The sequence below is a fragment of the Glycine max genome, chromosome 4, assembly GCF_000004515.6.
Source record: "Glycine max cultivar Williams 82 chromosome 4, Glycine_max_v4.0, whole genome shotgun sequence".
NCBI lineage: Eukaryota > Viridiplantae > Streptophyta > Magnoliopsida > Fabales > Fabaceae > Glycine > Glycine max.
This window is the reverse complement of record NC_016091.4, coordinates 39,548,396-39,620,484: the sequence shown is the minus strand read 5'-3', so window position 1 is coordinate 39,620,484 and position 72,089 is coordinate 39,548,396. Positions and strand designations below refer to the sequence as shown.

Genomic DNA, 72,089 nt, shown 5'->3' with positions numbered 1-72,089 from the left:
TTTGGTAGTGATGTGTCATTTAAAAGAGTTCTAGCAATTTCTTCTAAAGCTCTATTTTTCCTTTCTACTACTCCATTTTGTTGGGGTGTCCTAGGTGCAGAAAAGTTGTGTTCTATGCCATGTTCATCACAAAACATTTCAAAATTATTGTTTTCAAATTCACCCCCATGATCACTTCTAATGGAGATAATTTTGAGATTTTTCTTGTTTTGGATGACTTTGGCAAGTCTTCTAAATGCATGAAATGCATCATTTTTATGAGTAAGAAATAAAGTCCAAGTATATCTAGAATAGTCATCAACAATTACTAATGCATAGTAACTTCCACCAAAACTCATGACCCTAGATGGTCCAAACAAATCCATGTGCAATAATTGTAATGGTTGATAGGTAGAAACAATATTTTTTGATTTAAATGATACTTTTGTTTGTTTACCTTTTTGGCATGCATCACATAACTTATCTTTTTCAAATTTTAATTTTGGTAAACCAATAACTAGATCTTTTGAAATTAATCTATTTAGATGATCCATGTTAATATGAGCAATTCTCTTATTCCATAACCATGGATCACAGTCTTTACTTAGAAAACATCTATCATTTTCAGATTTTTGTTTTAAATCAATCATGTAAACGTTATTTTCTCTAAAACCTATATGCTCAATATTTTTGTCATGCTTATGCTTGATAACACATTTTTCAGAATCAAAAGATACTTTATAACCTTTATCACATAATTGACTAACACTCAGTAAACTATGTTTTAAACCTTCTACGAGTAACACATTTTCAATGGGAGTAGAGGAACTCGTACCTATTTAACCGAGTCCAATAATTTTGCCTTTGTTATTGTCGCCATATGTAATGTGTCCACTTTTCTTAGGAGAAATGGTTGTAAATTTGGATACATCTCCTGTCATATGCTTGGAACATCCACTATCAATGTACCACTTCTTCCTTACAGATTCTTCTTTGTTGTTTTCATGAGATTTTGTCATGAGACACAAGTTGGCTTGGTCTTCATCTTGAAATGATTTTAGATTTGACTTGTTCCTAAAAATACTTTTGAAAAACAAAGAATTTAAAGAGGCCATGAATCTTGAAGTTGTTAAACTTTCTACAAGATACCTGCTATGATACCACTTGTTGGATCAAGTGGCCTCGGAATAATTAAGAAAGGGGGGTTGAATTAATTATTACTAGACCTTTACTAATTAAAAATTACCCTTCTTAGGCTTTTACTATAATGTTAAGAAAATAAAGAACAAAGATAGAAACTTAACCAAAAGTAAAAGTGATAATTAAAGTGCACAACAGAAATTAAAAGAGTAGGGAAGAAGAAGACAAACACACAAGAGTTTTATACTGGTTCGGCAACAACCTCTGCCTACGTCCAGTCCATAAGCGACCTGCGGTCCTTGAGATTTCTTTTCAACCTTGTAAAATCCTTTACAAGAAAAGATGCACAAGGGATGTACCCTCCCTTGTTCTCTTTGAACAACCTAGTGGATGTACCCTCCACTAGAACTGATCCACAAGAGATGTAACCTCTCTTGTTCTCAGTCACAACAACCCAAGTAGATGTACCATCTACTTGTACCACAAAGGATGTACCCTCCAATGTGTTAAGACAAAGTTCTCAGGCGGTTAGTCTTTTGTAATCTTTTGTTTATGGGAAAGGGAAGAATCAAAAGAATTCTCAGACTGTGTCGTTTTGAATTCTTTGACAAGAGAGAAGGGAGACACAATAGAATTCAAGCGGTTAGTCCTTCGTTCTTTTGGAAAAGGGAGAAGAGAGACACAAAAAGAATTCAGGAGATTAGTCCTTGGAGAATTCTTTTTTGCAAAGGGAGAAGGGAATGAAAAAGATGAATAGCACAAGTTTTTGAACAAAGAAATTTTCTTGAAAGAGAAAGTCTTGAACAAAAACTTTTAGAAAGATGAAGAGAAGATGAAACCAGAAAGTTCTGAAAGAAGAGGTTGAAAGATAGATTGAAAGATAGAATGATTGAAAGAGATGATGGATCAGAATTGAAAGATGATTGAGATGAAAGATTGTTTCATGCCAAGGTCACATATTTATAGTTTCTTCATGACTCAAGTCAAAACTTGTAACTCTTGGCAATTCCTTTAAAACTAATCACTTTAAAAGATATGACTTTTGAAAGAATCTTCAGAAACAAGTCACTTGAAGAAATATGACTTTTGGAAATGAATTTTTCTAAAACAGTCACTAGTAATCAATTACCATAAAGGTGTAACCGATTACGCATCAACAGATGTGACTCTTCATTTTCAATTTTGAAAATCTTAACATTTTAAAACCACTGGTAATCGATTACTATAATCTGGTAATCGATTACCAGAGAGTAAAACTCTTTGGTAATGATTTTGTGAAAACTTCTTGTGCTACTCAATGTTTTGAAAAACTTTTTAATACTTATCTTGATTAAGTCTTCTCTTGATTCTTGAATCTTTGAGTCTTGAATCTTGATCTTGATTAATCTTGAATCTTGAATCTTCTTGATGAAACTTTCTCTTGAATATTTCTCTTGATTCTTGAATTGTTATTGACTCAATCTTGAAGTCATTCTCTTGGGATTTTTTTGTCATCATCTTTGTTATCATAAAAAAACCTTGAATCAATCTTGATTCATCATCATGAAGCAATGAAGCTTGCTTCTACATATAAAAGAAGTTTCAAGTGGAAGGGGAATTTGGTCTAAGGGTGTTAGAGGATTGAACCCATAGACAATCTTAAAAGGCGATTGCTTGGTGGTTCTATGAACCCCTCTGTTGTAGGAAAATTCTACATGAGGAAGATACTCATCCCAAGACTCATGGTTGCCTTTTAAAAGAGCTCTTAAAAGAGTAGATAGAGACCTATTCACTACCTCTGTTTTCCCATCAGTTTGTGGATGGCAAGTGATAGAGAAAAGAAGCTTAGTTCCTAACTTAACCCATAAGGTTTTCCAGAAGTGGCTAAGGAACTTAGCATCTCTATATGACATAATGGTCCTAGGCAAACCATGGAGTCTCACAACTTTCCCGAAGAAGAGTTTTGAGATGTGAGAAGCATCATCTACCTTGTGGCATGGTATAAAGTGTTCCATCTTGCTAAACCTATCCACCACCACAAACATAAAGTCTACACCTCTTTGGGTTCTAGGAAGCTCAAGGACAAAGTCCATACTAATGTCTACCCAGGGTGCAGATAGGATGGGTAAGGGTGTGTATAGCCCATGACGCATCACCCTAGACTTGGCTTGTAAACAAGCCATACACCTAGTGCAATGCTTATAGACATATTTCTTTATATGGGGCCAGCAGAAATTTTCTTTGAGTAAGACAAGGGTCTTGTCTATCCCTAAGTGGCCCATAAGCCCACGCTTATGGGTCTTTTTCACAAGTAATTTCCTGATGGATCCTTGGGGTATGCAAAGCTTTCTCTCTTTGAACAAATACCCCTCAGCCAAATAGAATCCATCTTGGGCCTTTTGCCCACAACTCTCATAAATGGGAGATAAATGTTCATCTGAAGCATACGATTCCCTAATGTTATCAAATCCTAAAATTTGAGCTCCTAGGGAGCAAAACAATGTGTGCCTCCTAGAGAGGGCATCAACTACCACATTTGTTTTTTCCTTTTTGTATTTGATAACATATGGAAATTGCTATAGGTACTTTACCCATTTTGCATGCCTTTTATTTAACTTGCTTTGCCCTCTAATGTATTTAAGTGATTCGTGATCACTATGAATGACAAATTCCTTGGGAACAAGATAATGTTCCCAAGTTTGGAGGGCTCTTATTAAGGCATAAAGTTCTTTATCATAGGTGGGGTAGTTGAGGGTGGCACCATAATTTTTTTCACTAAAATAAGCAATAGGGTGCCCACCTGCAACAATACAGCTCCCACACCCACTCCAGAGGCATCACATTCTAGCTCAAAAGTTTTAGAAAAGTCAGGAAGAGCTAGAACAGGTGCCTTGATGAGCTTTTCTTTGAGGAAAGCAAAGACTTGCTTTTTTCTTTCACCCCAAGTGAATGCCACATTCTTCTTCACCAGCTCATTGAGAGGTGAGGCAAGTGTAGAAAAATTAGGAACAAACTTTTCGTAGAAGCTTGCTAACCCATGGAAGCTCCTGTTATCTCCTACACTTTTTGGGGTGAGCCATTCTTGGATGGCCTTGATTTTCTCAGGGTCCACTTGGACCCCATTTCTACCAACTACAAATCTTAAGAAAACTATATTATCTACACAAAAGGTACACTTCTTTATATTGGGATAGAGAGTGTTTTTCCTAAGAACTGAAAGAACTTGTCTTAGATGTCCTAAATGATCATCTAGGATCCTACTATACACTAAAATATCATCAAAATAAACAACTACAAATATACCTATGAAATCCCTTAAGATAAGATGCATAAGCCTCATAAAGGTGCTTGGTGTATTAGTGAGCCCGAAAGGCATCACTAGCCAATCATACAAACCAAACTTGGTCTTGAAAGCACTATTTTCCACTCAACACCCTCTTTCATCCTGATTTGGTGATAACCACTTTTAAGATCAATTTTTGAAAACATGTTGGCACCATGAAACTTATCAAGCAAATCATCAAGTCTAGGAATGGGGTGCCTATACTTTACAGTAATGTTGTTGATGGCCCTGCAATCTGTACACATTCTCCACTTACCATTCTTTTTGGGCACCAACAACTCTAACACAGATCAAGGGCTTAGGCTCTCTTGGACCCATCCCTTCTCCAACAATTCCTTAACCTGAGACTCTATCTCCTTAGTCTCGTGAGGGTTAGTCCTATAGTCTGGCCTATTAGGAAGGCTTATTCCTGGGACTAAGTATATTTGGTGTTCTATTCCACTGAGAGGAGGTAGCCCAGGGGTATCTCTTTGGGAAATATATCACCAAATTCATGTAAGATTTATTGGACCTTTGGAGGTAAGGTCTCAAATGTAGGAATTATGGCAGTGCTAAGGTAGGTTTCCCTTGATAGGAGAAGGCAGAAGGATTATTTAAGGAGTGCTCTTTTGATATCAACTTTTGTTGCAAAATGATTTTCCTTCTTAACAATCTTCTTGGAGGAATTCTTTTCCTCTTTTTCCTTCCCCTTGGCCTTTGAAGACAAGGCCTTACTATCCTTCTTTTTCTTTTGTTTTTCTAGTTTTTCTTCCTCATCCCTCTTATCTTTCATAGTTAGTTGATCTTTGGCCACCTGTGAAGGTGTTTGAGGATGCAACACAAACTTTGTTCCAAGGCGGGTGAGGTTTATCTTATTAGTTAGGCCATTATAGTGATCTTCCTATCATATTTCCATGGCCTACCTAAGAGAAGGTGTCCTACCTCCATAGGAACTATATCACAAGTCGCTTCATCCTTATATGTTCCAATGGAGAAGGGCACTTTCACTTGTTGAATGATTATCATCTCTCCTTGCTCATTGAGCCATTGAAGTTTGTAAGGCTTTGGATAGGGAGTGATAACAAGGCTCAACTTAGAGACTAATCTTGTGTTGCAACAATTGCAACATGAACCACTATCTACAATGAGAGAGAATGTATTATAAATTTTTTTACACCTTGTGTGAAAAGTATTCTCTCTTTGAGATTGGGTAGAGTCACAAGATTGGCCTCCTAGAAGCCTTCTGACCATTAAAAGGTCTCCTTCTTCTTGGGAGTAGATTTCTTCACTTGATTCTTCCCCTTCTGCGTCTTCACTTTCACTAGAGGAAGGTGAAGTAGTAGCCTCATCTTGCCTACTATAAACGCCTTGGCCCCTCATAATCATGGTTTTCTTGGTAGGGCATTGAGAAGCAATTTGTCCTCTTCCAAGACATTTAAAGCACTTTATAGAGCTAGTCTTCTCTTGCATACTAGCCTTAGGGGGTTGCTTTTATATTGCCTTCCCCTTATCATCTTTGGGCTTAGAAGGTGCAGCCCCTAAGATGCCTTGACCTTTTAAATTATTGCTCTACCCTTATGTAAATTTGGACTAGGTCATTTAGGTCCCTATATGGAAGGAGCTCAACCTTGTCCCTCACTTCCATATTAAGTCCACTAAGGAACCTAGTGATCGAGGCCGAACCCGAATCAAATAAACATTAAAATGCAGTAACTAGGAAGTGATCCTAGGTCATTTCCCAACGAGCAATGATAAACCAAATGTTCATAACAGATAGTAGGAAAATAGTAACGAATTAGGGGGGGTTGTTTGCTTTTGTAAATTAAATAGCGAATAGATGTGAATTAGAAAATATCAGAATTTAAAACACGTTGCTTCCCCTTGATTCACAAGCAAGTCTCTTATCCTAGGTTACGAGAGTTTATCCTTTATCAGTTCAACCACTTAATCCAACCCTAAATTAAATTACTAAGCGAAATTTAACATAAGGCATTCATTATGTGATTAAGCAACACATACACCAATTAATCATAAACGATCATTAAGCATGAACGTAAATTAAGCGCAAAGACAATTAATCAAGCACTAAGCATGCATGAATTAATAGCAACAAATACAGAGTAATTAGTGAAGACAAAAAACTGATCAGAATTTAATAGTAATAATAGAACCTCAAAGAGAATTGTGCTTGATCCTCAAGAGAAAACAACGCTGGAAACTTAGCCTTCCATTAATCAATAGAGAACGAAATTTTATTGCTAAAACGAAAAGTAACAATTGGAATTGCAAAATGAAAAAGTGTCTAAAAGAAGAGAAGCCTAAAACTAAAAACGAAAACAAGAGAGAGAGAAGAGAGAGAGAGCCTAAACTAGAACCTTGGTGCTGTTATATAGTTTTCCAGCCCCAAAGCTTACAAATCTGTTTTAAATCCAAGCCCATAAATAAAATAAAATCAAATCTAGATAAGATAAGATCTAGATGAAGTAATATCTAGATGAGATCAAATCTAAATACTATCTAGATAAGATAAAGTCTAGATAAGATAAAATTTTGTAGAATAAAATAGTCTGCCCTCTTCAAGTCCAAGCCCAATTCTGGATTCAAGCCCAATGCTTCATTAATTCTTGAAATTAGATTAAAAACATCAAATTAGCTGAATGAGCCCAAATAATAAAACTGCTTAATTAATTTGACAATTAAGACTAATCAGTAATTAAAATGGTGCAAAAAGGGTTAAGAAATAGGAGAAAATAATGGCACATCACCTAGCAATACTTGTTTTTTCCTCCTTCTTAAGTCCAGCTCTCAAAAGGAGTAGTTCCATTTGTTGCCTATACTCTTCAACACTCATACTCCCTTGTCTAAGCCTTTGGAGCTTGTCCATAATCTCCCTTTTGTAGTAGGAGGGAATGTGCCTCTTCCTAAGGGCACTTTTCAAGTCATTCCAATACTCTACTGGAGGATCCCCATGAATTCTTCTTTCCCTAACTAGGGAAGTCCACCAATAGAGGACATAGCCTTGGAAGCTAAGGATAGCCAAAGGAACCTTCCTTTCCTCACTTGTATGATGGCAAGCAAAGAGTTGCTTAACCTTCATTTCCCAATCTAAATAAGCCTCTACATTGTCCTTCCCATGGAAGTATGAGAGGTTAATGCTAGTCTCTTGAGGCTTTATTTCCTTTTCTCTCCTATGGGAGTGAGCTCTAGGATGTGACCTATTTCTTCCTCCATAATAGTCACTAAGTTCTTCACTTAGGCTCTTGCATGAGTCATGACTACTATAGGAGGCATGTTTTTCTTTTCTTAACTCTTTTAGTATTTTCCTTCTTTCTTCTTTCCTTATTTGTTCCCTCTCATCTTGATTTATTTCTACCTTCTCTTTTCCTTTTTCTTTTCTTTCTAGTTTTCCTTTCCATAACTTGAGGGAACTCAACTCATCTAAGATTCTAGATAGAGGATCCTTATGACTAGTACACTCACCATTAACACTAGATGAATGATGACTCATGTTAGTTCCTAAGTTGTGGTTCTTTCTTGTTTGGGGTTTGCAAAAGGTAAAAGCTAGGGTTCCAAAAGAACTCAAGATAAGCGTGATAAGCAAGAAGAAATTATTATGCAATAACAAGATAAACTAGGTGTGACTAGTAAAAAAAAATAAGCTATGAAAGTAAGCAAGAAATTAAAGTGCAAGAAATGTAAACTAGGCGGATCCTACTAGTGTTTGGATGACCACATTTAAGGTTCCCAACAAAACACTCACCATCCTAAGGGAAAATTGCCTAAAATTATTACACACAAATGGAATTTTGGTAACCTATCGGAGGCTCCCAACGCACTTCCAATGAAAGCCTTTTTGTTAAAAAATTTGATAGCAATGAAGGTAAGTAAATTGCCAATTACAAAGTTACAAAAAAGTCCTCAATTTTGGTGGCTATTATATTTTTGGTGTTTCAATCAATTTGGTGTGCTTCTTAGTTCAATAGCTCTTAAGGTGTTTGGCCCCTTGCTTTTTGACTCAAATTCTTCAAGGGATGACACCAATCCTCCTTTCCAATTTCCTATATGGCAACTCACAAACAAGGAAACAAAGAGATAAGCAATAGCCAAAGACCAAAAAATGAAATGAAAGCTAAACCAATAGAGTTTTAACAAGACAAATTTCCAAGGATTATTCAACAATTAAAGCAATGAAAAGTACATAAAAGGAAGCTAGGACTCAAAGAGAAACCTAGAATGACTCTAGAGTTTAGTAAAAAACTAAAAAAAAGACTCAAGAAACCTCTAGTTTTGACACTTTTTTTCACACTACTTTTCAATTGAAATTTCAAAACTAAGATTGTTCTAAAATAAGCACTAGCTATAGAACAAATTTTGAGCCAAAATAACAAGCACATTTCCTTTTCACTTTTTTTTTTTTATCTTTCCTGGACACTGATTTTTCTGCCAAATTGTATGATTTTTCTTATTTTTTACTTTTATCCAAATCACTTGGTTATTTTTTCACATTTTTTTTCAAGATGTCCAAAAAATTCAGTAAAATTGTCAGCTCAAAATTCGTAGTGACCAATTCCCAGTAATGTTTACAAGTTCGTATGTTCAAGCTGCCAACACCGGCAATTTCAGACTTTGAATTTTTTAAGCATGGCATATTGATTGGCTTAGGCTTAATTTCAACCTTCCTATGTATGTTGAACTGACTAGGCTTGTTTACCACAGTTTTAGGAGTTCAACATTCACTTAGGATCAAAATTTCAGCCAGCAATTCAATCACCAAAACTCAAATTCACAATAGACACAATCATAAGAAAATCTAAAAGTTCAAGAAAAGGTTCACAATCAAAGACTCTCTAAGAATTTTGCATGAACATGTTAAGGACTAATTAACATGCAAGATTTGAATCAAATCAAATATAGGCTAAAATAATTTCATACACTCATGAACAAATGAGTTAGACAAAGAAACAAGAAAAATAAAATTTAGCACAACATAAGGAATCTTATGTGACAAGTTTCATGACTTGACATGACTTCTATGACAAAACTACAATAGGTGAACAAGTCACTCTAGATTTTAAGGTTGTCTTCTACTTTAATGTTTTTGTATGAATTTTATGGTTTAGGTTTCAGCCACAAAAAATAGCAAAACAAAACTCAAAGGAACCTAAACTTAACACAATTCATGGTTCAAGAACAAGAACAATAAATTTGAACCATAGAAAATCAAATCTACCTTCTATAGCAAGTTTAATCGGTGGAAATTCTAGAGAATCATGTTAACAACATTTGGCACAAGACATGTGAGGAGATACATGGAGAAAAATGAAGAAATAAAAATGGAGGAGAAATTAAAGCTGAAAATTAATGGAGGTTTAAGAAGCACCTACTTGAAGCTCTTGTGCTCTAATTACCACTTCATGGAAGCTTTCTTGTGAAGCTTCTATGGAGGTTGGATCTTTGAGCTTCACTAAGGTCCTTCAATGATGATTTTCAGCCATGGATTTGCGGTGAAAGATAAAGGAGAAGAGGTGAGAGGAAGCACCATCTACTAGAGAATAAGCCATGGAAGGAGAAGCTTCACTACCAAGAGAGTGCCTTGGATAAGAAGCTTAGAGAGGAAGCTTCAATGGAGGAAAAGAATGTGAGAGAGAGGGGGGGGGGGCATGAAACTGAAGGAGAAAAAGAGGGAGAAAAGTTAAACTTTGAAGTGTGTCTCATAAGTTTCTCATTCATCAAAGTTATGACAAGTGTTAAACATTCTTCTATTTATAGCCTAGGTCACTAACTAAATGAAAGCTACCTTGAGAAGCTTCCTGGAGAAGCTAAAGCTTAGCTATATACATTCCTCTAATAACTAAGCTCACCTCCTTGAGAATCTTCCATAGAGCTTAACTACACACACCCCTCTAATAGCTAAGATCACCTCCTTGAGATGAGAAGCTAGAGCTTAGCTACGCCTTGAAATACAAGGCTAAAACCCTATACTACTAGAATGGCCAAAATACAAGGCCCAAAGCCCAAAAGAAGGAAAACTTATTCTAATATTTACAAAGACAAGTGGACCCAACCTTGGCCTATGGGCTCATAAATCTACCCTGAGGTTCATGAGAACCCTAGAGCCTTCTTTAGTAGCTCTAGCCCAATCCTCTTAGAGCCTTCTGCTCATGGCTCTGGTGACTGGTTCCTTCCTAGGGAGGATTGCATCACTTTCCATAAGCAAACCCGAGCTACTGCGCATTAGCTTTGAACTCAATTTTGATTGACAACACTTGTTGGCAAGTAAATGCATGAGTACTTGTCACAAATTAAGGTGATCGTTGACTCTCTTGCTTTTATTGGAAGCTCGATCATGCTTTAGGAGCATATTGATTCCATCCTTGAAGGTCTCTCATTGGATTATCATTTGATCATTACTATAATCGAAACAACTTATGGAATCACCTATAGTGAACTATACTCACACTCAAATAGTGCCAAACAAACAGGAGCTTGAATTTTTTTTCCAATTTCCATGGTGGATCTAACCGTGGCGGTGGTTTTGGTGGAGGTTTCAACTACATTGGTGGCCGGTGAGGTGGTGCCAGTGGTGGTGCTGGTAGTGGTGGCTGAGGCTGTGGCAGTGGGTGCTTCACAATAAGTACAAAGCAAGGCTTGCGGCAAAAGGATTTAATCAAGTATTCAACTTTGATTTTTTTGAAACTTTCTCCCCTGTAGTGAAACTTGTTACCATCAGACTTATTTTAACATTAGCTATCACTAATCAGTGGTCCCTTGCTAAACTAGATGTGAATAATGCTTTTCTGAATGATTTTCTATATGAGACTGTCTATATGTCTTAGCCACCAAGTTTTCAGAACTTCAACACTACATTGGTCTGCAAACTAAACAGAGCTCTCTATGGCCTTTAATAGGCTCTTAGACAATGGTTTTAAAAGACTTCAGACCATACTACTTCAGTTTGGGTTTGCTGCAAGTAAATATGAACCTTCACCCTTCATCTAGAAGAGTGATTCTCACAGTTTATTTACTTGTCTCTGTGGATGATATCATCATCACTGGAAGTTCTATTTCTCTGATTCAACATCTCACTTCTCAGTTGAATTCCAAGTTCTCCCTCAAACAACTTTGTTCTCTAGATTATTTTCTTGGAATTGAAGTCATTACACTCTCTAACAAGTCACTATTGCTTACTCAGAGTAAATATATTAGAGATTTGCTACAGATGACTAGCATGACAGAGGATCAATCTATCTCATCTCCTATGGCTTCTAGATGTAAACTCACAAAAATTGGCTCAGATATGTTTTCTGACCCCACTTTGTTCATGTTTGTGGTAGGTGCTCTTTAATACTTAACTATCACTAGACTTGAGTTAAGCTAACCAACTGCCATCTTCACCGGAATGAGCTATGAGATTGATGCCCTTCCATGCTGATTCACTACTGCCCATTCTTTCTCCATCCAGAATCCACCATCCACCATATTTTGAAATCAGTATCCTAGACCACAAGTCCCCTTGGTTATGGAGAAGGTTCCATCTCTACTTTCCGAGAAGTGCATAATTAAACTTCCTTAGATCCTTGATTCCCATTCCCTCTTTCTCATTTGGTAGACACACTGGCTCCCACTTTACCCAAGCTATATTCTTCTGCTCCATACCTCCATCTCCATAGAATCAACTTCTGTATCCACACTAGCTTGCCAAAACTTTATTAGGAACCTTGAAAAAAGAAAAGAAATAGATAAAAATTGAATTTAGAACTGACTTTATGAGAGTGACTCTTCCCCCAAATGAAAGTAACTTTTGTTTCCATTTTGCGTACTTTCTTTGACATTTCTTGACAATAGGATCCCAGGCATCACTATGCCTTGGGTTTGCCCCAATCGAGATACCCAGGTAAAGGAAAGGTATGGCCAATAGACTGCAATTTAAATACCTAGTAGCATCCACCTTCCATCTCTTCGACATCCCGATTGCCACTAAATTACTCTTTGAGAAATTAATTTTGAGGCCTGAGACAAGTTCAAAGCTTCTCAAGATCACCTTGATCGCTTTGAAATTTTCCATGGATGTTTTCCCAAAGAAAATTGTATCATCTGCATACTGTAAGATGCTAACTTCCATCTCATTTCTTCCCACTAGTAAACCTTGAAACAAGTTTTTCTCCATTGCTTCTCTCAGCAATCCATTGAGTCCCTCCATAGCAACGTTAAATAAAAGGGGAACTAGTGGGTCCCCTTGTCTTAGACCTCTTTGGGGAATGAACTCAGACGAAGAGCTACCATTTACCAATATGGATATAGAAGCGGATTTTAGGCAGCCCTCAATCCAAGATAGCCATCTATCGCAAAATCCCATCCTCCTTAACATGTACAACAAGAAATCCCAGGAGACTGAATCATAAGCCTTTTCATAATCTACTTTAAACATCAAACATGGTTTGTTACTTCTTTTTGCTTCATGAATTACTTCATTTTCAATAAGGGTGCTGTGTGACAAATGTCTACCCTCTATGAATGCAGTTTGTCTCTCATATATTATTAATGGAAACACCTCCTTCATCCTCCTCGCTAGCACCTTGGCCACAATTTTATATATGCTACCTATTAAAGAAATAGGCCTATATTCGTTTAGGTTCTATGGGTCATTCACCTTAGGAATGAGAGCAAGGAATGAGGCATTGTACCCCTTCAGGAATGTTCCATGAACAAAGAATTTATCCATGAACTAAAGCACATCACCTTGATAACTCCCCAAAACTTCTTAATAAATTTAAAGTTAAGGTCGTCTGGTTTGGGGCTCTTATCGCTCCCACATTCCCACACAACAACCTTTATTTCTTTTGCATTAAATGGCTTCGACAATCTGACATTGTGCTGCTGTCCAATGGCTTTAAATCTGACCCCATCTAGTTTGGGCCTCACCCAATCTTCCTCTTGAAATCTGTTCTTGAAGAACAAGCATATTTCCTCTTTCGCCCTTCCTGGTTCATCAATCCAAACACCATTCACAAACACTCCTCTCAAAGTATTGAATCTGCGATTTGAGTTTACAATCCTATGGAATAACTTGGAATTGCAATCCCCTTCTTTGATCAATCTTGACCTTGCCTTCTACCTTAGTAGGGACTCATGAGATTGAGCAGCTGCCCACAACTCCTCTTGCAACTTTTTTTAGGTCAACAACTCTTGGTCAGATAATTGTCTTTTATCTCCTTAAATTTCTAGCTTGTTTAATTCCTTCTCGATGCTTGCTAGCTTCTGTTGCGAATCTCCAAATTGATCCTTATTCCATACTTTCAGCCTTGCCTTGATTCCCTTTATTTTTTATTTAAGCACAAATCCCCTCAAGCCCTTACATGATTATTCATCTAGGATTCTTGAACAACCCTTTGGAATGATTTATCATGGAACCAACAATTCAAAATCCGGAAAGGTCGCGGTCCCTAATTAATACTTTCAGATTTAAGCAAGATTGGGTAATGATCTGAGAAGTTTCTTTCCAGTATAAATTGTGTAGTTCCTTGCCATTTGAGAAACCATTCAGCAGAGAGAAGGACTCTGTCCAATTTGCTCTTTGTTGTTCCATTTGGCTTGTACGAAGTGAATTTTCTTTCCATACAAGGCACATCTTCAACCTCAAGGTAATCGATCCATTCATTGAATTCCTCCACATTACTATCATTTACCCCCCCTGACTCAGCCCTACTCTCTCAGCTGAGCTTCTAATACTATTAAAATTTCCTAGTATGCACCACAATACTCCTGGGCTTAAATCTCTCAAATGTCTGATGTGCTCCCACAAGTTTCTCCTCTGAACCATGTCACATGGCAGGTATATGTTGACTATAGACATTTTTTGCCCATCAGGAACCCATATGCCTTCTAAATAAGTAAAACCTTGCCCACTTATCTTCCTCTCCAATCTGAAAGATTTTTCATTTCACAGACAAAGTAAACCCTGTGCTCTATTACACATTGGTTGTTTCTCCCACCTTACCTCTATATCTCCCCATATAGCCTGACAAACAAATTTATCTATTTGTTCCTTCTTAGTCTCTTGTAGACACAACATATCTACCCTTTCCTTTATTACCATTCTTCTAATTGCTGCCCACTTTACCCCCCTCCTCAACCCCCTTATATTATAAGTGATGATCTTCATTATCCAGCCCCCTTATTTCCCAACCTGTCAGCCTCCTTCTTGTCCCTTTCCTCCATACTAATCAACTTGGTGACCACTATTGCATCCCCTCTCCCACATGTAACTCCCAGATTTTGCGCCATGGTCCATTATGATTTTGCTTCTTTTATTTGATCACAACTTTCGTGATTGTTATTTTGTTGTGAAATCTATGTTACATGTTGTATTTTGTCAATTTCTTCCCAATCTGCCACTTCTTTCAGCCCACTACCTCTCATTACTAGCGATATTTGTCAGAATTCCCCTTCGTGCTACTGGCTTCAATCTGGATGTTGGTGTTTGATTTTTTTAGAGCCCACCAGTGGGCCCATCTGTTATATTGTGGTCCAATTGCTTTCTGCACCCTCTGCTTCTTGAGTATACCTTCTTCACACATGTTGTCCCATTTTGTTTGCAATTTGTATTGCCTTCTGCCCCTTCATTATTTTCAGCAAAGTTGTTTTTAGTAAGGCCCATTAAGGGCCCGTCACCCTCAGCCTTGAGTACACCAGCATGTGACTCTGTATCCTTTAATTCAAATATTTCTAAAAGCAGTGGGCCCACCTCATGCCCACTATCATTTTTGCCCTTTATCCCTTCTAGTGCATCTTCCTCTTCCCTGATTTCTGCTATACATTTTCCTGTCTCCTTCATTTGTCCTTTCTCTATCATTTCTTTCATGCTTTTACCCCAGGTTCTTTTCGGTGGATAAGGCTGTGACTGACTTTAGCTATTATCCCTTTTTCCTCAATTTGTTCACTTCTGTCAGCCCTATGGTTGCTCCGGTCAACTTCTTTTTTTCTGCTACTTATCTTGGATGTGACTAGCTTCTGTGTTCGTGTCAGTACCCTAAAGTTATTACCATGTGGTTCATGCGAGTAGTCTTTTCCTTCAGTCCGTTGTACCTCAGAAACCTCTCATAGCTGCTCGCCGCCAATCAAAAAATTGTTCTTTGACAACAGTACTATTTCCGGTGTTACATCACCGTCCAGCAATGGCGTCCCTTTATGGCTCTCATCGGAGCTTATTTCCTCCGATGACCTTATGAAGCTCCCTCTCCGACATATGCATCTATTGGGGTTGTAACAAGTTTCTTCAACCATGTGTACTGTGTATCCCACCCTATTAATCCATGTTGATACATTGTGTTTGATTATTGGTTGTTGTGGTGGCTTAACTAGTACCCGAGCCCTATCCAGCCTCTGGAGTTCTTCCACTTCGTCATCCACCACCACCACCACCACCACCACTTATCCTATCACCGACACAATCTGTTTAATATGCTCCAAATCCCATGCATGTAGAGGTATTCCCCAACACAACATCCAAACGAGTCGGTACCCAATTCTCATATAAGGATTCCACTTTTCCAGCAAGTAAAATAAGGACAACCTTGCTTAGTTGCTTCCCTAACTAGTTGTTGAGCTCTGACCTCTATGAGTCCTAGTAGCAATATCATGTCATGTCCTATATATTTTGGCGTGATGTCATCATCCCCATTCCACATGAAATCGTCTTGCACTTTATCAAACATCGCAAGATTCTTCAGTCTTCCCACCCAGGTATTGCTTAGCCATGTCTTTTCCTCCACAGGTATGTTCAACTGTACTAGCAAATAAGAGATTGTTCCTGTTGGACTCGGATTTGTGAAATTTCTTCCTCGTCCCGTGTTGCTGCTGCCTGTCATCAACACTCTTGCATACAAGGATGTCGCTGTCATTTGTTGGAGTTGTTGTCCTTTGCACCTTCAAGGTTATCTTTACCTTTCTCGCCCTCGAGTAACGTGTCTGAGGTTTTTTCCATCCTGTACTTATCGTTCCTGTTGGCTTCTCCTTGTATCATCCTCTCTCTTCCATGCTTTGGTATATTGACATGCATTTTCAGTCCCCTTACTACTAGGTTGTCCAGTTTTCTTTCAAGCCATCTAACATCTTCCACCCCGTTGAATCTTACGAAACCATATCTCTTACCCCTCCTATTACAGTTTCTTGCAATGAAAACCTCTCGCTCGTCCCCCCATTTTTTAAACTCATACCACAATTCTGTTTCGTTCATCTCTTCAGGAAATCTGGTGAAGTAGAAGGAATGAATGTCAGATGCATCTATCCAATTTGTTTGTCTCATTTCAATCTATTGGCCATACCCGTTTCCGGTGTGATTTCATTGGGGTCCCACTCTTACCCACTCTTTATTTCTCTCTCTACCTTGCTCTGTCTCCCTCATCACGAATTACTGTAAATGATAACCTGAGGAAAGATAACCTGAGGCTATTTTTATATTCGTTAATGAAATAATTACATTAATCATATTATTGATATTTTAATTCTTTGAGAAAGAACTTAAGCTAGGAGGTTGATTATTAGTCATCCATTTAAAACATGAGGGTTAAGAAATAAAAATCTCAATCTTCTGGCAAGATTAATTTATAAAAGGTGACTAGAGTTACTCACTTTCTCTATTGTTTTTTTCTAAAGGAAGAGAGGAAAAGGTTACATATGTACCCTTATCGGGATGAATTGGTCGAAGCTGTTCATAATCACCAGGCATGCCCCCCCACTCTTTCCTCTTTATTCCTTTCTTTCCATTTCCCATATTTTTTTATTCGATTACTTTTTATTTGGTGTTGACAATGAATGAATTTCATCTCTGTTGTCAGTGAACTGTTCTATATTTGTATTCATTTGATTTCATTACCTTTTTATTAGTATTTTCTTGCATACAATTGTATATTCATTCAAATTTAATTTGAATAATCTCTTTATATAGGTACTTGTAATTGTTGTAGAAACTGGTTATGGAAAGACAACACAGATCCCCTAATATCTTCATGAAGCTGGCTACACAAAGCGTGGAATGGTGCGATTTGATTTCTTTTTATGTGATTACCATAGATGAATTTCATTTGAAATCCTTTTTTGACGCTCCCATTATATTGACTTTTCTTTCAAAACGTGCAAAATATTGACGAGGCAGTGCTACTTTGTCGATGTTTCATTTTTCTCTATTCCTGTGTTGTAGGCCTTGTCTCTCCCACTTGGGGTCTAAGTTCCAAACTCTAGCAGCTCCTTGTAAGCAATGAGTTCATCAACTCTTTACCTAGTGTGCGCCTTCATCTTTAATTATCCTTGAAGGCTAACTGAGGCAATGCAAAGCATCAGCTTGTCAGTTGTAATAGCTTTAGTCAACATATCTGCTGGATTCTCTGATCCTAAGATCTTTAGCAAAGATAAGTCTCCATCATTTATCAACTCCCTGATAAAATGGTATCTTAATTGAATATGCTAGCATCTAGAATGGAAGACTTGATTCTTAGCAAGACCTATAACACTTTAACTATCACTGAACATTGAAGCATTATCTTGTTCTTTCCCTAATTCATTGAAAAAATTCTTTAGTCAAATCATCTCCTTAGCTGCTTTTGAGATAACTATGTACTCAGCTTCTGTGGTTGAGAGAGCAACTTTATTTTGAAGTTTAGACTTCCAACTCATAGCAGTACCTCCTAAAGTAAAAATGTAGCCTGTGGTGTTTTTCATGGTATCAAAATCTCCTCCCAAGTCTGCATCTTAAAATCCCTGTAAAGTGAGATTGCTTTTTTTGAAGCACAAACACATCCCTGAAGTACCCTTTACGACTTCCCAATGCTCCTTTGCTGGATTTGATAGGAAACTACTGACATTTCCCACTGCATGTGCTATGTCAGGTCTGGTACACACCATAACATACATCAAACTCCCGACTGCTGATGCATATGGTACTCTTGACATGTAACATTTTTCTTCATCTGTATGCAAATATTGCTTCTTTGAAAACTTCAAATGAGATCCTAAAGGGGTATTCCTGGTCTTAGAATCTCCTAAGACAACTTCAAAATTCCTTCTGATCTATTTCTAAGAATTCTCATACCAAGGATTTTTTTAGCTAGACCAAGATCCTTTATTTCAAAGTTGTCTGCCAACTGCTGCTTCAACTTGTTAATTTCTGTCATACTAGATCCTACAATCAACATGTCATCAACATACACGACAAGGATAACATAGCTATTAGTATATTTCTTAACGTAGCAACAATGGTCCATGTCACATCTGTTGAATCCTAAGTTGCTCATAAACTCATTAAACTTCTTGTACCATTGTCTCGGTGCTTGTTTCAAGCCATATAAACTTTAATGAAGCTTGCACACAAGATTCTCCTTGCCTGGCACTTCAAAACCTTCTGGTTGGGTCATATAGATGTCTTCCTCTAAATCCCCATGCAAGAATGTAGTTTTAACATCTAATTGCTCCAAGTGAAGATTCTCTACAGCTACAATACTCAAAATAACTCTGATGGTAGTCATCTTTACAACTGGAGAGAAGATCTCTGTGAAATCAATTCCTTGTTTCTGCTGAAACCCTTTCACCACAAGTCTCACCTTGTATCTTCTTCTACCGTTAGATTCTTCCTTTAGCCTATAGACCCACTTATTCTGTAAAGCTTTCTTTCCTTCTGGCAATTTAATTAAAGACCACGTCTTATTCATCTAAAGGGATGTCATCTCATCTTTCATTGCTAGCTCCCACTCAATAGAGTCATTCCCCTACGTAGCCTCACTAAAACATTCTAGCTCACCAACATCAGTTAACAACAAATAATGCAATGAAGGGGAATACCTATCTGGTGGTACTGAAATTATCCTTGATTTTCTTGGAGGAGTTGATGGTTCTAGTTCTGACTCAACCTCTATGCCTGTACTCTGGTTTCTATTGGTTACATCACTTTCTGAAATTTCTTTAAGTGTTGCTTTCTAAAAAATTTCTGATAGTTTACTTGCACATGTAGATTCTGCAAAAAATTTGTCCTTATAGAATAAGTTCTCATTAAAAGTGACATTCCTGCTTCTGATAACTTTCTTGTTTTGGTTATCCCAAAACCTGTAGCCATACATTTCAGATCTATAACCAATAAAATAACATTTCCTCTCCTTCGAATCAAATTTATCTCTACTATTAGAGTCTATCAGTATATATGAAACACAACCGAAAATTCTCAAATGTGAAAGTTTTACCTCCTTTCCAGACCATACTTCTTCGGGCAGCTGATAATTCAAAGGAACTGATGTCCTCTATTGATGAGATATGTTTTTGTGTTTATTGCTTCTGCCTAGAATGCTTTAGGCAAGCCATATTGGATCTGCATACACCTCGCTCTCTCGTTCAAGGTTCTATTCATCCTTTCTACAACACCGTTTTGCTCAGGTATTCCTGGTATTGTCTTAATCATTTTGATCCCATGTTCTAAACAGAAGTCCTTAAACTCCTAACTATCATACTCCTCGCCATTGTCAGATTTCAGACTTTTAACCTTTAGACCTATCTGATTTTCAACATTTGTTTTCCACCTTTTAAACACAGAAAACACACAAGATTTATTTTTAAGAAAATAAACCCATACCTTTTTGGTAGAGTCGTCGATAAAGGTGACATAATAGGGTGAGTTTCACCCAAATTTCACTGGGGCTGGCCCCCAAACATCTGTGTGCACCAATTCTAGCTTTTCAACTTTAGGAGTCTTCCCTGCCCTTGAAAAGCTAACCTTTTTCTGCTTTCCAAAGATACAATGTTCACAAACACCAACATCAACATGCTTCAGGCTTGATAGCTTACCCTTTGTCGCCATAAGCTTCATTCCTTTTTCACTCATGTGTCCAAGTCTTTGATGCCATAAGGTTGAATTATTGACAGCCTCAGTAACTGCTACCATATCCTCATCTGCAATCATGTAAAGAGATCCTCGCTTCTTTCCACGAGCCACAACGAGATTGCCTTTTGTTACCTTCTGATGCAATCCTACCCCACAATAGCATTAGATAGAAGACTCCAAGTAGATTGGCCCAGAGATCCAAGGGAAGGCCCTAGGGTTCTCATGAGCCGTAGGATAGATTTTGAGCCCATGGGTTAAGTATAAGCCTGCTTATCTTTGTAAATATTAGAATAGGTTTTTTCTTCATTTGGGCCCTGTATTTTGGCCATTCTAGTAGTATAGGGTTTTAGTCTTGTATTTTGAGGCATTTTGAGTAGTCTTTGTAGTAGGGACTATTTTGTATTTTCATGTATTTTGTCATGGGGGTGAGCTTAGCTATTATATGGGGTGTGTAGCTAAGCTCTAGCTTCTCATCTCAAGGAGGTGAGCTTAGCTATTAGAAAGGTGTGTGTAGCTAAGCTCTAGCTTCTTTAGGAATCTTCTCAAGGAGGTGAGCTTAGTTATTAGAGGGGTGTGTGTAGCTAAGTTCTAGCTTCTCAAGGAAGTTTTCTTAAAGAAGCTTCTCAAGGAAGTTTTCTCAAGAAAGCTTCTCAAGGAAGTTTTCTCAAGAAAGCTTCTCAAGGAAGCTACCTAGTCTATAAATAGAAGCATGTGTAACACTTGTTGTAACTTTGATGAATGAAAGTCTTATGAGACACACTTCAAAGTTCCACTTCTTTCCCTCTTTTATTCCTTCAATTTCGTGCTCCCCCCTTCTCTCTTTCTTTTCCTCCATTAATGCATCCTCTTCAAGCTTCTTACCCAAGGCACATTCTTGGTGGTGAAGCTTCTTCTTCCATGGCTTATTCCCTAGTGGATGGTGTCTCCCCTCTCCTCTTCTCCTTTGCCTTCTGCTGCATCTCCATGGTGGAAAATCACCATTGAAGGACCTCATTGAAGCACAAAGATCCAGCCTCCATAGAAGCTCCACAAGCAAGCTTCCATCACCTTCCAAGCTCCATTTCCAAAAGTGGTGTAATGCCCCTCATCATCCAACTGCCCTATAGATATTAAATTTCTCTTTAAGGCAGGAATATGTCTGACATTATGCAATGTCCATAGGGATCCACTGGAGGTCTTGATGTCAATATCACTTCTTCTGACAATGTCAAGAGATTTTTCATCTGCAAGGTAAACTTTCCCAAACCTTCCAGAAATATAGTTAGACAATAAATCCTTAGAGGGAGTGGTGTGGAACGACACACCTGAGTCCATAATCCATGAATCAGCAGGACTATCTGAGTTGCAAATTCATCATCAAATTCATCAATTTCTGCATTTGGGGATTCATCATCATCGCGCTTCTTGTTTTTGTGAGTCTTGTTCTTCTTTGGTGCCTTGCACTAATTGGTAAAGTGACCTCTCTTGTCACAATTCTAGCAGATAATGTCACTTCAAAATTTTGTCTGACCTTTTCCTCTTGACTTTGATCTACCTCGACCATTCTAACCTTTTTGGGTAGTCCTTCCTCTGCCTTTGGTATTCAATGCTGAATTGGAAACATGACTAGAAGATTCTCCTGAATCTCTCTTGTAAACATCTTCGCTTAAGATCAAGTCACAAATGTCACTAAGCTTTAATGTGTTCTCCCTTGTAGAATTACTAACTGCAGTAACAGTTGCAACCTAACTATCCGGTAGTGATGACAATAGAATCAATGCCTTCACCTCATCCTCAAATTTAATTTGCACTGACTCCAACTGGGCAAGAATAGTATTAAATTCATTAATATGATCAGTCACAAAGATACCTTCTCCCATCTTGAGGTTGAACAACCGACGCATCAAGTATACTTTGTTGGCTGCTGACGGCTTCTCGTACATATTGGATAATACCTTCATTAAGCCTGCAATAGTCTTCTCATTTCTGATGTCGAACGCAATGTTCTTGGCTAATGTCAATCTGATCACGCCAAGAGCCTGTCGATCTAGCAAGTTCCATTCTTCTTGCTTCATGTCGTCTGGCTTATCCCCTGATAAGGGTTGAATACAACTTCTTCTGATATAGATAATCCTCTATCTGCATCTTCCAAAAGCTGAAATCTTTGCCATCGAACTTCTCGATCTTCACCTTCCCCTCTTCTAATGCCATTGCTCCCACTGCCTCCTCTAAACTGAGAAGACTCCCACTAATTCCTCTAAACTAAGGAAATCCCGTGGAGTAACCAAAAGCTCTGATACCAGTTTTTGGGGAAATCGAGGGGAGTAAAACACCGTGATTTACACCAATAGACCACGAGCCACCATATAAGGGAACTTGACACCACACTTTAACCCAAAACCTTAAGGCTCAGGTTTATGGGTATTCTCCTCACTTATATGGTGCTTAACTTTTCCACTTTTGTCAGATATGGGGCTTCACCTCACACTTGTAACCCAACAATCTCCCCCTCAAGTGTGAGTCTCTTCCATATGATAGCCTTCCCCTCAAGCAGAAGTCATTATCATCCATGAGTATAGCCATTAGAGCCTACATGCTCTAACTACTTGCGGTACTTGCACCGCTGCTCCATCTGTGGGATACGCTGCTTGGACTCACCGTCAAGAAGACTTTCGATACAAGGGATCCCCAAGGCTAAGATCCATTGTCGCCATCTTACTCATCTGAGCTGATCACCAAGTCGAACCATCGACACTGATACCAGTTGTTAGTATAGAGCAATAAGAAGAAGAGAAAGGAATAAGGAGAAAACAGAGAAGACACAATATGTACCTACGTCCACGGCTACACTAAGAGAACTTTTTATTATTTGCACATTTTAAAGCTTACAAGATGTCTCTATATATAACACTAATAAGACTCAAGTTTTACAAACCAAGCGATGTGGGACAAAGGAATTACTTACAGTGCTTTCTTTTTGCTATTTGTTAGTTAACTGATATTCTAACTACTGTAGTTAGTAGGTAGTCTGTTGTCAATTGATAGTCTAGTTAGTTAGTTGACAGTTACGTTAGTTGGTAGTTATCCAACTATATATTCATCCTTGTAATCAGTTTAGAGTTGGGTTGAATAATATCAGTTTTCTCAATCTCAAACTTCTTTCTCTTTCTCTCTCAAATTCTCTCAAGTCTTTTATGGTATCACAACTTAGGTCAAAACCTTTTTTCTGTTCATGGCTTCCGCATTGATTCTTCCTTCGGTTTCTCCTCCTTCCTCCCCACTAACACAACCAACTTCGTTGGTAAATGCTTCTTCAAAGTCCTTTGCGCATTCCATTTCTCAGAAGTTGCACGAGAAGAATTATCTTCTTTGGATTCAATGTTGAACTTGTTATTCATAGTCATCATGTTGAAGGCTACATCATTAATCCAAAAATTCCATAAAAATATGCTTCGATTGAAGATCGTGATCCTAATAAAGTCACCAACGAGTATTGCGTTTGGTATGAATAAGATCAATTTCTTCTTGCATGGTTGTAGTCCACCATTTCCAATGACATTCTCTCATGTGTCATTTAATGTCGATTGTCGTGGCAACTCTGGGATTGAATTCAATTGCATTTTCTTTCTCTCACGAGAGCTAAGGTTCGTAATAAGCTTTGAAATCTCTTCCTTGATAATTGTTCTATTTTGAATTATTTCTACATGTTCAGACGCTTGTCAATGAGCTTACTTCGATTGGTGAAATTGTTTCCAATTCTGAACAACTTGACCTAATTCTCGATGGTCTTCCTGATGAACAAGTCCTCGATTTCTATGATTACTAGTTGGTTTGGTCCATTCACTGTTGATGAAGTTGGAACACTACTGCTTATGTGTGAAGTGCGTATTGAGATATCTCAAAAAAGAGCTTTAGGTTCTATTAACCTTACTCAAGGTTTAGGTTCTGTTAATCTCAACTCTGGAAATTCATCCCTTAATAATTCTGTTAATCCTAATTCTACACAGTCTAAGAACTTTGGCTGAAAGAATCGTGGTGGTGGTGGTAGAGGTAGGTTTTCTTATGTTCAGTGTCAGATTTGTTATAAATTTGGACATGCTGCTGCTTATTGTTATCACATATTAGAGGAAGATTATGTTCCTAATCTTCCTCCACTAGCCTCACTTGCCTCCTACTCAATCTACTTCAGCTCAAAGTGGTAGACTTCTCAGCAAGTTTTATTTGCTCAAACCCATTCAGTATGTGCTTTCCTCTCTTCAGCAGTCACTCATCAATATCTGTTCAACCTCAGTATGTTGTTCTTCAGCCACAACAGACCAGTCAACAATCTTCTAAACAACTATCTAGTCCTCAAATTTATCTGGCTAGTTCATCATCTGCTCCCACTCAGACTCAGACTTGGTATCCGGATTCTGGCGCTTCCCATCATGTGACTAATATGTCACAAAACACACAACAAGTGACACCTTTTGAGGGACCTAACCAAATCACCATTGGTAATGGCTAGGGTCTCAACATTAATTCATCAGGTGTTTCCATCTTTTTATCTCTTCTTAATCCTGATTTTTCCCTTACTCTTAGTAATTTATTATTTGTTCCTTCTACTACTAAGAATCTCATTAGTGTCAGTTAATTTTGCAAGGATAACAATGTGCCTTTTGAGTTTCACTTATCATTTTGTCTTGTTAAATCACAAGTTTCTAAACTTGTTCTGCCTAAAGGATGTGTGGGAAGTGATCTCTATTAGTTCCCTCAACTTCTTGCTTCTATGCTCAAGTGCAATCTTCCTTCAAATGTTTGTCAAAGGTTTTGTACAAAGTCTTGTTGTAAATACAGTCACTAGTGACTCTGATTTTCAATTTGTTCCATCAAATAAAGCTGTTGTAGATAAGAATGTTGTAAATACAGCTACTAGTAGTGCTACTTCTTTTGCAACATGGCACTGTAGGCTGGGTCACCCTAGTGTTATTGCTATGAAAATTGTATTTCGACTTTTTAATATTCCAAATATTAATAAAGAACCAACAGATTTTTGTAATCACTATTGTATTGGAAAGTCACATAGACTTGCTTCTTATCTTTCTCATACTATCTATGCAAAACCTTTTGATCTTGTCTTTACTGATCTTTGTGGATTTGCCACATCCCCATCTTCTTCTAGTTTTCGGTATTATGTTACTTCTGTTGATGCTAATACCGGGTTCACTTAGATGTACTTAAGAATAAATCTGTCACTTTAGAAATCTTTAAACTGTTTAAAACTATGGTTTCAAATAAGTTTAATATGTCTATCAAGGCTATTCAGTTTGATTGGGGAGGGGAGTTCAGACCTTTCACAAAATTCTTGACAGAGCATGGTATTCAGCACAAACTAATATGTCATCATACTCATCACCAAAATGGAGTAGTAGAAAGCAAGCGCAGACATGTTGTGGAGTTGGGTCTCACTTTTCTATCTCAAGCCAAGTTACCTTTTCATTATTGGGACCATGCCTTTGTCTCAAGCATTTACCTCATCAACAGATTGCCCTCATATGCTATAAATAATGAAGTTCCTTATCAGAAACTATTCAACAAACAACCTGATTACTCTTTTATGAAAGTGTTTGGTTGTTCTTGTTTTCCTTGGCTAAGGCCATACAACTAACACAAGCTTCAAATTAGATCTCAAGAGTGTGTATTCTTGGGGTATTGTCCTTCACATAAAAGATACAAGTGTGTAGTTGCTTATGGCAGATTATAGATTTCAAAAGATGTCATTTTCAATGAACATAGCTGCCCTTATCCTACCCTATTTCCTGAGCCATCTTTAATAACTTCTTAAGTTCTTGATACTACATCTACCCTTACTGTGTTATCTTCCTTTTAGCTTGCATTATCATCTAGTAACACAAATAACACCTTATCCTCACTTTCTTCATCTCATCTATCTTCTCACAGTGAACAGATTAATAGCACTTCTCATTCACAACCCTTGAATGATAGGGATATTGCCTTACCTCAAGACCAAAGTCCCATCTTATCACAAGACTTGACCAATACTACAATACCACAAGACCAAAATCCCACCTTTTCTCCTACTGATACTCTCCCAACAAGCCTCTTAATACTCATCCTATCTGTACTTGTGCAAAGTCTGGTATTGTTAAACCCAAAATCAATCCTACTCTTTTTACTAGCTCATCTTGAACCAAAATCAACCAAAGATGCCTTAGCTGATCCTTCATGGTATTTTGCTATGCAATTTGAATATGATGCTCTAATAAGGAATGTTGTTTGGACATTAATTGATCTTCCCGCTAATAGAACAAAAATTGGGTGTAAGTGGGTGTTTAGAGTAAAGGAAGATTCGAATGGCTCAGCCAACAAGAGTATAAAGCTAGGCTTGTTGCTAAGGGTTTTCACATTTTGATTACAAGGAGACCTTTTCTCCTATAATCAAACCTGTTACTGTTAGGTTGATTCTCTCTCTTGCTGTTTCTCACAATTGGCCTCTTCAACAACATGATGTCAACAATGCTTTCCTTAATGGCATTCTTGAGGAAGAGGTTTACATGACTCAACCTCCTAGATTCATTTCTTCCAATAAGACTCAGGTTTGTAGACTGCATAAAGCTATTTATGGCCTAAAACAGGCTCCTGGAGCCTGGTTTGACAAACTAAAAGGTACTCTTCTCAGCTTCAATTTTTCTTCAAGAAAATGTGATCCTTCTTTGTTTTTTCTGAGAATCAGTTTGTTGTCTACATCTTAGTTTATGTAGATGACATTATTATCATGGGCAACAACACCACTTTGATTCATTCTCTTGTTTCAAAACTGAATTTTGTTTTTTCCCTCAAAGATCTTGGTGATTTGGACTATCTTCTGGGTATTGAAGTTCAAAGACAGAATGATGGTTCTCTCATTTTAACTCAATCAAAGTACATTAGAGATCTCTTGGCCGAAACTAAAATGGATGAATCAAATCCTATCTCTTCTCCTATGGTTGGGAGGTATAAATTGACCAAATTTGGTTTTGAATATTTTTCTGATCATACCCTGTATAGGTCCATTGTTGGTGCTTTGTTGTATGCTAGAATTACAAGACCATAGATTAGTTTCTCTGTTAACAAGGTTCGTCAGTTCATGTCTAAACCCTCCAAGCAACACTGGTTGGGGTATCTTATGGGTACTGTTTCTTGGGGTTTGCACTTTTAGTCTGCTCCTCTTAGGTATCCTTTTGCTCTTCATGCCTATTGTGATGCAGATTGAACCTCTGATCCTGATGATAGGAGGTCTACTTTTGGGGCTGGCTATTTTTCTTGGACCTAATCTCATCTCTTGGCGGTTTTCTTTAATTCTTAAGAATGTGAGTTTAGGCCTAACTCAACCCCAAAAGCTAGCTCATGAGGTGAGGATTGCCTCTCACTTATATATTCTATCTTGGCTTTATTTTTAGCCGATGTGAGACTTGGATTTTTCCCAATACACCCCTTTACGCCCAACACTTCTTGGGCTTGGTGCGTGGATAACAATGATGGGTGACCCTTTGGATTAATCTTGAATATGCTCTGAATCCATCTTAGATTCTTAAGAATGTGAGTTTAGGCCTAACTCAACCCCAAAAGTTAGCTCATGAGGTGAGGGTTGTCCCTCACTTATATTCTATCCTGGCTTTATTATTTTTTATTTTTAGCCGATGTGAGACTTGGAACTTTTCCAATAGGTCTAAGAAGCAATCAGTTGTTGCAAGATCTAGTTCTGAGGCAGAATATAGAATCATGACACTTATTCTAGCAGAGGTTACTTGGATTCAGTCTCTTCTTTCTAAATTCCAAGTAGCTCACACTACTCCTATTATTCTGTGTGACAACACCAGCACTGTTTCATTAGCTCATAATGTAACAGTCGTGTTTTTTTTAAGTTCTCCTATAATAAATAAAATTAATAAATAAATAAGTAAAAGTAATTAGGTCATAAATTCCCACTATATAAACCAAATTTTAACCTAGAGTAGCTTTTACAAAACACTTTTGTTCCTTTCTTTTTCTTCTGACGCACAAGAATCCTAACAGAGCAATTGGAGGAGGAGCTCTAGAGAGCACCAAAAATGCCACAATTGCTAACGGAGAATGTTTGAGTGACTACATCGAGGTAAGGGATGAGTTACTCACGCTTAGGGATTAGAATAAACATGTATAGGGATCCCTAGAGGATCAATTCTGGGTTATTTTGGGTTGTTCCTTTTTAACTTAAACTCAATTTTTCCTAAATTTTTGTTTGTCATTGTGATTTAAATTCACTTGTGCAAAGATTAATTTATTTACATATGCTGCAAGTTTTAGTTTCACATGAATTTTTTGCCTATTGCAAAGTTTGATTTAAATATGAATTATACAATAATAGCAATCATATGTATATAACTGGAAGTGGGGCTCCAATTTGAGTGGTGTGAAGTGCATTAATTCTAAAAATAAACCTAGGGTCCGTTGATGTTATCTTTTATGTTTTTCATGAGAAAAAAAAAATATTCTATTGATGTTAATAGTTTTCTTGGAGTGAATTTGTAAAAATGTTGATACTTAGATGCTTCCCTTGAAGGTGTAATATATATGTTTAATTCGTTAATGATCCTGCATATTTAATTGGTAAATGGATGGTAGCTGAAAAAAAAATATTCTTTTCAAGGTGCAATAATATATGTTTAATATGATGATCATTGAAAATATTATAATTGTAAGTGCAGCACCGGCAATACTCATACCCGTGGTTCTTGCTTTTATTAGTATCTATATTCATACTAGATTCTGGAAGTTGATTCCCCGTATGTACATGCTTGTGAATTACAAAGAAAAAAATATCAAACCAATTTAATTGGCTCACTATATACGTGTTTATGGTTTATGTTCTTGCTTTTCAGTTTTATATAAATAAAATAAGGTTATAGAAATTATTTATTTTTCAGAAATAAATTAAATATTGTTGTGAAATTATTATTTTATTTCTTTTCTGTTATATACGTTAATAATTAAAAATAGTTATTGTTACGTATATTTCAAATTTAAATAATTAAATAGTAGTTACGTTTTAATAATTGCAAATGTTATATATATATATATATATATATATATATATATATATATAATCAAATATTTGTACAATAGTTACATATATTTCAGTTATGTTAGTTACATTCTCCACTTCAAGTATTGTTGAAATATTTCTTCGTTGGTTTCCGCTTTAAATACTGTCGTAAATTATATATGTAAATTATACGTTATGTTTTATATGTGTTAATTTTACGTTATATTTAATATGTTAATCATTAAAGATATTATATTGGTAAGTGCAGCCATAGTAATATTGATACGTATGCTTTTTGCTTTTTCAGTTATATATATATATATATATATATATATATATATATATATATATATATATATATATATATATATATATATATATATAAAATAAATTAAATATTTTTGTAAACTTATTGCATAATAATAATTATTTTTATTTTATTGAATTAATATATTTTGAGCATTAAGAAATATTGGAAGTATAAAAAAAATGGTTTGGTACTCTATTTATTTTTGTCTTAGTATATTCCAAGTATGCATTTTCACTGTGATGTATAAAAATAATAATAAGAAGAAGAATAAATAAAATAAGGTTGTTATAGAAATTATTGTTTCATAGTGATTATTTTTGTTACTTTATAAATTAATTGTTGTAAAAGTTTTTATTTTATTTTATTTTGTTGAATTAATATATTTCAATTTAGTTTATATTTTTGTTGTGTCAAGTAAATATAACTATTGAATGATATGTGTAGGATACATGAGATGTCATAAATTATTTTATTATTAAATTATGATTGAGATTGTGTGTAAGTGATACTCATCTGGTACACAATGGATTGTAAATTACATGATTATTGAGATGTTGTTTGTATCGAGTTGTGAGCTATGAATTATGTAATCACATAACTGTAAGATCCTTTAAGGGCGACGAGTTAATGCGCGATGAGTTGTGATGGGATCCACTGTGGGAACCCGACGAGTTAATCACTTGAAGCGCGATGAGTTAAAATTATTTATAAAAAATTGACTTTCGAAAACAATTGAGTAGTTGTGTGTATTGCATAATTCATAGGTAGAGTCTCTGTGTTCAAATGTGTTTTTTTGGGTTGGACTTGAATCAGGAGGGAGAGGCCCTATGATGCAATCCTCCCTAGGAAGGGACCAATCACTAGAGCCATGAGCAAGAGGCTCCAAGAGGATTGGGCTAGAGCTGCTGAAGAAGGCCCTAGGGTTCTCATGAACCTTAGGGTCGATTTCTGAGCCCATGACCTAAGGTTGGGTCCAATTATCTTTGTACATATTAGATTAAGATGTCATTATATTTGGTCCTTGTATTTAGAGCTCCATAATGTAGGTAGGGTGCCCTAAAAATATAGGATTTTTCAGCCCTTGTATTTTAGGGCACCTAGACTAGTTTTTGTATTAGGGGTAGTTTTGTAATTTCACATGCACTAAGTGAATATTTGATGTGTGTGTTGGGAAATAAATTTAATTGAATTGGTAGAAGCCCAATCCAATTAAATTTTAGAGGGGGAGGTAAGCATTTGCTTACTACACCTCATTGCCACATCATATAGTCACACTTTGTGCATGTCCTTCATGCTTTACATGCCTCATGACACCTAAGCACACTTAGTGGAGAATCTTGGAATTGATCTTGGATTAGTGGGCTGAATCATAACTGAAATTCACTAATCATAATTAGTGAAATTTTGGCTCCAACATTTTCCTCCATAAATTCAATTTCAAATTCAAGTGAAATTTGAATTGAAATTCAAATTTCCCTCCAATTTTGTGTGACACTTAGGCTATAAATAGAGGTCATGTGTGTGCATTTTTTCAAATTTGATCATTTGAAAATTAAACTTCAAATTTTAGAGCTCTTTTAGAGCACAAAATTCCGTGCTCTTCTCTTCCTCTCCCTTCATTCATCTCTTTCTTCCTCCAAGCTCTTATACATGGCCTCCTATGATGGTGAGCTTCTTCTAGACTCATCTTCTCCTTGAAGTGGCATCTCCTCTCTCTCTTCCTTCTCCATTCCACTGTCATTCATCTTGCAAGTAGCAAAGGAATCCATTGATGAAGAAGATCCTAGGCCTACAAGCTCTAATGGAGCTTACATCATGTGGTATCAAGAGCATCTTCATCTAGGTGATGTTCTTTTGCTTCCTCTATCTTTTTGTTTAGTGAATTCTCTTTAATTCCTTTTTCTTCATCTTATTCTCCATGTATATCCTCCATTGTCTTGTGGCTTGGTGCTGTTTAGAGTAGATTAAAAAAATAAACCGATTAAATCTTAGATCTACACTTGTTCTTGCATTTCTATGGTTCAAATTTTGTAGATCTACTCTTGAATCATGTTTTTGTGTTGATTTTAGGTTCTATCATTTTTCATTCATAATATTCTTGTGCTGAAACTTAGATCTAAATTTTCTTCCAAAATATTGATTAGAAAAAAAAACACAAAAATCTAAGTGTAAATCACTTAATCCATGTTGTCTTAGAGTCATGTTTAGTCATAGTAATTGTCACATGATGTTCTAAGTTTGTGTTGAATTTTGATTTTGTTGATTGAATTCTAGATACATTTGTTCATGTATTCTTGTCATTCTTAGCCTATCTTTTGAATTTTGAGTCTAATTCATGCATGTTATTTAATTCATAACATGTTCTAAATCAATTCCTATAAGTAGTCTTGTTGTTGAACTCTTTTTTTGTTTTCTAAGTTTCCTACATGATGCCTATGATGAAGTTGAGTTGTGGTGCTGAGTTGTGGCTGGATTTGTGAATCAAAATAAGTCTTAAGCTCTCTTGAATTGTGTTATTCAAGATAATTCAGCATAAGCAAACACAAATTGTAACTATCCAAGCCTTAAGCAGCATAAACGCTACTCTTGATTTCTAGGTTGAAATCGCTGGTGCTGGCAGCTTGAACATACGAACTTGTATAAATTACTGGGAATTGGTCACTACGTGTTTTGAGCTAAAATTTTTACTGAATTTTCTAGACATTTGGACCAAAATTATGAAAAAAGGACCAAGCGTTTGGAATAAAGGAAAAAATAATAAAAATCACACAAGTTGGCAGAAAAATCAGTGTCCGGGAAAAAAAAAGTGAAAGGGAAGTGTGCTTGTTGTTTTGGCTCAAAATTTGTCCTATAATTGGTGCCTATTTTATACCAATCCTAGTTCTGAAATTTCAATTGAAAATTATTGTGAAAACAAGTGCCAAAACTAGAGGTTTCTTGAGTCTTTTTTTTAGATTGCTTTTGTGTGCTTTTCATTGCTTTAATTGTTGAATAATCCTTGAAAATTTGTCTTGTTAAAACTATATTGGTTTAGCTTTCATTTCATTTTTTTTTGTCTTTGGTTATTGCTTGTCTCTTTGTTTCCTTGCTTGTGAGTTGCCATATAGGGAATTGGAAAGGAGGATTGGTGCCATACCTTGAAGAATTTGAGTCAAGAAGCAAGGGGCCAACCACCTTAAGAGCTATTGGACTAAGAAGCACTCCAAATTGAGTGAAACACCAAAGATAGAATAGCCACCACAATTGAGGACTTTTTTTTTGTAATTTTGTAATTGGCAATTTTCTTTGCTTTCAAATTTTGTAACAAAAAGGCCTTTCATTGGAAGTAAGTTGGGAGCCTCCAATAGGTCACCCTACTTCCATTTGTGTGTAATAATTTTAAGCAATTTTCCCTTAGGATAGTGAGTGTTTTGTTGGGAACCTTAAATGAGGTCATCCAAACTCTTAGGATTCGCCTAGTTTTCATTTCTTGCACTTTAATTTCTTGATTACTTTCATAGCTTATTTCCTTTACCCTCCATTGTCAAACCGCCTAGATAGCTTGCCTTTTACAAATTAGTTTTTACCTTATCTTTCACACCTCTTTTAGTGTTTATTATGGCTAGTTTCAACCATATTTTCTTTTACCTTTTGTTTTCAAACCCCCAACAAGAAAGAACCATAACTTAGGAACCAACATGAGTCTTCATTCTTCATCTAGTGTTAATGGTGAGGGTTCTACTCCTAAGGACCCCTTGTATAAGATATTAGATGAGTTGAGATCCCTTAAGTTGTGGAAAGAAAAACAAGAGAGAAAAGAAAAAGGTAAAAAAAGAGTGGAAGAAATAAGTCAAGATGAAAGAGAGAAAATAAGAGAGGAAGAACTTAGCAACTATTATAGAGGGCGCCATAGTTCACATACTAAACATCACTCCCAAAGAAGAGAAAAGGATAGAAGGCCTCAAGAGGTTAACATTAGCCTCCCATATTTCTATGGAAAAGATAATGTTGAGGCCTACTTAGATTGAGAAATGAAGGTTGAACAACTCTTTGCTTGCCATCATATTAGTGAAGAGAGAAAAGTTGCATTGGCTACCCTTAGCTTTCAAGGGTATGCCCTCTATTGGTGGACTTCCCTTGTTAGGGAATGGAGGATTCTTGGGTATAAGAGTGGAGCAATAACTTAAAAGAAAACCTTCTTCAAAATCTTATGGCTCTCTCTCTTATCCAAGGAAGGACCAAGCCCATGGAATTTTGGGGGCTGCACCTTCAAAATCCAAGGAAGATAAGGGTAAAACCATAGAGAAATACACCCCTAAGATTAGTTCCCAAGAAAGGACTGGCAATATTAAATGCTTCAAATGTCTTGGGAGAGGTCACATTGCCTCTCAATGCCCCACAAAGAAAACCATGATCATGAGGGGTCAAGACATTTATAGTAGTCAAGAGGAGACTACTTCTTGCCCTTCCTCTAGTGGAAGTGAAGATGATGTAAGGGGTGAAGAGTCTAGTGAGGAAGTTTACTCGCATGAAGAAGGTGACCTCTTAATGGTTAGAAGGTTCCTTGGAGGTCAATCTTGTGATCTATCTCAATCCCAAAGAGAGAACATCTTTCATACAAGATGCAAAATTTTAGATAAAAATTGTTCTCTCATTGTGGATAGTGGATCTTGTTGCAATTGTTGTAGCACAAGATTAGTTTCCAAGTTGAACCTCACTATCATTCCCCACCCAAAACCTTATAAACTTCAATGGCTCAATGGGCAAGGGGAAATGATAGTTAACCAACAAGTGAAGGTACCTTTCTCCATTAGGACATATAAGGATGAAGTTAATTATGATATAGTTCCCATGGAGGCAGGACATATTCTTTTAGGAAGGTCATGGCAATTTGATAGGAAGATCATTTACAATGGCCTAACTAATGAGATTACCCTCACCCATCTTGGCACTAAATTTGTGTTGCATCCTCAAACACCTTCACAGGTGGCCAAAGATCAACTAACTATGAAAGATAAAAGGGATGAGGAAGAAAAACTAGAAAAATAAAAGAAAAAGAAGGATAGTAAGGCTTTGTCTTCAAAGGCCAAGGGGAAGGAAAAAGAGGGAAATGATTCCTTCAAGAAGATTGTTACGAAGGAAAATCATTTTGCAACAAAAGGTGATATTAAAAGAGCACTCCTTCTCAAACAATCTTTCTACCTTCTCCTATCAAGGGAAACATCCCTTTGCACTGCCACAATTCCTACATTTGAGAACTTACCCCCAAAAGGTCCAAGAACTCTTACATGAATTTGGTGATATATTTCCCAAAGAGATACCCCTTGGGCTACCTCTTTTAAGGGGAATAGAACATCAAATAGATTTAGTCCCAGGAGCAAGCCTTCCTAATAGGCCAGCCTATAGGACAAACCCTCAGGAGACTAAGGAGATAGAGTCTCAGGTTAAAGAATTTTTGGAGAAGGGTTGGGTCCAAGAGAGCCTAAGCACATGTGCTATGCCAGTGTTGTGGGTGCCCAAAAAGGATGGTACGTGGAGAATGTGTACAGATTGCAGGGCCATCAACAACATCACTATAAAGTATAGGCACCCCATTCCTAGACTTGATGATTTGCTTGATGAGTTGCATGGTGCCAATATCTTTTCAAAAATTGATCTTAAAAGTGGTTATCACCAAATCAGGATGAAAAAGGGTGAAGAGTGGAAAACCGCTTTCAAGACCAAGTTTGGTTTGTATGAATGGCTAGTGATTCCTTTTGGGCTCACTAATGCACCAAGCACCTTTATGAGCCTTATGCATCATGTCTTAAGGGATTTCATAGGTAGATTTGTAGCTATTTATTTTGATGATATTTTAGTGTACAGTAGGAGCCTAGATGATCACTTAGGACATCTCAGGCAAGTTCTTTCAGTCCTTAGGAAAAACACCCTCTATGAAAATATAGAGAAGTGTACCTTTTGTGTAGATAATATAGTTTTCTTAGGGTTTGTAGTTGGTAGAAATGGGGTCCAAGTGGACCCTGAGAAAATCAAGGCCATCCAAGAATGGCCCACCCCAAAAGAGTGGGAGATATTAGGAGCTTCCATGGGTTAGCAAGCATCTATAGAATGTTCATTCCTAATTTCTCTACAATTGCATCACCTCTCAATGAGCTGGTGAAGAAGAATGTGGCATTTACCTGGGGTAAAAAACAAGAGCAAGCCTTTGCTTTGCTCAAAGAAAAGCTTACTAAGGCACATGTTCTAGCTCTTCCTGACTTTTCTAAAACTTTTGAGCTAGAATGTGATGCCTCTGGAGTGGGAGTTGGAGCCGTATTGTTACAAGGTGGGCACCCTATTGCTTATTTTAGTGAAAAACTTCATAGTGCCACCCTCAACTACCCCACCTATGATAAAGAGCTTTATGCCTTAATAAGAGCCCTCCAAACTTGGGAACATTACCTTGTTTCCAAGGAATTTGTCATTCATAGTGATCATCAATCACTTAAGTACATTAGAGGGGAAAGCAAGTTAAACAAAAGGCATGCAAAATGGGTAGAGTACCTAAATCAATTTCCATATGTTATCAAATACAAAAAGGGAAAAACAAATGTGGTAGCTGATGCCCTCTCTAGGAGACACACATTGTTTTGCTCCCTAGGAGCTCAAATTTTAGGATTTGATAATATTAGGGACTTGTATGCTTTAGATGAACATTTATCTCCCATTTATGAGAGTTGTGGGAAAAAGGCCCAAGATGGATTCTATTTGGCTGAGGGGTATTTGTTCAAAGAGGGAAAGCTTTGCATACCCCAAGGATCCATTAGGAAATTACTTGTGAAAGAGAGCCATGAGGGAGGGCTCATGGGCCACTTTGGGATAGACAAGACTCTTGTCTTACTCAAAGAAAAGTTTTATTGGCCCCATATGAAGAAAGATGTCCATAAGCATTGCACTAGGTGTGTGGCTTGTTTACAAGCCAAGTCTAGGGTGATGCCTCGTGGGCTATACACACCCTTACCCATCCCATCTACACCTTGGGTAGACATTAGTATGGACTTTGTCCTTGGGCTTCCAAGAACCCAAAGAGGTGTAGACTTTATCTTTGTGGTGGTGGATAAGTTTAGCAAGATGGCACACATTATACCCTGCCACAAGGTGGATGATGCTTCCCACATCTCAAAGCTCTTTTTCAGGGAAGTTGTGAGACACCATGGTTTGCCTAGGACCATTGTGTTAGATAGAGATGCTAAGTTCCTTAGCCACTTCTGGAAAACCTTATGGGCTAAGCTAGGAACTAAACTTCTTTTCTCTACCACTTGTCATCCACAAACTGATGGGCAAACAGAGGTAGTTAATAGGTCTTTATCCACCCTTTTAAGGGCTCTTCTGAGAGGCAACCATAAGTCTTGGGATGAGTATCTTCCTCATGTAGAATTTGCCTACAATAGGGGGGTTCATAGAACCATTATGCAATCCCCTTTTGAGGTTGTCTATGGGTTCAATCCCCTAACACCGTTAGACCTCATTCCCCTTCCACTGGACACTTCTTTTATACATAAAGAAGGGGAATCTAGGTCAGAGTTTGTAAAGAAGTTGCATGAGAAAGTTAAGAACCAAATAGAGAACCAAACAAATATGTATTCAACTAAAGGCAATAGAGGAAGAAAAGAGCTAATTCTTAATAAGGGTGACTGGGTTTGGTTCCATCTTAGGAAGGATAGATTCCCTACTAAAAGGAAATCCAAGCTTAGCCCTAGGGATAGACCTTTCCAGGTTTTGGAGAGGATCAATAACAATGCCTATAGGTTGGACCTCCCAGAAGAGTATGGAGTCAACACCACTTTTAACATTTTTGATTTAATTCCTTTTGCAGGTGGAGCTGATATTGAGGATGAGAAACTAACAGATTTGAGGTCAAATCCTCTTCAAGGGGGAGGGGCTGATGCAATCCTCCCTAGGAAGGAACCAGTCACTAGAGCCATGAGTAAGAGGCTCTAGGAGGATTGGGCTAGAGCTGCTGAAGAAGGCCCTAGGGTTTTCATGAACCTGAGGATAGATTTCTAAGCCAATGGACCAAGGTTGGGACCAATTATCTTTGTACATATTAGATTAGGATGTCACTATATTTGGTCCTTGTATTTAAGGCTCCATAATGTAGGTAGGGTACCCTAGAAATATAGGATTTTTCAGTCCTTGTATTTTAGGGCACCTAGACTAGTTTTTGTATTAGAGGTAGTTTTGTAATTTCACATGCACTAAGTGAATATTTGATGTGTGTGCTGGCAAATAAATTTAATTGAATTGGTAGAAGCCCAATCCAATTAAATTTTAGAGGGGGAGGTGAGCATTTGCTTACTACACCCCATTGCCACATCATATAGTCACATTATGTGCATGTCTTTCATGCTTTACATGTCTCATGACACCTAAGCACACTTAGTGGAGAATCTTGGAATTGATCATGGATTAGTGGGCTGAACCATAACTGAAACTCACTAATCATAATTAGTAAAATTTTGGCTCCAACATTTGGCTCCACAAATTCAATTTCAAATTCAAGTGAAATTTGAATTGAAATTCAAATTTCCCTCCAATTTTGTGTGACACTTAGGCTATAAATAGAGGTCATGTGTGTGCATTTTTTCAACTTTGATCATTTGAAAATTAAACTTCAGATTTCAGAGCTCTTTTAGAGCACAAAATTTCATGCTCTTCTCTTCCTCTCCCTTCATTCATCTCCTTCTTCCTCCAAGCTCTTATCCATGACCTCCTATGGTGGTGAGCTTCTTCTAGACTCATCTTCTCCCCTCTCTCTCTTCCTTCTCCATTCCACTTCCATTCATCTTCCAAGAAGCAAAGGAATCCATTGATGAAGAAGATCCTAGGCTTACAAGCTCCAATGGAGATTACATCACCCTGACGAACTCTTCGGAGTGTAGGCCTTGGGGGTCATCCGGTTTGAGTGCTTCTTTAAGCCTGTGTCGATCCCACATGGTTGGAGCATTCTCGCAAAACAGTGTGACCGTGACTGGTCTCCCTATGATTTCACTTAGTGAGAGTGACCTGACTTACCCATTGTGAGGCATGTCCTGTCATGTACTCCTAAGCGTTTGACGAGGTTTTTCACTAAAAAATGGTACCACATTGCATGTAGGCTTGAGTCTAGTGTATTTGTCGCATAACGCTTGTGTTTGACTTTCATTGAGTTAACAATTGTGGTTTGATGTTATTGTCTGGAGTGTATGAACTCCAATGGGTGTGAATAATGTGTGTGATTTTGGGCAGTGATGTTATTTATATAAATACAACTTTAAGTATTATATGTTTCACATACTCTAATATTTTATTATATACGAATGTGATAACTCACTCCCGGTGTGTGTTTGTGTTTGGGTTGATTGTCATTTTGTTTCAGGTGAGCCATCATATGATGAGTCCATGATAGAGACTGAGAGACTTAGTCTATGATAGAGACATGCTCTGATAAGTGTGACATTGGGGCATAGGATTTTACTTCGCATGTTATAATTTCCGTAAACGATATAATCCTATTATGTTTCTGTTTTAGTTTGTTTTATTTATTCAACATGGACGACCTTGTTTTGAGCCGTGATAACTTTGTTTTTATTCGAACAATTTCTACTATGTTTTCATTAAGTGAATGTGAGCCCTTTATCTTTTGAAATTAATTTAAAGTCAATGTGTTAAAAAAAAATTCCGCATGATTTTATTTCCTTTTATTCGTTATTTGTGAGGGTAGAGGGTGTCACACATAATCTTATTCTTCACTCAAGAACCAAGCATACAAAGCTGGATCTGCTCTTTGTCAGAGAGAAAGTTCCAACCATACAACTTAATGTTGTTCATGTTACTGCCATGGATCAACTGGTTGATATTCAGACCAAGGCTCTCTCTCCTTCATTTCTCTCATTCTGGACCAAGTGGTTGAAAGGCATTCTTCCAAGCCCTCATGAGCTTCTGGAGGAGTATAAGGGAATATTCATTACTCGCAGTGCTTTGTTTTTGCTATCTGTTAGTTAACTGATATTCTAACTACTTTAGTTAGTAGTTAATCTGTTATCAGTTGATAGTGTAGTTAGTTAGTGCCTAACAGCTTTGTATCAGCTGTCAACTAACTTAGGTTAGTTTACAGTTAGGTTTGATGGTAGTTATCCAACTATATATTCATCCTTGCAATCAGTTTACACTTGGGTTGAATAATATCAATTTTGTCAATCTCAAACTTCTCTCTCTGTCTCTGTCTTAAATTCTCTCAACTCTTTTAATGTGGAACAAGTAGCTATTTGTTTATTTTTCATTGCAGGTTACTTTAGTTCCTAAAAAACATTTCAAGAACATGGTCATGGTTTAAGAATTAATTTTGATTGTGTCATTCAACTGTGAATGCTTGAAACTTTTCACATCTTGTAAATTTATTATGCTCTCTGTAGGAAACAAGCAAGCCTAAGGTGGCTATATTTTTGGCAGATTGCATGTACTCAAACACGACGTGTTGCAGCTATGAGTGTTGCTGCTCGAGTTTCTGAAGAAATGGGTGTTAAATTAGGACATGAGGTAGGCTTCCTCCGTTATTAAATATTTTAACACAGATTCTTTGTTGGTTATTATTATAAAGTTTATTTTCTTTTAAGATTTCCTATTTATTAGAAAATGGATATGTTTATGTACATAAGTGGTAAATTTTAACTTCTCTTTAATATGCAATTAGATCACGTACATATCTCTTTCACGTGTCTTGGTCTTTCAAATGTGTAATTCAAACTTTTTAATTGTAGGTTGGTTACTCCATCCATTTTGAAGATTGTACATAAGAGAAGACTATTTTGAAATACATGATGGATGGAATGTTACTGAGGGAATTTTTTGGTGAGCCAGATTTGGCAAGTTGTAGGTGAGCTTATATTGGATTCATATTTGGGGTTTAGTTGGATATGTTATGATTGTTCTCGTATTATGTTTGCAAATGTTGCAGTGTTGTGATGGTGGATGAGGCTCATGAAAGAACACTCTCAACTGATATTCTGTTTGGATTAGTAATGATGGGTAGCAAATTCTTGTGATGAGCTAAATTTGCATGTCTTATTTATAATTCTAACAGATTGAGAGTTGAGACAATTTAATTCTATTCCTTGAACAATCAGCATTTTGATTGTGATATTCAAGACACTTTAGGCATATATTTGATTAAGTCTAGTGTAAATGTTTTTCTATACATGTAAGAAATCTGACATGGTGTTGATTGCATGGATTCTTTTGTTCTATATTGTTGTGCAATTATTTTATTTGGTTACTGACCAATCTGTAACTCATTAATGCATGGTCCTTGCTCATATTTGAATGTATTTCATGAACATGTTCAGGTTAAATGAATAAATAATCTTATTTGTAGTTGTTCATTATAATATCCTCCTGTGTACTTACCCACTTTGTTTTTGGAGTAAATAATCATTTTGGTTCCTAGAAGTGCATAGTGTTGTCACATCGAACTAGAGGCTTGGGGACTAAAATTTCTGAGTTAATAATATGCCCTATATATGCCAACCTTCCAACTGAACTACAAGCTAAAATATTTGAACCCACTCCCGGAGGAGCACGAAAGGTTATAAACCAAGAACAGGAATGGAGTCTTTGCTGGTGACTCCTATCTCAAAAGATTCAGCAAATCAAAGAGCTGGTCGTTCTGGAAGAACGGGTCCTGGAAAGTGCTTCCGACTGTATACTGCATACAATTATCACAATGATTTGGATGATAACACTGTACCAGAAATACAGCGGACTAACCTTGCAAATGTAGTTTTGACTTTAAAAAGTCTTGGTATTCATGACTTATTGAACTTTGATTTTATGGATCCTCCACTTGCTGAGGCCTTATTGAAAGCTTTGGAGCTTCTATTTGCATAAGTGCGTTAAATAAGCTTGGTGAGTAACTAAGGTGGGTAGACGGATGGCAAAGTTCCCACTTGATCCAATGTTGTCAAAAATGATTGTGGCTTCAGAAAATTACAAGTGTTCAGATGATATTATTTCTATTGCTGCTATGATTTCTGTTGGAAACTCAATATTTTACTGTCCAAAAGATAAACAAGTACATGCAGACAATGCAAGGTTGAATTTTCACACTGGAAATGTTGGAGACCATATGGCATGTCTAAAGGTTCTATTTCTTCTGACTTTTTTTTCTGTATTTTGTTGGTTATCATCTTATCTATATCCATATTTCTTTTGTGTGAAATGTTAGACTCTATTGTTGATCTAATTATAGATTCAGTATTTGTTGTTGTGCTTGTTGTGTATTTACTTTTTCACCTGGGTGGGACATGGACAGATTATCATTGGGTTGCATATTTATTAAATTATAATCGATTATTGGTGTTTCTTCAGTCTAGATTTTTACTGAACCTTATTATTATTATTATTATTATTATTATTATTATTATTATTATTATTATTATTATTATTATTATTCAGGTCTACAATTCATGGAAGGAGACCAATTATTCAACGCAATGGTGTTATGAGAATTATATACAGGTATGGATCTTTGTCTAACAAAGTACAAACCCATTATTTGGTGCATCCATATTTAGTGAAAGTGCTAGAAGAAAGTAGTACACCCATCTGCATGGCTAAGCACAAAGTAGTTATAATTTAGAAATGTTAAACTATTTCTAAATTTAATTTTGGTTAATTTTGTTAGTTCATTTAGAAAGCATTTGAGTTTAATAATAATCTTGGAAAATTTTGGACAATCTGAAGACTGTAAAATTTATTATTACCATGAAAAAACACCTCCATCTTCTCCTTTTTGACTGTGGAGATGTATGATGCTTATGTGGTAAATTTTTGAGGTTTTAGGTTGATAGCTAGCTTTGTGAAGTTGTACTTAGTAATTACTACTTGCCCTTTTCATTTTTTGATTTACTTTTTCCCTTTTGGCTTTCTTGAAGGATATCTTACCATTTCTTTTATTACTTTTTTTTATGTTATTCTATTGATAGTATTTGATTCATGAAAGACCAGTTTAGAACTTGTATGTGGGCTTATGACTATGCTGCCCATGTTTAGTTCCTCCACCATTTTGAATCACATATGAACTATTTCAACAATCATCTATCGGTGAAATGATAATGATTCATGGTTGTGAAATTTGATACTCTGGTCTTCTTTACTCTGTTAAAATGCTTTTGTTTGTTTACTCTGAAATTTGAACTATTTCAACAATCATATGTCTTCTTTACTTTGTTAAAATTTATTCATCTTTTGTACATTCGTGTGTTGATTTCTACTGTAATATTCTAAATTTGTTTGTTATTTTGATGTTCAGGTAAGGAGTGTGAAACGAGCTAGGGATATCCGTGATCAACTGGCAGGTCTTTTAGAGAGGGTTGAGATTAAACTAACTTCAAATGATAATGATTTAGATGCCATCAAGAAATCCATTACATCTGGTAAACTTATAAAACTAAAAATTTCTTGCAATGTAGATCTTTTTTAGTGCACCGAATCTAATTTTTAACTGCTGCAGGGTTTTTCCCACACTTTGCACGACTGCAAAAGAATGGATCATATTGAATGGTTAAACATTCACAGACTGTTCACATACATCCTAGTTCAGGGCTACCACAGGTACTTGTGTGGTATGTTGTTGATAACATTTGTTATTTTAATGGATTGCTCCCTTCCCTATTTCTTGTTAATATTAGAAGAATTGTGTTGTATTATTGAAATAAGCAATTCAAATAAATTGAACCAATTTTTTTTGTAAACAGCGTGACCTTGCCCACTCCTCAGAGTAAACAAGTGATCTTTGCTTTACCTTTGTCCTCATATAAAAATGCTTTACCTAGTGCATTTTTTATGCAATGAATAATGCATACAACATCCTATGACTATCACAAGAGGAATTTAGAAACTAACCCACTGCACTTACAACAAAGGTGATGCCTAGTCTGGTAAGAGTGAGATAGTAAAAGTTTGCCTTCTAGGAGTCGATACCTTCTCAAGTTTTTCAATGGCTTCTTGACCTAGAAGAAGCTTGACATTAGGATCATAGGGAGCTTCAGGAGAACAGACGAGCATATTGGTCTCGTCAAGAAGGTCCAATGCATACTTATTTTGAGTAATAGTAACACTGAAATGGAACTAGGCAACCTCAATTTCCAAGAAATATTTGAGAGGGTCCAAATCTTTGTTTGAAATTGACAATATGGATGGTTTTTTTAGGTGCTGGATGCCAACCTCATCATATCTAGCGATGACTATTACCAATATAGACAACAAATGTAATATGGCCTTCAGGAGAATGAATGAAGAAGATCGAGTGATCAGCCATGCCAATTGTGGCAAGGCAGAACTGTAATGTCACACCAGGCCTAAGGGGGATGTTTCAAACCATGAAGAGAATGGCACAAATAACAATTGAGGTGACAAGAAATAGGAGGGAGATAAATGGTCATGATTTCATTGATAACTACATTATGAGTATATTTTCGGGGTTAAATTATAGAAGAATTTGTAATTTTTCTCTCATAAATTTTCCTTTTTGAGCCAATAATTGTTAAATTACCATCATTTAAATTTTTGTGAAAAGAATATTAAAAGTGATGGATTTATGAAGCTTAGTAAAATAAACCCCAAAAAAGCAGGAATAATTAAGGAAAACAAGCTAATTGAGGAAACAAGGGCTAATTGAAGAAAGCAGGGCAAATTAAGAAAAAAAGATTAATTGATGAAAGCAAGATAATTGAGGAAAACAAGGTTAATAAAGGAAAGAAGAATAATCAAGGAAAGTAAGATTAATTAAGGAAAGTAAAGGCGGACTTAGTGCAAAAAATCCACTAATCTGCACCTATAAAAGATGAAGAGAAAAGAAGGAAAAGACACCGAAATTCCAACAGAATACAATTTCTTAGAGAAGGCAAATGCTAAAAGAAGGAGAAACAAGCAATGAGAGTCATTCCTTCCCCCCATTCCTTATCTTATCTTTTCCCCTTTTACTAAATATTACACTCTTGCAATTGTAAAGTCTTCATGATAATGAGAGGCTAAACCCCTTTTGTTGGGTACTTGACAGCCAACTACTCTTGATATAATTTTTCTTCCTATCTATTTATAACATTACATTTGGATTATCCTTTCTTGTGCTTAATATTATTGCTTGTGGCTTGACCACCCGTTTGCATGGTAAGTTTTAGGGTTAGCGTTGGGAAACATTATTTTCTAATAGAACTGGGAAAGAGTATCTAAATAAAGTCATCACTAGGGATAAGTTGATATTTGTTTAGCTTGTTATACATCTTTATTCTTAATGCAATTTACTATTTTAGCTCTACAAAGGGATTTGGGAGAGAAAATAGATAAATTAGGCTCTTTCATGCGGGGGACCAAAGTTAGAGTATATTAGTAGATACAAGTGTAAATTGAAATAATTATAAATAGAGAAAAATCATTAACATTACATCAAGGAGTAGCTCTGGAAGGCTAAGTTCCCAACATTCTCATCTTTTGAATTTCCTTCTACAATAATATTGGATTTTCTCATCTTTTATGTAATTAATTAATTCATGTTTAATTCTTTTCTTGTTTGATCCATGGAAGATATTTTAAAGAGGTGGATTGAGCATCTTGAAAGCATACAATTAGGGGTTAGTCACCCACCACTGATAAATTGTGATTTTTGTGGAGGAGAGCATTTCAATAATAATTGTCATCTCTACTCCATGATAAATTCTTGGTCGGTACAAGAGTTATACCCTTAGAATCAATATGAAGAAAAAAGACTTTCTAATATGGAGAATATGTTTATGCAATTCATGGAAACATCCCAAGCTAGATTTAAAGCCAATCAAAACTCAATTCAAAATCTGGAGATTGAGGATGGCAAGAGTTACTCCATGGAAAATTGTTGGTGGGAGAAAGAGTTACAACCTTACAATCAATATGAAGAAGAAAGAATTTCTAACCTTGATAATTTGTTGATGCAACTCATGGAAACATCAGAAGCTACTCAACACACAATTCAAAATCTAGAAATTCAAGTTGGTAAGCTAGCAAAACAAGTGGCTAAATTACCCTTGGTCACAAGGGAAGAAAACTTTGTAGAGGTTGAAGCTTATGAGGAAAGTCTTGTAGAAGAGCATGATTCAAGAGAAAAAGACGAAGGAAAAGGTAAGGAGAGAACACAACAATAATGGGAGAAATGCTCACAAGTAAAAATTCAACAAGAAAGCATTCTCCAAGTCAATACTCCTCCTCATCAACTGATTGGCAAGGAAGAAAGGCTTGGAGAATGTGATAAATGTTTAAGTGTCATTCTCTCCTTGAACACCAACACTTCTCTTGCAATGGTATGGAAGGCATTTTCGGGATACATGAGTTTCATGGAGTCTTTGACTAAGAAGCAAAAATTCAAGGAAGATGTGTTTTATGTGACATTCATGCCACCTTGAAGGCATTTGACTCGTCAAACTTGTGACGTTAAAGAAACGCTTACTGGGAGACAACTCAGGATTTCTTACTTTATTTTTTTTATTTATTTAATTACATTGTGTGTTTTTCTATTATTTCTTAGGATAGTTGTGTTCAATTTATTTCAATTATAATGTGTGCTTGCCTTAGCTCTAGGAGGTTAAGAAAACTGAAGGAATGTCTTGCATGAGTGAAGTGATAAGAAGTGACCAAATGCCTGTACAAGTTGTCTGGCCAAGAGTCTAGCCTCCTTCTGTAGGGGGGGTGATACCTCTGGTACTGGTAATGGTGATGTCGCGGAGACTAGAACTGATGATGATTACGTTGCAGACATCATTGCTGCACAAGAAGATTGAGATCCAGGGCCCATACAGGATTGAGGCCTATTTTGATCAGGATTTTTCTTTATTTTCTTTATCTATCTTTATTTATTTTGGTTTCATTTCCTTTTATTTTCATTTTAATTTCTTGCATTTAGGACAATTTAATTTCAGTAGTTTAAATTCAATCATTTAATATTTTTAATTTAGTTTGATGCATGATAGAGAAGTAGATACTTATTGATTGGTTACAACACATTTTGAGTGAACCGATTACATGAGTGAGATTAACTGCGTACTAATGAATATTTTTGTGAATGTTTGATTCTTGTGATAGCAGGTGTCAGTGTAAGTGATGGAGTGTGAACTAACAGTACAAGAGTGAAAAGGTTAGTATTTCTGACAGAAAATCATGGAACGAGAACCTTCATACTTCAATGAAAACCGGTAAGTTGTGTGAACTTTCAACTGTGAGAGAATGACTGGTTTTAATTTCCTGATTTAGCATGATTCTTCGATTGCTTAAAATGCATGTACGATGTGGAGATGATCAAGGCCTTGTTTGTTATTTTATTCAGCTACTTAGCCAAAAAGTCATCCTGTGAATTAATGCATCCCTTGCACCCTTTTTAAGCCTAATGTAAAATTTATGTCATTGGATCCCAAGCCCAAAATGTGATATTTACTAACTACCCTTTCTTAGGTTGTAGGAGAGTACTCATGGATCCAAACAAATTTGTCCTAAATTTGGGGGAATGTTTTTGGGTGATTTTCTATTGCAAGAAAACAAATATACAACACAAGTTAAATTGAGTTGCAAAATATGGTGTTACTCCAGCCTAGTATGAATGTTTTTACATTTGCAAAAAAAAAGAAAAAAAGTTATGTTATTTTAAAGAATAAAAGTTGGAGTAAACCATCATCGAAGAAAATAAAGGTGCTGAAAAGAGTAGCAAAGCAATAAGGTTGGTGTAGTGAAAAATTCGAAGTTATGGTTTGTAAATAATTTGGGGGATTAAATGCTCTCCTAGATCCTAAGCTTTGAATCCTAGAAAAACCATGATTTCTTTGTTAGCCCAGCCATGTTACAAGCCTAATAAAGTCCTAGTGATCCACATTTTGCATGTATTATAGCATTGACTGAGATAATGTGCAAAATTGGGAATTTTACATTTCAGTTGTTATAATTCAAACACTTTTACTGAGACACTTGTGGAATTGAGAGAAACACTAGCCTTGTGAGGACTGAAGTTGGTGATTATTCCTTGTGATCTGTCATTCTTGCTAACCATTTCATTTGAAGTACATCTTACTCTGCTCCTTTCATGAACTTATGACAACTATGAACTTGAGAATTGGTCAATGAAGCTTTTTGGAATGTATGTAGTTATCTCATGAATTGTGATTGGTAAAATTTGAACTTTTTCCTTTTGCTTGAGGACAAGCAAAGATTTAAATTTGGGGGAGTTTGATAATTGCTAATTATGAGTATATTTTGGGGGTTAAATTATAGAGGAATTTGTAATTTTTTTTCTCCTATTTTTTCCTTTTTGAGAAAATAATTGTTAAATTAACATCATTTAAGTTTTTGTGCAGCGAATATTAAAAGTGATAGATTTATGAAGCTTAGTGAGTAAAATAAAGCCCAGAAAAGCAGGAATAATTAAGGAAATCAGAGCTAATTAAAGAAAGTAAGCTAATTGAGGAAAAAAGGGCTAATTGAGGAAAGCATGGCTAGTTAAGGAAAGAAGAATAATTAAGGAAAGTAAAGGCGGACTTAGTGCAAAAAGCCCACTAATCTGCACCTATAAAAGAAAAAGATAGAAGAAGGAAAAGACACACAAAAATTCCAATAGAATACAATTCTTTATAGAAGGCAAAGGCTAGAAGAAGGAGAAGCAAGTAATGGTAGCCATTCCTTCCTGTCATTCCCTTTCTTATCTTGTCTCCCTTTACTAAATATTCCACTCTTGCAATTGTAAGGTCTCCATGATAATGAGAGGCTAAACCCCCTTTGTGGGGAACTTGGCAGCCAACTACTCTTGATATAATTTTTTTTCCTATCTATTTATAACATTACATTTGGATTATCCTTTCTTGTGCTTAATATTATTACTTTTGGCTTAATCACCCATTTGCATGGTAAGTTTTAGGGGTAGCGTTGGGAAACGTTATTTTCTAATAGAACCAGGAAAGAATATCTAAATAAAGTCATCATTAGGGATAGGTTGATATTTGTTTAGCCTATTATACATCTTTATTCGTAATGCAATTTACTATTTTAGCTCTACAAAGGGATTTGGGAGAGAAAATAGATAAATTAGGCTCTTTCATGCGGGGGACCAAAGTTAGAGTATATTAGTAGATACAAGTGTAAATTGAAATAATTATAAATAGAGAAAAATCATTAACATTACATCAAGGAGTAGCTCTGGTAGGCTAAGTTCCCAACATTCTCATCTTTTGAATTTCCTTCTACAATAATATTGGATTTTCTCATCTTTTATGTAATTAATTAATTCATGTTTAATTCTTTTCTTGTTTGATTTAATTTTCTATCAATTTAAATTACTATTTTTCTATAACTTTTTCAAATCTTTTTCTTAATCCAATATTTATCTACCTAAGTTCAAACAAAGTTTCTGTGAATACGATACTCAGACTTTCGTTTTAACTTTACTACTTGGGACGAATTGGTGCACTTGCCAATCCATCAACATTAATACAAGCATATAGAGGTGTTAAATATATGATTTGATGTGATTGAATGTAAATAGGGAATTTGGGTATATCTGTACATATATGTAGGGATTTCATTATCATTTGTTTCCTTAATTATCTTGTACCTATGATTATAAATAAATCAGTGTGCGTAAGATAACAACACAACTTCTGTAAACACTTCAATATGGTATTAGTAGATTATGGTTCTTCAATCCCTTCCCCTTCGTACATGTAGCTTCGCAAAAAACAGTGCATGCACTCTCTACTACTATTTGACAGCAACAGTGTCTCCCTTTTTCCGACATGCAACCTTCGATCACCATCACCCTTCTCCGGTGACCATAACCATGTCCGGCGCGCTACCATATGTCGTTGCGCGAGCTCCCACGCGCACCACTTTTCCGATGTGTGACACATCGCCGGTGACACCCACTCATCAACGAGACCAACCTCAACCTCCTCCATCTCAAGCAATCTGCACAAGCCCTTTGTTTGGCTATTTTATTTATTTTTTCTTTTAATGGATTCTTTGGGTACTATGGACACTGTCTTTGCCATGACGTTTACCCCTGCCCCACTTATTCCTGGTTAGAAATTAATCAGATCTGCTAATTATACTACCTGGGCAGCCATTGTCCAGCTTTGGTTTCACGGTCAAGGACGTGCCGACCACTTGACCACTAAGGCTACGTACATTCCTGATAAAGACCAAGCCTGTTGGTGAAAATTGATGCCTTTTTGTGTAGCGTCCTTTGGTTCTCTTTTGATCTGAATCTTCAACTTTCATACCAGGTATTTGACACGTGTTATGAGGTTTGGAGCAAAGCTAATAAGGTCTACTCCAATGATGTTCATTGTCTCCACTATGTGATAACCACTATGTTGTCCACCAAACTCTAGAATATGGATATGTAGGCGTATTTTAGTAAGCTTGACCATTTGATTGTTGATTATAACAATTTAATGCCTTTCACTTTTGATGTAGAGACCTTTTAGTGGCAACGTAACCGATACTTTATGGTTCAAGTTCTTGCTGATCTCCCACATGAACTTGATTTGTTGCATAACTAGATTCTATCGGCCCATACTGTTTGAACTTATGACATGGTTAGTGAATCGTTTTGTGTCTCTCCACTTTGCATGCTTTTGGTCATTCTTCCATCTTTGCCACTTCTGTGAATTCCTCCGCCCTTGTCTTACACTCATCATATGGCGGAGGGCATGATGGAAGAATCGTTGCAATTATTGTTAGATTTATAGTCATTGAAGCCAATTACCGCAACAAAGCCCGAGACCAATCAAAATCGGCAAACATTGCCCAGGTAACTAATCCTGCCCCCCCTGAGGATGTCACTATCTCTACCACTAAGTATTATGATTTCCTTCAGTTTCGAGCAGCCCAACAATTAGCCTTACTTGTTACTTCTGTACCTCACTCTAATAATCCTATAGCGTTTGTTTCCTAGTCATCCTCTCTTGGACCTTGGATACTTAACTCCGATGCCTCTGATCATATAACTCATAAACAATCTTTTTTCTCTTAATTTTCGTTATCAAATTCTTTGCCTTCTGTTACTCTCATAGATGGCATTGCAAAAACCCAGCCACTTCCTAACTTCCCTTTGAATTCTATCTTGTTTGTTCTTGATTATCCTTTCAATTTGATTTCCATTAGCAAACTCACTCACTCCCTTAATGTTTGTCTTGTTTGTTAATAATTTTGTTCTTGTTCAAGATCGGCGTACCGGGAGGACGATTGGAGCAGGACATGAGTCTAAGGTCATCTTTAACCATTGCTTCTGTTGATCTTGCCCATCAGTGTGTTGATCATCCCAGCTTTGAAAAGTTGTGTCTTTTAGTTCCTAGTCTCTCTACACTTAAGTCGTTACAGTGTGAGTTGTGTTAGTTAGGAAAACATGTTCGTAATTCATATAATCGTCGAGTCAATAAATGTGTTGTGTCACCATTTGCTTTAGTTCACTACAATATTTTGGGGGCTAGTTGAGTATGATCAACTTTAGGATGTTATTATTTTGTTACTTTTATTGATAACTTTTTTCGTTGTTCTTAGGTCTTATTAATGAAAAACTGTTATGATGTCATCTCTGTCTTTCAAAGTTTTTCACATGAAATTACTAATAAATTTGGGACATCTATTAAAATTTTACACACTAATAATGCCAGAAAATATTTGTCTGTCCAATTTGTCTTTTCTAGCATTGCAAGGAATTCTCCATCCAAATTCTTGTGCTCAACCACAACAAATTGGTGTTGTAGAACGGAAAAAGCATCACCTAGTTGAAACAACGTGCACCCTTATAATTGCATGTTACTTAATCAATTGCATGCCCTTATCCATCCTCAACAATCAAACCATGTACTTTTTTTTTGTACCCACAACAGAACCTCTATTCTATTCCTCTTTGTGTCTTCAGTTGTACTTGTTTTGTCCATGATCTTTCCCCAAGTAAAGATAAACTTTCTGCCAAGTCTCTTAAGTGTGTTTTTCTTGGTTACTCTTGCCTATAGAAAGGATACCATTGCTTTTGTCCGCAACTTCAACGGTATCTTGTTTTTGTTGATGTCACTTTCTTTGAGTCTACTCCATTCTTCTTTGAGACCCTTGTCAGTCATGCACAGCTGGTTGATCAGCCTGTTGTTCCCACTCTGGCCATTGTTGTTGCTCCACCATTATTAATTGTTTATCAATGAAGGCCATAACATCCACTGGTGGTTCCACATACTGATCCCCTAGCATCATCACCTGCTCCAACTAACCCTCCAACAATGCCTCTTGCACTTTAACTTCCCATTTCCCTATGCAAAGGTATTTGGTCCACTCATAATTCTAACCCTTTATATGCTCGTACTCTTCATTGTCACTGATTACCTCCTTCCTATTTCTCTTTTATCTCCTCTTTGGTATCTATTCATATGTCTACAGGTGAAGCTATGGCTGATCCACACTAGTGACAGGCGATGTTGGATGAAATGACTGCTTTACAAACCAGTGGCACATGGGAGTTGGTTCCTTTACCTCCAGAAAAGATTATTGTTGGTTGTCATTGTGAAGGTTGCATCGGATGGTAGTATTGATTGATTCAAAGCTTGTTTGGTGGCTAAGGGCTATACTTAGATCTATGCTCTTATGAGAGTATATTGTATACAGGATCAATCTCAACTGCATCCTAAAGATAGAAAAAGGGAGTCTAAAATTAATAAAGGAGTCTATAGTTGTAACTATGACAACTATAATTAGTCTTATAACTTTCACTAGGACAACCATGTATATAACCACTTCTAAGTGGCTTTTTCTAACTACCTAATGATAGAAATCATTTTTCATTTTTGAAATATCTCAATAGGCCTTGACTATGGGGATACCTTTTCCCTTATGGCCAAGATTACTTTTGTTCATTTGTTTCTTGCTATGGTTGTTATTTGTCATTGTCCACTTCATCAATTGGGTATTAAAAATGTCTTCCTACATGGTGAGCTGCAAGAAGAGGTTTACATGGATTGACCCCTATTTTTTACTAGTTTTGGTGGACCTCATCTTATTTGTTGCCTTCGACGCTCCCTCTATGGCTTGAAGTAGTCTCCCCACGCCTTGTTTGGCCATTTCAACTCGGCCTTAACTCAGTTTGGTATGACCCGTTGTGAAGCTGACCACTTTGTTTTCTTCCTTCATTCTTCATCTGGCCTGTGCATTTATTTGGTGATCTATGTTGATGATATTGGCATTACTGGTGATGACTCTGATCGTATCCATTGACTCAAATCTCACCTTCAAAGTCAATTTCAAATGAAGGATCTTGATCCGCTCAAATATTTCTTGGGCATTGAGGTTGCTCAATCCACTTCGTGTATTGCCATTTCCCAGAGGAAATACGTTCTAGGCATTCTTATTGAGATTGGTATGCTTAACTGTCGTCCATGTGACACTGCCATGGATTCCAACATCAAACTTCTTCTGGGTTTGGGGGAATCACTAGAAGACCTGGAAAAATATCACAGACTTGTTGGTGGACTCAATTACCTCATTGTCACCAGGTCAAACATCACATTTGCCATAAGTGTGGTAAGCCAATTCCTCAATGCCTCTTGTGATAGTCATTGGCATGTTGTCATGTGCATCCTTCAATATATCAAGAATGCATCAGGTTGCAGACTATTATATGAGGAAAAGGTAATTCCAAAATTATCTGTTATCTTGATGCTTATTGGGCAGGATCACCATCAAGCAGGAGATCTACCTCTGGTTTTTGTGTTCTTATTGGAGGTAACTTAATTTTATGGAGAAGCAAGAAACAAAATACAATTGTTAGATCTAGTGCGGAAGCAAAATATTGTGCCTTGGCAGCAGTTGTAAGTGAAATTACGTGGCTATGACAACTTCTCCGGCAGCTCCAATTTGGAGAAACCTATGGCAATAAGCTTATTTGTGATAATCAAACCACTCTTCACATTGCATCCAATCTAGTCTTCCATGAACAAATTAGACACAGAGATAAATTGTCATTTTGTGAGAGAGAAATTACGCTAAGGAGAAATCACCATTGACTTTGTCAACTTTAGTGACCAATTGGTGGATGTGTTCACTAAATCTCTTAAGCAGTCTCGCATTGATTATATTTGTAATAAGCTTGGTGCATATAACATATATGCTCCAACTTGAGGGGGAATGTTAAATATATTATTTGGTACGATTGAATGTAAATAGGGATTTTGGGTATATCTATACAGATATGTAGGAATTTCATTATCCTTTGTTTCCTTAATTATCTTGTACCTATTATTATAAATGAATCAGTGTGTGCATGATAACAACATAACTTTTATAAACACTTCAATAAGAGGATTAGGATTGAGAGGACCAAATACCTCTACATAACGGGATGGGAAGCTCAAGTGCAAGCGATGTACTTGGATAGTTGATTGGGGCAGGAGATGAATATAAAGGATTGGATGAAGGAGGAGGCGTGGGTTTGGGTCAAGATTGTTACTAGTATGTGGTCAAAGGAGGTGAAGTGCGAACAAATAATTAATGATTGAAGTTGGTGCAACAAAGGGAATAAAGGAGACAATCGGGGGTGGGAGTTTTTTGGGCAAAGTAGCATTGTTTTTAGCTAAAGGAGAAGGGGCTTGTTCAAAGGAGAGAAGAAAGAGCTAGTTTCAAACCTTCTGTAGGCGTGAGTAGCCAAGAAAAACATATTTGAAAGAGTGATACCATTTAGGTAATCGATTACTTTGAAAGAATGCTCTCAAGTTATTGACTAATGGTCAATGATAATCAAATACTCGAGGTAGCCTAACATTAGTTGATGAGTAATATATTACTTAGAGATTACTAGTTATATAGCCCAAATGGAATCTATACAAAGTTTTAAATTTTGAAGAAAATTTTCCAACATAATTTTGATATCAAAGTCAAACATAATAATGTTAGGAAGTTTGACATCGCTTGCCTGAGTTCTCGAGGTGCAACTTATATAGCTATTGGGAAACTTTACTTGATGTCAATTGGTTTTAAGATGGATAACATGTATAGCTCATCTTGGTTCTCACCTATTATAGTAGGCTCTCCTATTCTGACAGGCATCTGTGGAGGGGGGAATTTGGAAGTCTCAAATCGCTTGCCTCAATTCTTAGGACACAACTTATATATCTGTTGGACAACTTCACTTAATGCCAATTGGTTTTAAGATGGAATCTAACAAATCATGCCAAAGCCATTATCAATTTAAGAGATATAATTAAAATCACTTAAGACTTGATAATCCCTAGGACTCTCAATATTTATTGATAAAAAGGAAATACAAATTACGTCCAAATGAAAATTCTAACCTAGGAGTCAAATCATCAAAATATAAGAATTTGCAAATGCGGATGCTCTATGGAGAGTCTTCATCATCTAGAGGAACAACTTGAATAGAATGATATTTAGTGCCATGGAGTTGAATATCTTCATCACTTCCTGTAATATTGATGTAATATTAACCTAGTTTTGCGATTATAACCTGTAACTATTATTTTTATTAAGTATGATATGTGGCCGATTTGAGGCACTTTGAAAATAGAATTAATCAACTTTATGTTGTATTAATGTGCATTAACACTTATTGTGAAGTTGGGACTGCTATTGGTCTTGTAAAAGAAATCTAGTTGTTTCTCTCATTTGATTGTTTTCTCTTTGTTTACCTTTCATAGGTTCTTCCCAGATGGGTTGCATACCATGAACTAGTACTCACAACCAAGGAATATATGAGACAGGTAGTCCTAATTGTTAACCAATTCAAATATTTTATGACTTATTTCAATGGATATGTCATTAGCTGAAATCACATACTCAAATTGCAGGTGACGGAGTTAAAGCCAGAGTGGTTGGTGGAGATAGCCCCCCACAATTACCAGCTTAAGGATGTTGAAGACTGTATGATCTCTCCTCTCTCTCTTTATCTTTATATTGCCACTATATTTTTGCAAGGAGTTAACAACATTTCCCTTTGAGCTTTATAGATAATCGACCTTTTTAATCAAGTTTTTTTTATAATAAATATCATAAAGAATCAGTTTGTAGATTGCTTGCGAGCAAGGTTCTTGTCATTAGTTTGTGGAGTATAATTCCTCATTTTTTAATATAGCCTATTCTAATTTATAAGATGCAATGCTTTTAATTATCTTTAGGTCGTTTAGTGTATCTACTGTAGTATCTCCCTTTTCATTTAACACTTTATAAGATATTAGGAAGATTAATAGGAGAATATTACAAGAGAATATAATGTTACTCTTTTGATTTAACCTATCTAGTGTAACTTAATGGATAGTTAATTAGATCATTTGTTACGTATCCCTTGTTTTATAATTGGACTGCTTGCAAAGATATACTACTCACTATTCGTAAGAATTATTGTTATACCACGAGTTAATTCATTGAACATTTAAATAAATTCAAATTTAATCTATAAGTGGGAAAAAAGTAATTTTAATGAACTTGTAAAGTGAGTTAGGGAAGATATTTTGGTCAATCAGCGTATAACATATTAATCAATTTTGAATATGTTGATTGTTGTAACAAAAATAATTTGTTGATTAATTCCATAAACTTTTATTCTCTTTAGCTATTTAGTTGTTGAATTAAATTGTGGCAGCATATTCGAAGAAAATGTCTCGTGGAGCAGGACGTGCATCGTAGGACAAATAATTGCATCTTTACTTATGCTTTGGGAGAAGGAAACACTACTAAAAAAATGATTTTTTACCACATACGTTCTAAGATAGTTTCCATAAAATTGTCTTAGAATGTGAGACGGTGACAATTTTGTAACTAACAAGAGATGTACGACGACAGTTTTTGGAAAACCGTCTTAGATATTGAGTGTTCAAAGATGGTTTTATTATAATCGTCTTAAAAATCAAGTATTCAAAAATGGTTTTGTTAAAATCATCTTTCAAATTAACATCCTCGTTCAGTTTATATCCTCAACCTGTCATTCATTCTACGTGTCCTTCTCCTCATACCCCCTTTATTTGTGCCTTAGCCTCACTCAAAAGATCTCCTTCCACGAGGAACACCGTTTGCGTTTCTGTCTTCTCCTTCCACCTGCGACAGCGACGAAGACAAGCTCCTCCAGAGCGGTAGTGAGATGTCAACGCTCCTATTTCCTAAACCTCAAGTAGGTTATTGTTGTTCGTGGTCTCGTTTTTTGCCTTTTTTGTCTCTTTCTTTCAATCTCAAATCGCAACTATGATCCTTTGTACATCTCAATCTTATTCTTCACTTCACTTCATCGATTTTTTTATTCTCTCTCTCAATAATGGAAGCACACTTTCAATCTGTATATGTAAGTTCTTCATTTTTCTCATTTTCTCTCTTTGCACTAAGTAATTTGTAATAATATTCGGTTCTGGCTTTTGAGGTCACTGTTTCTTTCTGCAATTGCTGCATTGGCATCTTGGGACCATTTTTTTTCTTTACCGCTACTTTTTCACTAGTTTCATTGTTGTATTGTACTCTTCCTTGTGCTAGATTTGAAGCTAGAACCTTCCCCTTTTGGTTCTAGTTTATGCCTTACTTGATTTGGTTGCTCTTAACCCTTTTCACAATTAAAAAACACTTGCAAGTTCCGTTCTTTCAGTTTTATTGTGATTATTATTATTATTGCAAGACATATGTATCCACAAACCTTATGATAGTGCACACATGTCTTAGCATATATACCAGTGCAGGTTCTTCTGTTTGTTGAGAAGACTCATGTATCCTAATTATCTCTTTTGCTCTTTATTTTAAGTTTTAACAATTCTTATATCAGGGGAAAATGTGTAAAACAAATTATGTTTGATAAGTAGTTGTTATGAAGGCTACATACATAAGTTCTCTACAAGTCCATTATTTCATTACTTCTATAGTTTGGTTTCTCTCTAAGACCTAATTTAAATTATTTCACTTGTAATCATTTAGTGCTTTGGAGGAAAATTATCATCTTTTAGGATCTTTTCCACTTGTTCTCATGAAAGAGAAGATGGAATTTACTTGAAAGTTGAAACTTGGCCTAAATTTGTTTAGTATTCTTTTATCGGGAAGATTAAAAAAAAGAACATTTCTACATTTCTACATGTTGAAGAAAAAGTTATTTACATGAGTAAAATATATAGTTTTTTATGTCATTTCTTTGATGTCAATGGTGTTTATGACTGTGTCTTCATTCACTGAGCCTAATGTTGTATGCTTCTTTTTGGGAGGGGACAAGGTGGACGCATAAGGGGTTCTTATGAGAGACATTTTTCACTGTTTAGTTACCAATCTTTATGGTGTGTGAGCATAATTTTGATGTTATGCAGAAGATTGGAAATGATTAAAGTGATTGTAGGTTTGTCCAACATGTTATAACATTTCAGAGTTGGTTGGAATGTTAAGTTCAGTTCTTTTTTTAGGTGGACTAGTGTAAATTTTGTAGGCCTAGGAATGACGATGCTTCAATTGGTTCATTGTTCCTATAATGTTGATGACTGTCAAAACTCAAAAGCTAGTGTTTTATGCTTATAGTTATCTTTTCAAATAAGAAATGGATTTTTATTTTTTAATTATTGGGTGGTTCATAATTTAGATTGTAGACTATTGTTATTATTATTATGGAATTCTTCTAGTCTCATGGACTAATGTCAGACTCAACCTACAACATGTTCACCAGAGTATGTAATTATTCTAGGTACGTGAGTGAGTACTATAAGGACTTGGTTTCGCCTCTTTGTTCAAAGGTTATGAGTCAAGTGAACAGAGAAACCCGTAAATTTATGCACAAATATGATGTCACGCTTGATGTTTGTATTTCCTTAGTGCTATCACAATCCAAAGTTATTTGTCCTCAATCCCAAGTGAGTCTTCTCTTTTGGACTTGCCCTTCTCATGCTTCTCCAATTTTCATCACATTACTTTCATAAACTAATTTACTTCAGATCAGTCTCATGTTTGGCTTGTTAATTAAAATTCTTGCCTTATATCATGGCATGACAGGAAGAAAATGAGAGCATAGATGTGTGTAAAGATGACAAGGTTACAAACTACTTAAACTGGAGAGATGTACAAGAAAAACTTCATGCAAAGCTCGTTGGCGTTCGCAAGTGGGATGTTTGCAGCAAGTAATTCCTTCATAAATGCCTTGTAGTTTGCCTTTTCTAAGTTAGTCTTGAAAAATGAAAATTAAGAGATCAAAAGTCTTAATCAACTTAGCTTGTCTATGCTGATTGTAGTTTAACTAAACAATGTTATCACTGACATGCATTTGTAGGTAACAACATACTGGATTATGATATGCTCAACCTAGAAGTGCCTACACTACTTGTTGTTGGATCCCTGATAAAATTTGGAGTTAAGGTCTTAATTTACAAGTAACTCTAACAAAAAAAAACCATTTTCTTCTCCTTTTGATTTATTTGGTCACTTGAACTTTAAGGCTCATACATATGAGGGCTAGTTAACATAACCATGCGCATTGTTCTTGCTATAGTGGAAATCAAGATTTTGTAATTCCACTAACTGGAAGTCGACCATAGCTTAGAAGTTGGAAACAAAATTAGGACTAAATTCAACAGTCCCTTACAGAGTATGATTTGAAGGCCAATAGGTATGTATATTAATTATCGAGGTAGCTTTTGGCACCATTCTTTTTTTTATTTGGTTTCTTTTCTCCTTAATATCCAAATAGTTTCTATGGAGTTATGATTTTTAAGCTTATTCTTAATTTAAAAAGGCTACTCCTATTTTTTGGTTTCTTTTCTCCTTAATATCCAAATAGTTTCCATGGTTTATAAGAGGTCAGAAGCCTTCATTGGAATCATTAGTGACTATATTTTTTGTCCATTATTAGTTAATGTGTAGATTTTTTTTTTCTCTGAACCATATTATGATTGCATTCACAACAATAGTAGAAAGCAATTTCTTTGCAAGTAGCACCCTTTTTTTTAACATAATCCAAATTATGTATTATACATTAGAAACTAATCCTAGTTAATGAAACTTAGGTTGGTGGATGGACTCAAGGATATAGCAATATCCTCTCATTTACTACTCTTAGAGGTGCCTCATATGAAGCCCCTTTCTCACAACCTAAAAGATCACTTGTGTTATTCAAGTCATTCTTGGAAGGTGGGCCTTTACCTGATGCATTTTGACACACCCTTTGTGTTTTCATATTTAGTTTAGACTGTAAGTAAGCATTATCCTTAAAATAACATATCATTAGCATAAGAAAGTATTAACTATGCAAAATTCCAAAAGAAGAGTTGGAAAAATCATTTATTTTTTCTTTTGGGTTTTCAACCTTTGTATGTGAGTTTTTGTGTGCTTGGTTGTTCTTGACCTGTCAAATGTAATGGACCCTTGGGTTTAAGAGATTCTATAAAAATGTTGTAAGAGAATACTGTTATATAATTTCTTCTTCTTATGCACAAATCTTTTGTACAAATATAATTTCTCTTTTTTAAAATGAGTTTTCATTAAAGGAACAACAATTATACATGATGACTTTGAACCGCTATAGGTGAAATTTGTAATTTATTTCTAATCAGGTCCTTGTTGGTGTAAGATGTTTAATTTTTTAATGATAATATTTTTATTATTTTAATTTTTTTATAAAAAAATATTCTAAAACGGTTCTTAAAAAAATCATCTTAGAAGGGTACCTTCTAAGACAATTTTCTCAAAACCATCTTAGAATCCTCAAATTTTTTAACTTTTTTTTTCTTTTTTAAAAAAGACATTCTAAGATGGTTTTCTGAAAAACCGTCATAGAAAGTAAACTTTCTAAGACGGTTTTTAAGAGAACCGTCTTAGAATCCTCACTAATTTTTCATTTTTTAAATGATTCTAAGACAATTCTTTTAAAAAATGTATTAGAAAGTATATTTTCTAAGACAATTTTTAGCTGCTAAGATGGTCCTCACATAAAAATCATATTAGAAGAGTATCATTGTAAGACGGTTCTTTTAAGAATCGCCTTAGAATGTGTACTTTTTAAAACAATTTTTAGCTAATAACCGTCTTAGAAGGATATTTTTTACTAAGAAGGTTTTCTATGGAACTATCGTTGAAAGAACTTTCAATGACGTTAGCTTCAAAGACTATTCAAAATCGTCTTTCAATGTACATTACAATCATCGTAGAAGATCTTTTTACCAATATTGAAGTACTTTTATGAAGTGAAGTAATTTTGGAGGGAAAAAATGTCACTTTGTTTTTATTAAAAAAAAGTGTCACTTTGTTGTATCTTGTGGAAATTAGCCTAGACTCTAGTAACCCTCACATGCTATAGTAACTCTCCCTTGGTGACTGGTGACTGCACTTACCTACAAGTTGTGTAATGTAAGTTTCAGTTTCATATTTTTTTGTAACAAATGCCATCTACAATTCAATTTTGTTAGTATTGCTAGTTTAATTGTATAAATTTCTTACAGGCATTGGTTTTAACGCATAAATATCCAGAGCGGCATGTATTTACTTCTGATGATTGTAAAAATTCAATTGATCTAGCAAATGCATTTTCAATAGGAAAATGCTACTTCTGAAAGTTAGAGTTTGAAAAAACTTTCGAACCATTAAGAGTGTGACACTTGCCACTGACCTTTATAAATTATTCATTCAATTTAATATTTTAAAACTTAAGGTCTTTACTCGTTTACACTCACGTGAGTAACTCGACAACGAGGGCCTTCACGATGATTTGGAGTATGGCATGGATCTGGGAGGTGTGATCGTGCACTGCCCTTGACATGGATGCACGTGTTGATGCCGGAGTAGCTGTGGTGATCAAGGAGGAGGATGGGCTTGAAGCAGAGTATCTTTTGGCTCCACCAGCTTGAACAGTTCAAATATCTAGAGCCTAGCTCCCTCTCCTCTTTTTTTGTCCCATTTTATATCAAGTTTTTTAAATGCGAAATTCCAAATAGATTCTAAAGGGGGTGTGAAAGTTGTAGACTTGTGGCTCATCAAGCACAAAATCTGAAGATCATATGTCACAATGTGTGCATTTAATTCGTTTGCAATAACCAGTTATTGATCTTGAAGTATGGTGGCTCCACCGCTCCAATGATTCAAAACAATGTCACAAAAATTAGTGGAACGGACGCAAAACACCCTTAGAGGGAGATAGAATCTGAAATAACATATTGTTGAACATTTGCAATCTCTGTAGATTGCATTTTTCGTTAATCAATTAGAGAAGAATCAAAGAGAAGATGGAGAGACAATACTCATAAGAAAAGAAAAAAGACCAGAAGGTGAGAGAGAGTGTATTGAAAGAAAGGGCTATAAATTTGAGGTTTTTTTTACTGTTGTACACTCTCTCTCTCATCAAAATTCTCATAGTACACTACTTTGAGAATTATTTCTCAAAGTGCACTACTTTTGCTTCTTTTACAGGAGTCGGGTTTGGCCACCCCGACTTCCCTTCGTGTTCTTTTGCTTTTTTTTTTTAAATTAAAATATTTTAAAAATTAAATATTATATTATATAAAAATATTTTTAATTACTTTTAAAATTATTTAATTACTATTTTTTTTAATATTGATCAAATTAATTTTTTTATTAACAAAATGATATTATAGAATTTAATTATTTTTTTACATTATTTAATTTATTTAAGATATTTATGGTTGAATATTTGTTTTAAAATATGAATTTTTTATAATAATATATTTATTTTAGTAAAAATTTAAATATTAAATTTAATTATTTTACTAAATACAATTAGTTTTTTATGTCATTAGATTTAATTAAAAATGATAAAACTAAAGCTTTTAACAATTTATTTATAGAAGAATATTATACTACATTATCAATAAAATATTTAAACAATGACATTTGGCTAAAGAAAAACTTAAGATGGGGATATATTAGGACAATTGTTTCTGCTATGACCATGTTGCCGACAAAGTCCATATTTTTTTCTACTTGGTCGTTCATTTTCGTCTTCATCCATCTCAATAGGAATGCGAGTTGAAACGGGACAACCCTTTGCAGTCCTCTTTCTCCTTGGATCAGGACCCCACTGATCTACTTCATATTCTTGCCACATTGATTCGTGTGACAATAAACCAAAAGAGTTGTCGTACATGTGCAAAATGTGTTGTAAAGTGAATAACATTGGCACATAGGTCATGGGATCAACATTGACAGATTTACAAGCAACCATGACGTGGGAACATGGTAAGTGTTTAGCTTGATATTCACCATAATCACACTTTTGGGATTGTAACATTACTCTAAACCTTTCAGGTGGTCTAGGTGTTTCAAGTGGGGATTGAGTCTCTGTTATAATAAAAGTGTGATTGTGTCTGTCGAATTCATTTACAATGTGTGTATTAGATTCTTGTTGACTGCTATTCATTGCATCGAAGAAGACTTCAAAATACTGTGAGCCAGATTTGATCATTGCCTGAGTTTGTCGACCTCTATTAGCAAAGAGTTGTGCGGTCTTGAAATACGTCTCCTCAACCAACGATGACACCGGAAAATGTCTTGTGTTTTTGAACATGGAATTAACAGACTCCGACAAATTGGTAGTCATATATCCCCAATGTTTCCCCTCATCAAAGCATTGTACCCATTTTTGTTTGGGTAATTGATCAAGCCATTCAGCTGCACTTGGCTTATTCGCACGAATATCCCCAAGATGTTGTCAGTACATCTTCTCCGTGTATGCATAACCTGTAAATATTCAATCAATCTATTACGTTATAAAATTTGATTGAAAGAAAATTATAACGAATAAATAAAATAGATTCTCACCAACCAACATGAGTGGTTTCTTTAAATGTTTGCAGTTTGAGTTACCGCAAAGAAAGTTTTGTGCAACGTGGTGCAGGCAAAAGAAATGGGATGTGTCCTGGACCCATAAGTTACTTGGGTTGTTGTAGGCACTTATAATTGAGGGGTGTCGGTCTAAAATAAGAGAAATATTAATTTGCGGAGTAACATGTCTTCTCAAATTCTTTAGAAAAACCCCAAGCTGAAGTTGTCTCCCCTTCTACAATGGCGTATGCAATCGGAAAGATATGGTTAGCTTCATCTTGTGCGGTAGCTATCAACAGTGTGCTAGTATACTTCTCATAAAGTCATGTACCATCTACTTGTACTATGTGTTTGCAATATGCAAAACCATTAATGCATGGACCAAATGACCAAAAGATACGTTTAAACAATTTTTTTCCCAGTACTATTTCTCCCCCCTCATACATGGATTCTGTTTGAGCAGCGACCACAATCCCGGGAACACAAGATTGCAAAGCTCCGAAAGTTTTGGCAGTTTGGCATATGATTCTTCCCAGTTTCCATGAATCATCTCCAACGATCTTTGCTTTGCTAACCATGTCTTCTTGTAGGATGGGGTACAATTCATGAATGTTTTGATCTCTGCAATCAACATCTTGATGGAGACGGTTGGGTTTGTTTTGACAATTGGTTGGATGATCTATGCTATGACGTGTTTGTCGAGCTGGCGATGATCTTGTCTGAGTATTGGCACGAGACAAGTGTGATGACCTCTGATACTCTTGATAATCCATTTGTTATGCCTCTTTGAATTGCATACGCCCTAGCTCCATGTACAACCATTTTCATGTAACTTGCAGACGAAGTTTAGCCTTCTTTGGTCAGAGTAAATTGTTTTGTAATCAAAATGATTTATGATGTTGTATTCTTTGACTGCTCGAATACATTGTGCTTTGTCATTGAAGGTCATGCCAACCTCGAGTATACCAATTGGTGGTTGTACATTGTGTTGCTGATCAACAAAATGGTGTCGATCAATATAGTGTGGTAGGTGGTCAAAGTTCAAGTCTACTAGACACCTAGGTTGGTGATATTGCAACGGAGGTGACGGAGGTGCCGTTGGTCTGCCAACACCCTCGACATCGGTTTGGTCATCGCTTTGGTGATTGATGTGATCAAAGAACTGTTGATCCTCATTATCACTAAAATCATCCATATTTTCATCATGAAATCGTATAATGGAATCTTCGTTAGCAATGAGATGTTCATCTCGGTTTGATGTTTGCGTTTGTGGTAGTTGTGAAGGTGGCGTAAAGGGGGATGAAGGATGGTTTTGTTGGTCAAAGGAGGTTTGTTGGCCATGAAAAAAAGAATTGTTCTTGGATAATATTTGTGTGTATGAAGTATAAATGTCAAAGGGGTCTTGTGATTCAAGGTTGTTGTTTGAAGATACTGAATTATTGAGGTCTATGTTGTTGTACGGTAACTGTTGTGGAGGCGGTAGTTATAGTTGTGGACATGAGGGTTGTGGAGACGATGGTTGTGGTTGAGGAATAAGGTCAGTAATAACATAGAATTTGGCAGAATTCAATTATGGATTCTGGAAAATTGTTTCCATCGCGCCTCTGAGATCATCATTATCGAATAGTTGAGTTGAAATAAAATGTGTCTGACCGAGATGAAATGAAATAGGGACACGAAATAACAGTTGAGCAACTTGTTCAGTTGCTCGAGCAGGGAGTAGGGGTGGGTAAACGGGCTCAAGTCCTTGGACTGACCCGCGGTCAGCGCGGGTTACAGACCAATTTTTTTAAACGGTCGATGGTTATGTCATATTTTTTGGCTTGCCCCGCTTAACCCGCGGACTATGCGGGTTTGGCCCGCGGGGTCCGCGGGTTGCCCGCAGCCCGCAGCCCGCATTAAGTTTAATTTGTGTGATCCTGACCCAATTATATTAGGTTTGATTTTCTCTTTTTCACTTTAAACTTTTCTTTTAAAATAACACATAAAGAAATATATTAGATAAGATAAAGATATAAAGATAAAATAAAAGATTTAAATTAAAAGATGATAAAGATAAAAAAGGATAAGATAAGAAAAATAAAAGATAACAAAAATGAAAGATTATGATAAAAAAGATAAGTGATAACCTGCTAAAAATCTTCTTTTTTGATATTTTCTCGATCTTTTTCTCTTTTAATCTATCATTTTCATATTTCAAAGTCATAAATAATAAAAATATCAATTCTTATCATTTAAGCCAAAAATAATTGTTAAATAAATATTTTTAAAGATATTTCAATATATTTTTATTATAAAAAATAGCTCATATCTTATTTAGCAGTTGTAGCAGGCTAAAAACATTTTTTCTCCTCACGTGTGCTTAACAAATATCGAACTAGGCTTCTTGTTGACAACGTACAAGCCTTGATATATACTAAAAATTGATTACTAGTATTTGATATGTAGCGTAAATAATATGTAATAATTATTGTCTTTTAATCACTTAACTTGACTTTATTCTAATATTTTTTATTATTTCGAGTTTTAGGAAAAGAAGATGAAGATATGGAGATGGAGAAGGCTCAAGCTACTTTAAATATGGAATCATTTGTTGTTGGAGATGTTTAAATTTCATATTTTAGATTTATTGCTTGGATTTTCTTTTGTTAAGACATTATTTATTTTATTGATGTAATTGACTAATTATTGAGATTTTATTTACCTTTGTATTGAACTTAATTTGATTGTATTATATTTTTATTAAAATTAAAATTCTTTTAAAACTAGGCCCGGGGACCGGCCCGTTTGACCCGCGAGGTCCGTGGGGCGAGGGTGGACTAATTTATTTGGTCCGTGTAAGAAGCGGGGCGGATTGGCCTGGTCCGCTACCAATGCGGGCTTATGCGGGCAGGCCTTACACGGGGCGGGCTGGCCCGCTTACCCTCCCCTAGCAGGGAGACGATTGTTAATTTTTGAATGAATTGTGTAAACGTAATAGAACGACTGACGTAAAAAAATATTGGGTTCGCATATGTGTACATCGATCCATGAACTAGGTCGTCTACAATGTGACCAATGTGGTAAATGATGTCACAATTTCTTTAGGTGGAGCCATGGTGGTGCTTATGGAATATAAGTGGAAATGGTGTGAGAGTTACAAATCGAGTTTTGTTTTGTAAGAAAGTTGTTGTGTGTGATATGTTGTTGTCAAATAGTGATATTATATATAGGTTAAGAAAGTTTAGTACCAGAGTTAGATTGGAATGTTAGGTGGGAGAGTTAGATTGGAAGGTCAGGTTGGAAAGTTAGGTGGCAAAGTTAGTTACGAGGGTTAGATGGGAGGGTTAGGTGGCAAAGTTAGTTATGAGGGTTAGGTTGGTGGGTTAGGTGGGAGAGTTAGATTGGAAGGTTAGGTAAGAGAGTTAGATCGGAAGGTTAAGTGGGAGGGTTAGACAACAAAGTTAGTTATGAGGATTAGGTGGGAGGGTTAGGTAGGACATTCAGTGTGTGTGAGTAAATATTGTGCAACTGCGGAACAATGTACACATGTGAGTGAATATTGTGCAACCCGATACATTGATATACTTGACAGACTATTCGTTTCATGATGATTGTTGACCATAGTGTTCCGCATCACATGCCAAGGTCACGCAGATTGTTCAGAAACATGTTAATGGGATAAACATACGCATGCGAGTGAACAGTGTGCAACACCACACTTTAATGGGGTTGTCAGTGCATGTGAGGGTTATAGGTGAGACATTGTTCCACATCTTTGAAATCATGCATGTGTAGACTATTATTACTGATGTAAATTGAAAATAACAACTTCCAAGCATGCAACAACTACAACTACAACTACATAATAAAAACTGAGAAAAACTTCAAACGCAATACAGCAACAAAATATGTTAAATTATTCATTCTAATTTCAGGGAATTGTCTAGCTTTTGCTCCATGTCGGCCCAACTTAGGTCGTAGACTTGAGCAGCTGATAATGAATTATGAACATCAACTTTAAGTTCCATACATATTACACTTGTCATATTGACAAATGTATGAAACATGCACAAAACACCTTCTTCGTCAATAATTTGAATTTCCCTATATTGAACTTCACCATTGAATTCATATACAGGACAATGATACCAAAGGGCATTAATTATAGGCGTAACACCATTATCTGTAATTGATGACTGTATTGCTATGATTATATTTGACAGTGTCATTGTTGGATTCAAGAGTAACGACTTTGTCTTGCCACCTCTGAAAATTGCATTTGCACTTGAACTTTGAATGATTTCACCATTGATATAAATGCACGCACAAATAGGCTCTGACCTCATTGCTTTCTCTCTCTGTTTTCTCTCACAATTTGATTTGGTGCAACTGTGCAAAGTGTTGGGTGACATGGTACGTTTATATATGCAATCAATCGCAGGTCCATGGTTCATGTGAATTAGAATCTCGATGCGTCACAGTATCACATTTGTGTTAACGTGCTTTGGAATCTCGAGGCCTTACAATGAGACATTATAAATGTGCTTTGGAATCTCGAGGCATTACAGTTACATTAAGTGTAATGTTGAGGACATGCGAATTATTGAGAACCAAGTTAATGCGGTTAACATACGCAAGCGGGTGAACAATGTGCACAAAAATGTCATTGATTCATGTTAATTAGAATCTCGATGCATCACAGTACCACAGTCATGTTAACATGCTTTGGAATCTCGAGACCTTACAACGAGACAAATTATAAATGTGCTTTGGAATCTTGAGGCATTACAGTTACCTTAAGTGTATTTGTGCTTGCAAAATTGAACACAGTTTAAACAACAAATAGATGGGAGGTGCATGTCAATACCACATTTGCATCACCCAACTTCAAATTTTATATCATTTGTATTCGGTTTACCATTTGACATTATTCTCATGGATCATAAACCTCTATTGCGTCATCAACACGTTCATCGTTCACGTACTACGATTAATGACTTAATCACTTTCTATTACCATACAATACCTGAACCAGAACCACAAATTATACCATTATTATCATGTACTGGGTTCCAACATATTGCACTAATCAAACAGTGTAAAATTGATCGTGTGTTGATCACTGCATTGGTTGAACGATGGAGGCCTGAAACACATACCTTTCATCTAGGCATTAGAGTCAATGGTCGTGTTGTGGCTGGACCTAGCTTCTTACAATGGGATAAGTTATGCCACGAGTTATTAGGGGAAGTCCCTCCCGAAAATGCACGTAAAGGAGTTGCACTGAAGCTGACATGGTTGTTAAGCATGTTGCGCGCACCATTTCCTGAAGAACCAACAATGCACCAACTACAATGTAGGTGTATAGCTTACATAATGTACATGATTGGCAGTGCTTTAATTCTTGATAAATCTAGAAATAGAGTTCATTTAATGTATTTGAACCTATACGTGATTTGAACAACACAAAAAAATATAGTTGGGGTTCGACTTGTTTAGCAAACCTGTATAGAGAACTATGTCGAGCATCATCAGAGGTTGGTAAAGCTATGGGTGGTTGTGCCATACTACTACAGTCATGAACTTGGTACCGCATGCCTTTTATTGCTCCAAGAGTCCCACGACCCAAAACAACTTTTCCACTGGCTAAAATGTTATTTACATATAGCGAAATATTAAATTTTTATTTCAATGACGTGTATTATAACATTACAATGAATACTGATTTTGTATGTTTTACATTTCAGATGGAGTGGTGGTAGATTAGAATATAGGGCCACACCTCATGGTGACTTGGTCGGATATAGGTCTCGTATAGATCATATGGAGAGCCATGAGGTATAATACTATCATGATCTGCACCTTTAATATGTACATACATACTAACATGTTGCCTTGTTGGCATATATTTCAGTTTCTTGGGTCCCATATAGAGGATTTGAAGAACACCTACCCAGACGTGCATATAGAGACATGGAGATTTGGTCTACATGTACTGCAATTATTTGTTTCTCGATTGTCGAATGACATCAAACAAATCGGGTGAAGCTATAGTTTGGACTACAACAAGATATCCCTGTTGATCCCATGAATCTTGATCTACTTCACCAAATTGACATGTGAGGCAATCATTACATTGATTGGATGGAATATCATGCGGAGTGGATTAATATCTGGAAAAACAAACACAGTGATGTTTTAGCTGGGCAATGGGTTGAAGGAATAGTGACACATACACCAGTCTACATGGAATGGTATAGGAAAAACACTACTTTGTTCTTGTCTGTTGCACAACAACTACATGATCCACGCACAACAATTACCCATAATGTTGTAGGGCCAAGTGTTGAACAAACACATTTTGAAATTCCACATCCTCAGTCAATGTTTTATACTCCTTCACCTGTTCATCAAACTTTTGGCCACACTAGCGAGTCAGTCACCGCAACCACCCATGAATGGATGATCGATTTATTTGGCGTCGATTTTGATACACCAAATTCAGTGGCATCATATTTAGCTACTTTACAACAGTTCAATGCACCACATTCGTTTGGAGAACAAGGTCAAAGTTCTTCAGCTGCAACAACCAACATTGAAAATACTAACATAGAACAACAACATCATCATGACGTGGGAGAACTAGTCATACTGGAAAGAAGAAATCCGCAACGTAATCGGTGTCCACCACCTTGTGGGACTGGTCATCATCTTGGTCATTGAAGTATAAAATGTTGTGATAATGGGATCAAATATGTTTAAGTGCCCCTGTAACGGCATCATCAAATATGATTTGGACCCTTGCAACTATGCTTAAGTACTCATGTTCTGCATTTTTTTTCAAATTATGTCCAACACTTTAATGATATTCGTGACACACTTTTTACATGGTTTGAACGTCAAAGAATCCAAAAAAAATTATATCGTGCACCAGTTCCATGGGATATCACCTCAAAATACAAGCACAAAATCAAAAAAACTATGATTTGGACCCTTGCAACTATGCTTAAGTACTCATGTTCTGCATTTTTTTCAAATTATGTCCAACACTTTAATGATATTCGTGACACTTTTTACATGGTTTGAACATCAAAGAATCCAAAAAAAATTATATTGTGCACCAGTTCCATGGGATATCACCTCAAAATACATGTACAAAATAAAATAAAATAAACTATGATTTGGACACTTTTTTCATGGTAATAACGTCAAAAAAATCCAAAAAAAAAATGTTCATAACACACTCTGCAATTTGCACAAATCAGTTTTTTTTTTTTTACTTTGAAATTATAATGGACTTCTGCAGGATCAATTACCAAGGATAAATCACAGTCGAAATTGACAACACTCGGCAATTTGCACATGTCTCTAAAAAAATAAATGTCGCACCAATAAAACTGACATGACATGGACAACTCAAATTTTTTTCACTCTGATAATTACAATGGACTTCTACTCCATCAATTACCAGGGATAAATCACACTCAAAATTGACAACACTCAGCAATTTGCACACATCTCTAAGAAAATATATGTCGCACCAGTAAAACTGACATGACATGGACAACTCAATTTTTTTTCACTCTAATAATTATAATGGACTTCTACTCCATCAATTACCAGAGATAAATCACAGTCAAAATTGACAACACTCGGCAATTTGCACATGTCTCTAAAAAAATAAATGTCGCACCAGTAAAACTGACATGACATGGACAACTCAATTTTTTTTCACTATGATAATTATAATGGACTTCTGCTCCATCAATTACCAGGGATAAATCACAGTTGAAATTGACAACACTCGGCAATTTGCACAAGTCTCTAAAAATTTAATGTCGCACCAGTAAAACTGACCTGACGTGGACAACTCAGTTTTTTTCACTTAGTTGTTTTTTTCACTGAAATTTGCATATTATGGACCCTTGTAAATATGCTTAAGTGTTCATTTACCCGTTCATCTAAATGTCCATTTAACTAGTGACTCACCCAACTATAACCAAATTTTATAAATACCACTACAACTAAAGACATTCGTAACAATTTCAAATTTTCATGTCAATCCCTACCACAATGTGTCACCTAACTGCATATGTTTGTGTTTACTACGACGGCCAAATTTGCAATACTAATGAGGGCACCACCTTCGTTAGTAACAACACAAAAACTTTCATGGTCCACAAGATCATAAACTTTACACAATTGCTTGAACTTGTTCACCAAAAACTAAACATTGACCAGAACAACATCTCCACTTTTGGTGCCCTATATTTGAGTTAGGACAACGTTATGTGTACACATTTTTTATTCTGCGAGATGATGCTGATGTTTGACAAATGTTCAACATTTTTTACAACAACCCATCACTACCATTTGTGGAGTTATTTGCCATAATCTGTCACAATAATAACCCACCAGGCAACCAACATGGCTCAACCTCTAATCTTGAGGACTTATCAAATGAATACGAGACTTGTTGGGTCAAAAACCATGATAGTGATACTGACTCCTCTTTCGGGCCTAAAGGAAGCAACCTGTCTCCATCCCACGAACCTATATTCAAACGGGATTCGTAATCTATGGATCATTCATGTCTAAGTTATTTCTTCTTTGAGATTTTCATGTACATATAACAGTTATCACTTTACGTATTGAAATAATTTTTCCTTTAAATTTAAATTAGCAATTTTCT

At 36.0% G+C, this 72,089-nt stretch overlaps 1 protein-coding gene and 2 pseudogenes across 1 annotated transcript; all 3 read left to right on the top strand.

Moving 5' to 3' along the window:
- Positions 1–11,339: 11,339 nt before the first annotated feature.
- LOC102663997 (uncharacterized mitochondrial protein AtMg00810-like) lies at positions 11,340–11,765 on the top strand. The gene has a single exon (XM_006579199.1). The coding sequence runs from the start codon at positions 11,340–11,342 to the stop codon at positions 11,763–11,765; it is 426 nt and encodes a 141-aa protein (XP_006579262.1).
- A 4,319-nt stretch (positions 11,766–16,084) lies between these two features.
- Positions 16,085–56,323, top strand: LOC100803813 (probable pre-mRNA-splicing factor ATP-dependent RNA helicase DEAH6; annotated as a pseudogene).
- A 1,946-nt stretch (positions 56,324–58,269) lies between these two features.
- LOC100803279 (serine carboxypeptidase-like 45) lies at positions 58,270–59,799 on the top strand (annotated as a pseudogene).
- The last annotated feature ends 12,290 nt before the right edge of the window (positions 59,800–72,089 follow it).

Coding starts and splice junctions, on each gene's coding strand:
- LOC102663997 (XM_006579199.1), top strand. CDS start 11,340: ATGGTTTTAAAAGACTTCAGACCATACTACTTCAGTTTGGGTTTGCTG.